The sequence below is a fragment of the Vulpes vulpes genome, chromosome X (genome assembly GCF_048418805.1).
Source record: "Vulpes vulpes isolate BD-2025 chromosome X, VulVul3, whole genome shotgun sequence".
Taxonomy (NCBI): Eukaryota; Metazoa; Chordata; class Mammalia; order Carnivora; family Canidae; genus Vulpes; species Vulpes vulpes.
The window spans coordinates 55,603,919-55,676,007 of NC_132796.1; the positions used below are offsets into that span (position 1 = coordinate 55,603,919).

General features: G+C 39.4%; 1 protein-coding gene and 1 pseudogene across 2 annotated transcripts; one reads left to right on the forward strand and one right to left on the reverse strand.

Annotated features, from left to right (window-relative positions):
• The first annotated feature begins 15,412 nt into the window (after nucleotides 1–15,412).
• PBDC1 (polysaccharide biosynthesis domain containing 1) lies at nucleotides 15,413–23,177 on the forward strand. Of its 2 annotated transcripts, XM_025985010.2 has the most exons (6): nucleotides 15,413–15,705; nucleotides 15,797–15,862; nucleotides 17,086–17,145; nucleotides 17,632–17,772; nucleotides 18,751–18,862; nucleotides 19,178–23,177. In XM_025985010.2, the coding sequence occupies exons 1-6, from the start codon at nucleotides 15,676–15,678 to the stop codon at nucleotides 19,429–19,431; spliced, it is 663 nt and encodes a 220-aa protein (XP_025840795.1). In that variant the 5' UTR covers nucleotides 15,413–15,675; the 3' UTR covers nucleotides 19,432–23,177. The 2 variants fall into 2 exon arrangements, with proteins under 2 accessions (XP_025840795.1, XP_025840794.1); XM_025985009.2 differs by lacking the exon at nucleotides 15,797–15,862 and having other exon boundaries at nucleotides 15,608–15,728.
• Nucleotides 23,178–32,548: 9,371 nt separating this feature from the next.
• LOC112909180 (uncharacterized) lies at nucleotides 32,549–33,654 on the reverse strand (annotated as a pseudogene).
• Nucleotides 33,655–72,089: the final 38,435 nt, after the last annotated feature.

Sequence of the window (72,089 nt, forward strand, 5' to 3'; positions counted from 1 at the left end):
GCTCAGGCCTATCCATACCACCCTCTCCAGCAAGAGCCAATCTTGCCTTTCACAGCCTGGAAGGCCAGCAAAAGCTACAGTTTTCTGACTGGATCATAAAGAATGAACATTGTCTGATCTTGAACATGCAGTGTCACTATTTACACTAAAACACCTTTCCACAAGATATTTAGTTCAAATCCTCAAACTGCTCATTTTTCTCATGCTCCCATCCCAATCCACCCTTGTTTTTCACTTCAACTTATTTTCTCTTCAAACCTCCAACACTGCCTCTCCCATCCTCACTCTTAGCTGATGACCTCCCTTTCTAATTCATTCGTAAGAGTCAACTCGAATTAACAAGTCCAAAATTGAACTCCCCCATCTTTCCACATGAACCTTCTTCAGCTGCAGTACTTTCCATCGCAGGGTAATGGCAAGTCTATTCATTCAGTTGTTGTGCCAAAGACTTGAGAGTGATTCTTCACTATGCTGCTGTACTCACCCCTCATTTTCTTTTTTCTTTTTAAGATATTTATTTATTTATTTATTTATTTATTTATTTATTTATGAGAGAGAGAGAGAGAGAGAGAGAGAGAGAGGCAGAGACACAGGCAGAGGGACAAGCAGGCTCCATGCAGGAAGCCCGATGCGGGATTGGATCCCGGAATAATTCCGGGATCAAGCCCTGAGGCAAAGGCTCAACCGCAGAGCCACCCAGGCATCCCTCACCCCTTATTTTCAACCTGTCAGGAAATCCTGTGAGCTCTTTTTACAAAATATGTCCAGAAACTGACCACTTCTCCCCACCTCCACTGCTGGCATCCTGTTACAAGCCACCATCAGTTTTCTTCCCCTAGCTTGTTGAAATCGTTTCCTGACTTCTTTCTCTGCTTCACCCTCCCGCCCGCCACTCCTCTCCAAACTGGCCCACTGATAATCAATCCAGCAGCCAAAATACTGCTATTAAAACATATAATCAGATCGTATAATGCCTCTGCTTAAATCCAGCAGCTTTCGTATCATCCAGGATAAATTAAGAGTCCTTATAATTGCCTACAAGGCCATATGTGATTGGTCCACTAGTTACCTCTCTTATCTCGTAGTACTCTCCTCCTTTCTCATTCCCCTTTGGCCACAGTGACCACAAAGAAAGGGCTTTGGCACCATCTGTTCTTTCAGCCTGGAACATTCTTTCCCCCAAATGTCTGCATGATTACCTCCCTCATCTCTTTTATGTCTTTGATTAAATGTCTGTCCCCTTTCAACGTGACTTGTCCCTAAACATCTAATTTCAAATGCCCCTCCCCACCACACATACAATTCCCATTTACCTTGTCTTATTTTGTTCTTTTCTTGAATGCATTTTGTTCTTTCAACACATTATGTAATTTACTTCCTTATTATGATTGTTTGCTTGTCTCTGCACACTAGAAGACAAGCTCTTCAAAGCCAGGCTGGTGGTGGTGGTTGTTTAGTATGTATGTCTGATTGTTCACTCATTTGTCACAGTAGTGACTGGCATGTAGGAGGTGCTCAATAAATGTTCGTTGAATGAATAAATATGTATTACCAACATCCTCCATGTTCGTTCAACTTTTTTTAATCCAGTGAAGAATGAGAGGGAGATGTTAATGTCCCCCACAAAATTGTTTCCCTCAATTTCCCCTTATGGTTGCACCATGATCGACAAATTCCCAAAGACAAAGAAAAATGTTTCTAACACGTATAATAGGCAGAGGGTAAATAACCCTGAGGAACAAAAACAGACGATAAATAGCACACCAAACAGTGAAACAGACAAGCAAAGAAAACACATCAGGGCACCCACGAATCAATGAACACTGTTCACAAACAATTTGGTAGTGGTGGTGAGGGTAAGGAAACAGACTACTTTGTTCAACTGTGCTCACACAGGAGTGTTGTAAAAAAAAAAAAAGTGCATGAATGTTACTGTTGTATCTGAGAGGTGTTGGGACAGTGTTGGAGAGGAAGTTCACTCATTATACAGTAACCTCCCTTGGATGACTCCTGGGAGAAACCTACCTCAGGGAACAGCATAGTTATTCCTTCTGTGCAGTCATTCAGGTTTGACCTCAGGGATACTGTGACTCCTGTTGGTAATCACCTTTCCCTCTTTTTTTTAATTTTAAGATGTCATTTATTTATTCATGAGAGACAGAGAGGCAGAGACACAGGCAGAGGGAGAAGCAGGCTCCCTGCAGGGAGCCCTATGCAGGACTCAACCCAGGACCCCGGGATCACTGACCTGAGCAAAAGGCAGACGGTCAACCACTGAGCCACCCAGGTGCCCCACCTTTCTCTCTTTCTATTTAGGCAGCTTGAAACCGTAGATCCACATCTCTGGCCAACTGGCAGTAAATGCATAGAACCTTATGACATGTGCTTTGTGTTCATCTGATTAGACTTCCACATTGTAATTTGGCCTTGATTTCCTCACCCAATATATTTATTGAAATTTTGATTTTCTTTTGCATTGATGTATTTTGTAAACTGTGTGATTCCTCAGCTCAAAGCCTGCCGATGGCTTCTGATCACACCCAGAGTAAAAAAAAAAAAAAAAAAAAAAAAAAAAAAAAAAAAAAAGACTCAAATTAATAAAATCATGAATGAGAAAGGAGAGATCACTACCAACACCAAGGAAATACAAACGATTTTAAAACCATATTATGAACAGCTATACGCCAATAAATTAGGCAATCTAGAAGAAATGGACGCATTCCTGGAAAGCCACAAACTACCAAAACTGGAGCAGGAAGAAATAGAAAACCTGAACAGGCCAATAACCAGGGAGGAAATTGAAGCAGTCATCAAAAACCTCCCAAGACACAAGAGTCCAGGGGAGATGGCTTCCCAGGGGAATTCTATCAAACGTTTCAAGAAGAAATCATACCTATTCTACTAAAGCTGTTTGGAAAGATAGAAAGAGATGGAGTACTTCCAAATTCGTTCTATGAGGCCAGCATCACCTTAATTCCAAAACCAGACAAAGACCCCACCAAAAAGGAGAATTACAGACCAATATCCCTGATGAACATGGATGCAAAAATTCTCAACAAGATACTAGCCAATAGGATCCAACAACACATTAAGAAAATTATTCACCATGACCAAGTAGGATTTATCCCCGGGACACAAGGCTGGTTCAACACTCGTTGAATCAGTGTGATTCATCATATCAGCAAGAGAAAAACCAAGAACCATATGATCCTCTCATTAGATGCAGAGAAAGCATTTGACAAAAGACAGCATCCATTCCTGATCAAAACTCTTCAGAGTGTAGGGATAGAGGGAACATCCTTCAACATCTTAAAAGCCATCTACGAAAAGCCCACAGCAAATATCATTCTCAATGGGGAAGCACTGGGAGCCTTTCCCCTAAGATCAGGAACAAGACAGGGATGTCCACTCTCACCACTGCTGTTCAACATAGTACTGGAAGCCCTAGCCTCAGCAATCAGACAACAAAAAGACATTAAAGGCATTCAAATTGGCAAAGAAGAAGTCAAACTCTCCCTCTTCACCGATGACATGATACTCTACGTAGAAAACCCAAAAGCCTCCACCCCAAGATTACTAGAACTCATACAGCAATTTGGTAGCGTGGCAGGATACAAAGTCAATGCCCAGAAATCAGTGGCATTTCTATACAATAACAATGAGACTGAAGAAAGAGAAATTAAGGAGTCAATCCCATTTACAATTGCACCCAAAAGCATAAGATACCTAGGAATAAACCTAACCAAAGAGGTAAAGGATCTATACCCTAAAAACTACAGAAGACTTCTGAAAGAAATTGAGGAAGACACAAAGAGATGGAAAAATATTCCATGCTCATGGAGTGGAAGAATTAATATTGTGAAAATGTCAATGTTACCCAGGGCAATTTACACATTTAATGCAATCCCTATCAAAATACCATGGACTTTCTCCAGAGAGTTAGAACACATTATTTTAAGATTTGTGTAGAATCAGAAAATACCCCGAATAGCCAGGGGAATATTAAAAAAGAAAACCATAGCTGGGGGCATCACAATGCCAGATTTCAGCTTGTACTACAAAGCTGTGGTCATCAAGTCAGTGTGGTACTGGCACAAAAACAGACACATACATCAATGGAACAGAATAGAGAATCCAGAAGTGGACCCCGAACTTTATGGTCAACTGATGTTCGACAAAGGAGGAAAGACTATCCATTGGAAGAAAGACAGTCTCTTCAATAAATAGTGCTGGGCAAATTGGACCTCCACATGCAGAAGAATGAAACTAGACCACTCTCTTTCATGATACACAAAGATAAACTCAAAATGGATGAAAGATCTAAATGTGAGACAAGATTCCATCAAAATCCTAGAGGAGAACGCAGGCAACACCCGTTTTGAACTCGGCCACAGTAACTTCTTGCAAGATACATCCACGAAGGCAAAGGAAACAAAAGCAAAAATGAACTATTGGGACTTCATCAAGATAAGAAGCTTTTGCACAGCAAAGGATACCGTCCACAAAACTCAAAGACAACCTACAGAATGGGAGAAGATATTTGCAAATGACCTATCAGATAAAGGGCTAGTTTCCAAGATGTATAAAGAACTTATTAAACTCAACAGCAAAGAAACAAACAATCCAATCATGAAATGGGCAAAAGACATGAACAGAAATCTCACAGAGGAAGACATAGACATGGCCAACATGCACATGAGAAAATGCTCCGCATCACTTGCCATCAGGGAAATACAAATCCAAACCACAATGAGATACCACCTCACACCAGTGAGAATGGGGAAAATTAACCAGGCAGGAAACCACAAATGTTGGAGAGGATGCGGAGAAAAGGGAACCCTCCTGCACTGTTGGTGGGAATGTGAACTGGTGCAGCCACTCTGGAAAACTGTGTGGAGGCTCCTCAAAGAGTTAAAAATAGATCTGCCCTGCGACCCAGCAATTGCACTGCTGGGGATTTACCCCAAAGATACAGATGCAATGAAACGCCGGGACACCTGCACCGCGATGTTTCTAGCAGTAGCCAAACTGTGGAAGGAACCTCTGTGTCCATCGAAAGATGAATGGATAAAGAAGATGTGGTATATGTATACAATGGAATGTTACTCAGCCATTAGAAACGACAAATACCCACCATTTGCTTCAACGTGGATGGAACTGGAGGGTATTATGCTGAGTGAAGTAAGTCAATCGGAGAAGGACAAACATTATATGTTCTCATTCATTTGAAGAATATAAATAATAGTGAAAGGGAATATAAGGGAAGGGAGAAGAAATGTGTGGGAAGTATCAGAAAGGGAGACAGAACATAAAGACTCCTAACTCTGGGAAACGAACTAGGGGTGGTGGAAGGGGAGGAGTGTGGGGGGTGGGAGTGAATGGGTGACGGGCACTGACGGGGGCACTTGACGGGATGAGCACTGGTGTTATTCTGTATGTTGGTAAATTGAGCACCTATAAAAAATAAATTTATTATTAAAAAAAAAAGGAAGCCCAGTTCTTGGCCTGTAAAGACTACCAGATTTAATTTCTGGCTAACTCTCCAGAGCTTCCTCTTCCCTTCACTCACTCTGCCCTACTCAAACTGGAATCAGCTTATACTTTTAATAAAATCTTCTGTTTCTGGGATGATTGAGCCACATGATACATGCTGCAGCCACAGACTTTTTTTTTAAACCCTGCTTTTGATGGCAAGTCCCCATGCAAGTCTGCTTGCCCCTTGTGCATGCCAACATTTGAATAAAGCACATCTGTTGATCATATCCCCAAATGCTATGTATTTTGCTACTCTTTCCACCAATAGCATTGCTGGTGTACCTGTCTGGTCAGTACTAAATTCTTGCCCTACAGCTCACCCTCTGAGAAGAAATAGAGTCACCAGCCACCACTGAGACCATTAGATCCGTGATGACAGCTACCTTCTATCTTAGTGTATACATATTGCCTGCCAGAAAAAGAAGATCTGAGTCCATTTACTGGGGCCTTTCTAGAAAACAACACTCATCACCCTTGTGGTCATTTATCTCTGGCTTTCTCCATCCATGTGAATCCACCAAACTTCCAAGGCTCCCTCCTCCAGCTTATCCAGTACGACCGTCCCCTCCCTACTTGGATAATTTCCCACAGCCTGCACTGCTAGCCCAAGATGGGGAAATGGAATACGCAATAGAAGAGAGGCTAGACTTTCAGTGGCAATGTGGTATCGCCAAAGCCTTCTTTACCTAGAAGGATCCTGCCTAGACGACTGATCCCCAGAGCCACGTGGGAAGTGCCCTGGTTAGGTCTAAACATTCTAACGACTGAATCCTTGGAAATCCAGGCCTCTGGAAATCTGTGGTATGGGATTTCATCAATTTGGAGGTGCACAGGAAAGCCAATGGGGCACAAATAGTTTGAGGGTCATGAGTTATTTATTACCCGAAGGTTCAGGGTCAAGGCCCAGGAGGTTTCTCTCTTTTGCTTCCTTCCACCTCAGGGAATGGCCTTAGGCAATGCCTCTGGAGCCAGTTCACTCAGTCTTCTCTGACCGGCACTGCCAGCCCTTCCTTCCAGATCTTGTTCTTGTGTTTAACCCACCATATGGACTTGATATCCTCACCAGGGAAAACTTGGAAATTGGGGAAAGTTACCAGGATGAATTAAAAAAAAAAAAAACCATAATTCCACAACCAATGTATAGTCACTCTTAGTTCTTAATTTACTCCCCATGGGTCTCTTTCCTATGGGAGTAAGATAATATAGCACATAACCACTACCATGAGATCCAGTGGTGTCCCTTGCTGCATCCCAGACATTGCTGTGTCTGGGAGCATGTGTGATGATCTGCAAAAATGATCTTCCTTCCCCCTACCCACTTACCCCCATCCTTCATGGAAAAAGATGCTTAGCCCCAACATTAGTCAGGCAATAAAAAAAAAAATTATCTATTTTTTTAAGTTTTTATTTAAATTCCGGTTAGTGAACATGCAGTGTAATATTAGTTTCGGGTGTCCAGTATTGTGGTTCAACACTTCCATACATCAACACCCAGTGCTCATCACAACAAGTGCGCTCCTTAATCCCCATCGCCTATTTAACCCATACCCCTACCTCACCCCCCACCTTCCTTCTGGTAACCATCAGTTTGTTCTCTAGAGTTAAGAGTCTGTTTCTTGGTTAGGCAATTAAAAAAAAATTAGTCACAGTGAAATACCATTTCTTTTCTATCAGAGGACTATTTGATTTAGGGATGGAAAAGGACTAGGAAATGAAATCCTAAGGAAGAAAGAACCAGGAAGCCCAGCATGGCCCACTAACAGCACTGTGGCTGTATGAGGGAAGTGGTGATATCCCTTACCCAGGTTGGTCCCCTGGCCCAGTTCCTATGGGACTGGATATGAATCCAATGAGGGGCTGAGAGTAAAAACCAGAAGAGCTGTTTCCATAATAAGAGTGATGAAGCAGTGCAAATCACTCAGCACAAGCCAAATGGCTTCCTTTCATGGTGGGTGACCACCATGTGCAACTGGTGGGCCTGTGGTCAGACCAAAGGATGCCCCTGTGCCACCAAGCACCACAGGAGCCACTCTCAGAGAGATCTGATACCTGGGTCCAGAGCCCTGGATTCTTTTGTAGATGCGGCTGAATAAAAACAGGGTTAACACCAGGTCAGCAGAACAGGCTCATCGCCAATCTCATCCCTGCCTTTTTCTCTGGATGCTCCAGAACTCCTAGTGAGCTCTGATGGCCACCAAGGTTATCACCAGGCTTGGGCCTGGATGGACAGGCTCGATGGCATATCCGGACATATGATTCCGTATCTTCACCCGAGAATAGAATACAATGGAATGGAATGGAATGACAGAGGAGATCGGAAATATGGACGTGGGGGAGGCTTCAGAGTGCTGTGAGTAAAGAATTGATCCAAGTCCTAAATGACCAAATTGTTCTGACCATTTAGGAAAACACACACACACACACAACCGAAAGAAAAACTTCCACATTTCTAGCTGAGAAACTTTGGAGATGGGGCTTGGATTATCAAGTGTTAATAACATTAAAAACTGTTTTATGTTTCTATTAAAAATGTTCTGTGATTATGAGAAAGCAGAAAAGGAAAAAAGGAGCAGAGGAGGGACTCCTGGGTGGCTCAGTGGTTGAGTGTCTGCCTTTGGCTCAGGGCGTGATCCCAGAGTCCTGGGATCCGAGTCCTGCATCACGCTCCCCAGAGGGAGCCTGCTTCTCCTTCTGCCTATGTCTCTATCTCTCTCTGCATGTCTCTCATGAATAATTAAATAAAATCTTAAAAAAAAGAGAAGGAGCAGAGGAAGAGGAGTAGAGAGAGGGAGGGAGAGAGAGAAACAGAGACACACACACAGAATAAAGACAAAGTAAGGAAAGAAGGGAAAGACAAATAAGTGACTATGTATAGAGACCGGCCACGGGCTTAGTTCATTTCTCTTCTTGAAACCCAGGGCTGCTGCCACTAAAGCCCAAAGTCCTGATGATAAGTTTCTGGTATTGCGCTTGCTTAGTGAAGCTCTCAGAGCTTCTGCTGAGGAAAATTTATGACCCACTGCAGCAAGACAGAAAACTTGCTGTTTTTTGGGGTCTATGCCCAACCAGTGTGACAGCCCTAGTTCACCCTAGCACCTGGAAGTTGCAGCCGGACCCCCAAGTACCATGGCTAACTTATGCCTATTTCTCCCCTTCATTGCCCCAAGCCTCCCTCTTCCGTAGCAGATGCGGAGCAAAGGAACGTTTGCAGAAAAAAAAAAAAAATTTTCAGAGCCTTGGTCTGAGCTATGTCTGGAAAGTCCATGGCATCCTGAATGATATAGAATATACTGAGCATTTATTAGGCTCCAGGCCTTGTTCTAAGAGCTCATATGTTCACTCATTATATAACTCCATCATTAAAACAACCAAGTGAGGCAAGCGCGACTATAACCTTCACTTTCGAAGTGAGGAAACCAAGGCTCCATGAGCCTTAGAAACCTACCTAAGGTCACACAGATCATAAAATTCAGGTGCCTCTGAATTAAAAGATGACATACTTTACTTTATCCATAAAGGATCATGGCCCTGAGGCTGAAGAGGAGAATAAGGTTGGTAATTTCCAAGGAGGAGGTGATTTTAAATCTGGCCTGATTTCAAATCACTTTGAACTACCCCTGCTGTACCTAGGGAGGCACCTTCTCTCTTAAACATCTACTCACAGACAGACAGACAGACACACACACACACACACACACACACACACACGCCACACAGACACGCCACACTGACTGGCATGGAGCAGTCGGAGGCCCATGTGATCCAGACTCAGCAGTTCACAGAATGATTATTTCCTTACCCTTACTCATGAACAATATTAAATCAATACTCCCAGAATTTTCTTGGAAACTTAAGGCATCAGAAGCTTCCAACTTTAGCCCAGAATGTGTTCACTTCAGTTGTACAGATTCCACCATCCCCCAAGGATAGCTTAGAGCCCCTCTCCATCTTCCCATAACGCCCTGGGTGTATTTTTATCAATCCATTCATGCAACAAATAATCGTGGAACTTCTCTAATATATGTCAGCCACTGTATTTATTCCTTGTAATCTCTGTCATTCAATTACTACTATCTTATTTTTAATGATCAGTCTTAAGGTAACAATACCTCTCCCTAGGATGAGTGCCTTGTCACTATTATATACCTAGGGCTTAGCCACATATGGGCACACCTCTGAGTAGGCTATCAACCAATACTGGAGATCGAATGGAAAATTTCATGAGGTATATACTTACTGCATGTAAAAAATTAGGAACACAAGGAGGAGATAAAATATCAACTAAATGGAATGAAAACCTCACTGTGGGTAAAGAGATAATGCCACATTGAAGGTGGAGTACTAAAAAGGGAGGCTCTTATAATACCTGCAAAGACACATGGGGATCCCTGGGTGGCTCAGTGGTTTAGTGCCTGCCTTCAGCCCAGAGCGTGATGCTGGAGTCCGGGGATCCAGTCCCGCATCAGGCTCCCTGCGTGGAGTTTGCTTCTCCCTCTGCCTGTGTCTCTGCCTCTCTCTCTCTCTCTCTCTCTCTCTCTCTCTCTCTCTCTGTGTGTGTGTCTCATGAATAAATAAATAAAATCTTTAAAAAAAATCTGCAAACACACTTTGCAATATAAACCAGGGTCTGTGCACTCAGATAAGAATATATCTTAGGCAGGATGGCAAAATAACATCCAGCCCTATAATGGGAGCCCCCTCTTTTTAGTCTCAGGTTTGCTTTATGGGTGGGGTGGGGGTGGGGGCCTGCCTATCATACTGTATGTAACACAATCCCCAGGCACACCAGGGACATTAGACATGAGGAGTGAAAGAGCATGAACATGAAAGTCCTTCCTTTTAGGAATGGACACCTTCTACTATGACTCGCTGGACTCTCCTATCTGTCTCTCAAGGTATTAGAAGTTCTGAATTCCCAAAACCTACCCAGGAGAAGTGTTGCTACTCCAGACCTACATACTTCCTAACTATGCATAGGTTTTAAGGGCCAACTTTGCCCACCAGTTGCCCTAGAGATAGCAGATTTTATTGGTGAATTCTGTTGACAGGACCCATCCCATATTCTGCAGGTCCCATTCATTTACAAGACATTGCCACTTTTGTTTTCAGACAAGGGCCATTTCAAGCAAGGAGACAAGAGAACATTTCTCAAATCCACCTCCCCGAAGGGTTGGCGTTGGGTGTATTTAAGGATAATGGGTCAGGATGTCAAGGGGTATGTAGGGTTGAATGGAATATGCTGATTGCACATAGGGACAAAGGGGGGGGGTGTCCTCCTTTCTGAGCATGTGCATTTGGGAATCACGCCCCTTCATGGGACACATGTTGAGAAAATGGTGACATAAACATGATGAATGGGAAAAATCTCGGGTTTGTCGTCACAGAGGTTACTTTCGGTCACTTTGGGCCTCTTCCACACGGCTTCAAGAATTCTTCCCGATTTAGTTCCAGTCTTAGTTAGTCTCATAGGTGGTTGGTCAACCACTGCGAAACAGACTCATAACTCAATCAAGTTAACCAGAGTTTCTTTAGGGTAGAACGATTAAACATTTGTTGATGTGTCGGTTTCACTTTCAATTTGTCAGGGGTTTGTTTTTGTTTTTGTTTTTGTTTCTGGACAAGGGCCCTGAATTGTCTCATGGTCCCTGGTATAGTATTCAGGAATGATGCAGGCCTTCTGACTTTAAGTTGTGCTGCAGGTGGCAGCAGGGAGCAGCATCTCCTTTCTTTCTACAGCTATTGTTGAATCACAAATAAAAGCAAAGTTTTCATACACTGAGCCGCTTTTCTAAATTAGGTTTCACACTACATCAATCTCAGAATAACTCTTCAAGTTGAGTATTTTTCTTTCCATTTAATATTTGAAGAAGAGAACGAGGGAGGGAAGGATACAGGCAGGGGGTGAAGAGGGAGACAGACCCTGTACAAAAACAATAGATGGAAGAATTAAGACTCGATTCAAGGTCTAAGTTTGTCACTAGTTGGCATTATGGATATTAAGTGGTGTTTCTTGAGTTTTCCTTCCTGAGAAGCAAATCTGTGACAAAAGAGCAGTAGCTGGAGTCCATGGCCAGCCTGGCAGCGCTATCTTATCATAGCACCCCTGGGAGCACTAGAGCTACTTTTGATGGTAAGGGGGTGGGATGGAGGTGAGACTGTGGACATGACACAAAGCTGAGAGGGACTTATGGAGACTAGTGAATGGCTATACCTTTCCTTCAGTGAGGGTGATGTCAATGTCATGATGTCAACTCTTCCTGGCCACTGTATCCCAAGACAGAGCAAGATTTTCAGGGACTTGTGAGTCTCTATGTCAAAAGGAATGCAGTGCATTGTGTTACCTCCTGTAACAACTGTGTCAGATGGCCAGGATGGCATCTTAATGTCCTCCTGACCACAAAACAGTCCTGGAATATGATCACCACATTCACACGCAACAGCTTCAGCAAGATGGCACCAACCATCTCTTCTACCTGGCCCCTGTTACATTTTGTAAATCAGGTTTTCAGTTTTCACAGAACACTCTCTCAGATGGTTTCTGACCACAACCCCAGCTTTTTATTTCCCTCTCAACTTTTAGTCACAAGTTTCAAGGCCAATTGAATTTGCTTTCCTGTCCTATAGTCCAATAGCCAAACAGTCCATGAGAACTACACCCCACAATACTATCTGCCTATATAGCTGCTGGATTCATGTTTCATATCTCACTGACCTCATTGCCCCAGGACACTCTACCTCATACCATTTATGGCTTCCAGCCTGTGTGGATGAATTGGACTCTTTCTTACTTCTTTTTTTCTTGAAAAGCACTTTTTATTTATTTATTTATTTATTTATTTATTTATTTATTTATGATTTTATTTATTTGAGAGAGAGAAAGAGAATGCACCTGAGCAGGGGGAGGGGCAGAGGGAGAGAGAGAGAGAAGCAGGCTCCCCGCTGAGGGCAGAGCCTGATGTAGGGCTCAACCCTAGGAACCTGAGATCATGACCTGAGCCAAAGTCAGATGCTTAACAGACTGAGCCACCCAGGTGCCACCAATAATACATTTATTATGCATGTTGCATAGATGCTTGCCAGTGACAGGTACTATGTAATTGTTGGGTTTAGGGTTCGGGATTTATCCACTAAGTCAAGTTTGTTCACATGTTCAAAACTTCTAAATTCTTATTAGGTTGTAGGCTGTTTGAGCAGTCAATTGCTGAGAGACGTGTTAAAATATCCCACCATTTTACTGGATTTGTCCGTTTATGCTTGTAATTCTTTCAATTTTCGGTTTATGTATTTTGAGGCCGTCTTACAGCAAGGTTTCTGGGACAAGTTCCAATCTGGAATAGCATCCTGGGGTCATGGTTGCACTCCCTCCTGACCATAGAACACACCCATAGAACACATCTTGAGTGATTGTGTGGACACAATCACTCAAGATGCCATCTCTAACATCCTATCTTGGCATGAAGCACACTTACTATAAGATGACGCAAGTCAGCTCCGGTAGGTTTTATGAACCACATAATTTACAGGAATATTACAGGAAACACTTTTATTATCCAGATTTTATATTTTCATAGTAGACTAACTTAAATGGTTTCTGACCATAGTCCTATTTTTCCTCTCAACTTTTAATGACCAGTTTCAAGGTCCTTCAAGTTTGTCTCCCCATGTAGTCTGACAGCCACCATGACCATGTGATCCATATTTTTTTAATAAATTAATTTTTATTGGTGTTCAATTTACCAACATACAGAAAAACACCCAGTGCTCATCCCGTCAAGTGCCCCCCTCAGTGCCCGTCACACATTCACCCCCACCCCCAGCCCTCCTCCCCTTCCACCACCCCTAGTTCGTTTCCCAGAGTTAGGAGTCTTTATGTTCTGTCTCCCTTTCTGATATTTCCCACACATTTCTTCTCCCTTCCCTTATATTCCCTTTCACTATTATTTATATTCCCCAAATGAGTGAGAACATACACTGTTTGTCCTTCTCCAATTGACTTATTTCACTCAGCATAATACCCTCCAGTTCCATCCATGGCTTTACCAACTGCAACTAGCGGCACTCACCCAACTGCCTTGCCAATGACAAACATATTTGATAATGGAAGTTGCTTCCCTTACACGTCAGATGCCTTCTTCTACCCCATGGTACCCTAGCTCCAGCAATTACAGCTTTCATTTTCTCCACACCCCTGTTATCCCTGGCCCTACACATACCTCAGCACCTTATTCAGGACGGTGACACCTTTGGATCCATCCATGGCATGTCCATATTACCTGTCTTCGAAGGAAGCTGAAGGTCAACTCAGTGGTGCCCTTCCAGAAAAGAGAAAGAATCATCCCAGGTGAACTTCCATCTCCATGTTTCTTACCCCATACCCAAAGGTCTTTCTTCAATATAGTTCTTAAAGTCCACCAACTCTCCCCTTTTATGTTCCTGGCCCATCCTTCTTTCCCTTATTTTAGTAGCCAGCTACCTTGAGTCCATCTGAAACAATGGGTGTGAGTGCAAAGGCCAATGCTTATTTTGATAGCTCTGCCTGGCCTGGCAATGGGAAAGGCCCTGGATCACAGTTTGATCTGCTGCTGTTTGCGGGTACAGAGCAATTGGCTTTTCCAATGTTGTGAGAACCTCAATTCCTGGTCCGGATGAACCTTGAAGACATTCTACTAAGTGGAATTAGCCAGTCACAAAAAGACAAATACTATATGACTGCCCTTGTATGAGGTATCTAAAGTAGTCAAATTCATAGAAACAGAAAGTAGTATGGTGGTTGCCAGGGGCTGGGGGGAGGGAAAAATGGAAGTTGTTGTTTAATGGGTGCAGCCTTTCAGTTTTGCAAGAAGAACTAGCTCTGTTGCACGGCAGCGTGGATGCACTTAACACTCTTGAACTGTATACTTAGAAATGGTTAAGGGGGTCAACTTTTCTGTTATGTGTATTTCACCACAATTTTAAAAAGTCCCTGGACCTCCTGTCTCTTTCTAGCTTCAACTCTTTAGAAGAACTTCCTATGGTCATTGCCATCTCTTCTTTAACCCCCACTCCCTTCTCAACCTACTGCCATCTGACTTCTGCCCTCACCATTCCACTAAGCCTGCTCTTGCTATGGTTGTCAGTGACCTCTCGATATTTGTGAGCTTAATGTACTCAGCCCAGGGGATTGGACACTATTCACCTTTCTGTCTCTCTCTCTCTTCTGTTTTCATCACTTAGCGTCTTCAGTTTGGTGTATGTGCTTCCAAAATTGCCTTCTTCAAAATTATCTGGCACGGTGTGTTTTAGTGATCTTTGATCTTATTGAAATTTCAGCTTAATCTCGACTTCTCTACTTCAAGATGTTTTTTAGCTTACCATTGCTTTTAGGTTAAAGTTTCAACTTCCTTATATTCAGGATAGTAATCCTAACTTTTCCCTCAAAATCATAAATGACTACACCCCTATTGCAGGTTTTTTTTTTTTTAATTTGCTTCAAGGTCCCATGGTGTTTTGTTCTCCAGGTGCCTTTCCACATGCACTCCCCACTCTCTGGAGTGTCCTTCCCTGCCTGCTTTGCCTGCTTTGTTGGTTACCCTTCATGTTTCAGTTTATGTAACCTCTATTTCTGCTCCTATAGTACATTACGGTATTTAGTGATGAACACTTTATGTGCTATCTCACTGTATGTATTTCTTTCAAAACAGGGACTAAATTCTTCATCCCTCCACTCCACTGCCTTACACCATGCTTGTTTGTGATGGACTCCCTACTTGGGAGTATTGGGGGAGGGGGAGTGCCCGCTTGCACAGATGGAGGGTGTGAATCCGAATCTCTGCTGGTTACTCAGCGCAGTGGGCACGCGAAAGCTTTAACTCAGGTTTTGCGCATGATCACCACCGATATTAATGAGCATTCAACCACCTGTGAAGCCCGGAGTATCCCAATCTATGCCGCCAGTCTGCGCAGCAAGGAATTCCTCTGCGTGCGTGCAAGGCGGATGAGGAGGGGCCAAGGACAAGTGCCCCCAGGCGATGGAGGCTGCGCGCAAGCGCAGCCGGAAAGAGAGCCACTCTTGCCGGCCCTCCTTCCTTTTCCAACAGGCTGCATACACTGCGCGCAAATAGTCATTTCCGGGAAACTGGTGCTGGCTTTGTGGGGCTCAACATGGATACGACTAGGGGAACTGCTGAGCCGGTGAGACGCTGCTTTGGGGTCGGGTGAGTGGGGAAGTCAAGTCGGGTCGAGCTTTGAACTCCCTCTCTCCCCTTTCTTTCCCCCTTCGCAGGTTCCCGGGGAACTGGTGTCTGTGGCACATGCTCTTTCTCTCCCAGCCGAGTCTTATGGCAATGATGTGAGTATGACTCACCCCCAGCTCCCGCACACCCAGCTAGCCTGGCGTGTCTGCAGGGTCTGCCACGAAATCGTAACCCGCTGATAGCTGTGAACCCTCATCATGCCCTCCAGAAACCGTGCTTTTTCATGCATTCTAACCTTTTTGGTCCACAAACCCAGAAAAAATGCAGGTGGAAGTAGTTCCCCTACTTTTCTCGCTAGAACCACCTGAAGCTTTTTTTATCTTCCAATGTCCAGGTCCCAAAATATACCAATGAAATAAAAATATCTGGGGGGGGGGGCAGTGAATGTCAGAAATTAGTATTTTTTAAAGATTCCCGAGTAATTGCATTATGCAGTAAAGTGACACTGAATTATGGTATGTCTTGCTTAGATCCTTAAGAAGAAAGCATATAATATTTTTGAGACAAGACACAGGGACATGAGAATAGTAACACTCAAATAAAAATGTGATTGATGTATGTTACATTAGGGTATAAGATCTAAAGTTTAGCCAAAAAAGAAACCTCTAAGAGCTGAGAAAGTAGAGGAAGATTTCACTGAGAAAGTGAATCTCTAACTGGATCCTCAATCCAGTCTCTAATTGGACAAATGACATGGTATAAGGGACGGAGATAAAAATGCAAATGGCTTTGCTGAGGTCAATGAAAATACATCATCTAGCTGGAGTGGGAGATTGAAGTGGAACAGGTGGTGGGTACTTGATAAGGCTTACTTATAACCTATCCTGCTTCACAATACTGATTTAATTTTAAGTGTAATGGATTGGGAATTGGCTATTTGATAAACACAAATGATGATTATATTACAGTATTGAAAGTGACGGGTGTTTCACTTCCATTATCTTACTTTGTTCTTCAAACAACTCAGTGATAATATGTGAATATACTGTATCAGTTTTACAATGGTTTAATTCATTCCTCAGAAGGCAGTCTATCTACTGCTTTATATAGTCTCCCACACTTTCACTAGCTGCTGGAAAAAGAGCCAGTGGCTTACGCCATTGATTAGACTGTGCAGGCAGCTTCTTTTGGTAGGCAGTTTCCTTCATAAGGACAAAAGTTTTATATTTTCCAAATCCATTAGAGCAGTTTTTATCCATTGACAGTAACACCAAGTTTGGCAGTGTTGACATTAACTAGACATCCACAGACATCCTTAATTTGTTCTCTAGTAGCAGAATTGGGAGATTCTAACCTGGTATTCCTTACTCTTTTGCAGCCTGATATCGAGATGGCTTGGGCCATGAAAGCAATGCAGCATGCTGAAGTCTACTACAAGGTGAGTTGTCTGTCTTCCTTATTAAGGAGAATGAAACATGTAATTGTAGCGTGTGGTTCTTCACCAATCACTATTCTCAGCAAGTTAAACATATACATTTTGGAGATTTTACCCAAAGAGAATAAGGGGGAGGTGGAAGTGAATTTTGTTTTGACAATGGGGAGTTGTACTTCTTTGCCTGGTGTTCTGATGCTAACCAGTAAAATGATTCGTAGCCCATAGTGGGCAACTAGTAAATGTTTGACAACTGAATGAACAATTCACAGAGGGCAATAACCAGCCAGTACTTGGACTACAAGGGTGTGAATTGGTAGCAAGGACTGTAGTATATTATGGCCCTTGAAAACTATGTCATAATTTCACTTGGAACCCTAATCTGTCTGTACTTCCTAATAATTCTTCTGCCCTTAGAACCATAAAGATTATCTGGGGAAGGGGGGATAGAAGTGTGGTAAATTAGAGACTATGTTATCTTATGTCTGGCAGCTGATTTCATCAGTTGACCCACAGTTCCTGAAACTCACCAAAGTGGATGACCAAATCTATTCTGAGTTTCGGAAAAATTTCGAGAAACTCAGGATAGATGTGTTGGATACAGAAGAGCTCAAATCAGAGTCCGCTAAAGAGGTAAGAATTTTCTCAAATATTGCCTAACATCTGACCAACAGTTATTTATTGTAAATATATTTTTATACATTTAAAATTTTTTCAGTACTAATTTTTAATGAAATATGTAAAGAACCAGCCTTTTATGTAATTATAAGCAACTAATAAGTACATTATGAAATGAAATAAATGTTTTTCTGATTTATAAGTTTTTTATGTTCATTGGATCTATTTTTTCTTCTTTTTTTTTGACTTGGACATTGCATCCTTTCCTATCCAGCCCTTTCAGGGGAAGAGGAACAAATTTACTTCTGTCAGTAGTTTAGCCAGAAAACTTGGAAGGATAATTAGTAAATAGGGTACGGAGAGGTGATTAAATTCTCTGGATTTAAGTTCACATTATCATGGGCCTTGGATAATTGGAAATCTTATGTTTCCCATTGCTGACCTGATTATCATACTTTTACAGTGTGCTACAATTCTTACAGTGGAGAAAGTATTTCCCTGAGAGTAGGTCCTTGGTTTATGAAAAATGTAAACTTTTAACACTGTTACTGTTAACCGTTAACTCTGTTACTGATCTTTGGAAAATTATCTCTAGTGAATGGATTTCTTTCTTAAATTTTAACTTTGTATCTTTGTGCCAGATTCCTGCTGCCTTTGTCTCCTTTGTGCTTCAGTGGAGATGAATAACTATTTTTGACTGAGTTAACCAATAACTTAAAAACAAAACAGAATATATTTAAGAAATCATATTTTAATTCTGTAGTCAAGGATTTAAATATTTTGTCAAGTTAAAATATTGTTCATGTTGGGAAGTATAAAGACAATAAATAACATAGACACTCAATGCTAGTGAAAGTAGAAATCAACTCAGTCCTAGTCTCTTTCACCATACTCTTTCACTTCCTCCTTACTGAGGAAGTGGAGTTCCTTCTCCTGGCATGACTTTACCAGCCTCCTGCATTTATCAGCTAAGGCATCTTTTTGCCTTTATAGAAGTGGAGACCATTCTGCCTGAAGTTTGACGGGATTGTAGAAGACTTCAACTATGGTACTTTGCTGCGACTGGATTGTTCTCAGGGCTACACTGAGGAAAACACCATCTTTGGTGAGATTCTTGCCTCTGGAATTGTTTCTGTATAAGGAGAGTGAGGGATCTGGTTTTACTGATGAATTAGTGACGTGAATAATTTGGGAATCATTTGTTATATATTTAAAGGTCATGTTACTGTTTGTTGAATAACTGTGAGATAAGATGGTTAAGTATTTTCAGCCTCATTTAACAAGATTAGAATTCCATATCTCTGAAGTTTATGACTGTACTGGAATGCTTTGATGTTAGTTCAGCTTTGTCAATAGATTTCCAGTGGGTTTAGAGAAGTAACTGTGACTAAGACAATAATCAATTCTATTCACCTTTCAGCCCCCAGGATACAATTTCTTGCTATTGAAATTGCTCGGAACCGGGAAGGCTATAACAAAGCAGTTTACACCAGTGTTCATGACAAAGAAGAAGAGAAAGAAGGCAACCATGGAAGAGGGAAGGGAGCTGACAGTGCACAGGCAGAAGAGAAAGGAGCCAACAGAGAAAGAGAAAAAGCAAAAACCAACAAAGGAGAAGAAAAAGAGAAAGAAGCCAACAAAGAAATCCGCAAGAGTAGTGAAATAGCTATATAAAGTAGACAGGGAATAGCCCTCTGGAAACTATGACTCAGCTAAGTCTACAGATACCATGATGCCACTTGCACAGACCCCTGTGGTTACATGTATGTCCAGGGCACCTGGGTGGCTCAGTGGTTGAGTGTCTGCCTTTGGCTCAGGGCGTGATCCCAAGGTTCTAGGATCGAGTCCCGCATTGGGCTCCCTGCAGGGAGCCTGCTTCTCCCTCAGTCTATGTCTCTGTCTCTGTCTCTGTCTCTGTCTCTCTCTCTCTCTCTCTCTCTGTGTGTCTCTCATGAATAAATAAATAGAATATTTAAAAAAATAAATGTATGTCCTTGTGCAATTGAAAGACCTATAGCCTAATAATCGAGAGCTACTCTGCTTGTTCTCTTGTATGAATAAGCTTAAAGACTATTAGTAGGGTTTTAGTTGAGTGTTTTTTTGTTCTCACCACTGGTCAAGTAAGAAAATTTTATAAATAAATTTCTTTGGGTTCTTATGACTATATAACTGACTTTTTTTAAAAGATTTATTTATTCATTCAGAGAGAGCGAGAGAGAGGCAGAGACACAGGCAGAGGAAGGAGCAGGCTCCATGCAGGAAGCCCGATGTGGGACTCGATCCCAGGTCTCCAGGATCACACCCCGGGCTGCAGGCGGCGCTAAACCGCTGCACCACCAGGGCTACCCATCTATAATTGACTTTTAAAAGACATTTCAAAGTATGTGACACTTCAGATTTTTTTCAGGCATATGATCTCTTTGTCATGTCTTATATAAAATGATTTATATCTCTTTTTAAATGCTTATGATTGTTTCCTATAGTGAATTTTCCTCAAACCTGTTGTAAGTTGTATATGGTTTTGGGATTAGAAGTTCCTATGTAAGAATTGACTCCTGCTATTTGAGTAAGTATAGTTTTCTGATTTTCTTTGATATATCTGGCAAAATATTTGATGAATACTCTATGGAGATAAAGCTGGGGTCTGAACCTGTCAGAGTAGTGAATGTAGCCCAATTCACATTAGAAGAGCAGGAAATGACCTCCTTAGTACCTGCTTCTCTTCTGGTATACAAATTGTTAACCTGAAAGCTAGCAGAAATTAATAATTAAATATAAAGCCTGGTAGAGTGACATTCCTTTCATAAAACTATGGAAAATAGGATACATTCACATAGTAACATAAAATGAACATTTTTAAATGATATTTTGTCAGACTCCCAACAATAGACTAGTTGGTTTTCTATAGATGGAGGGGTTTCTTTTCATCTCATGACTTTTAGGAGTGCATGTTTCAGTTATCTTTACATATGTATAAAGGTTTGTGCATGGCCCTGTAGATGTGCTGACCTTGATTGCTAAAACTATTTAGAAGAAGCCACAGTGTGCATACATTAAATACAGTCTTAAAACATTAAATAGTCTTAATGCATACATTATAGTGCATACATTAAATAGTGCATACATTAAATAGTCTTAAAACTCTAATCACATCACGATCATTCAAGAAAGGATCTTTCAGAGCACAGAAGGGGGAGAAGTGAGGCTTTTTTCCCCAGGGGACATAGAAGAAAAATAAAAGTTAAACTTAATTAATGAATTATTTTCTAGGCAAGAGCTGAACTAGACATACAGCTAGCAGCAACAATTGTGCAGAAAGCAAATAGGTTTCTCTATGGATTCTTTTCAGCCAATTCTTAAAAGTATTTAAAACATTTGTTAGACTTTTCATCTTATAAAAAAATGCTTTTAAATGGGTAGCAGAGTGTTACTTTATACTAGACAGACTTTAAAGTCAAGAACTACTTTGCTTTATTGACTTTCTCCAGCTTTTACATTCTTAAATATCCATGAACATGTGTCCATACATGTTGCCTGAGGACCTGGGGAAGAATAAAGATTATATATACAGTTCTGCCTATGGTGGCCTTTTCCAGGTTATTAACCAGCAAGAAAACTGTCTTAATTACTTCCTTCTGATTTTATGGAGAAAAGAAATAAATCATTGAAAAGCCTACTTTAAAGCAAGAAGCATCTCTGTCCAAGAACAAGGAAATACAAACTGGGAAAAGGGAGGGAAATAAGAACATGGAACACTTCAGCAGCACTGTAAGGACAGGAATCCAATACAGCATCCAAGGTCAAAGGGGAGAATGGGCAGAATTCTTAAGATGGCCTCAAGATTTTCACCCCTTGCATACATGCTCTGTATAATTCCCTCCTGTTGGTGTGAGCAAGCCTTGTGAATACGAGGGGATTTCACTCCTGCATTTATGTTACTAACCATTTAATTTTGAATTAATCAAAAGGGAGATTATCCTAGGTGTGTCTGGCCTAATCACATGAGTCCTTAATTGAGACAAGCAGCGGAAGATACTCACCTATTGGTCTTAAGCAAAAAGCTGTGTTGTGAGACAAGGGGGCCATGTGGCAAGGACCTGAAGGTAGCCTCAGGGAGCTGAGAAGGCTCCTGGATTGACAGCCAGCAAGAAAATGAGAATTTCACTCCACAGTTGGAAGGAACTAAATTATACCAACAACCAGCGAACTTGGAAGAGGACCTCAGTTCTCAGATAAGCTTGCAGTACTGGCTGATACCATGATTTTGGTCCTGTGAGACCCTGAGCAGAGGACGCAGTTAAGCTGTATCTGGATTCCTGACCCACAGGATTGTGAGATAGTAATTGTGTTAAGCTACTAATTGTATGGTAATTTGTTATGGAGCGGTAGAATACTGCTGCAGACGTTGGTACTGGAAGTGGAGTGCTGCTGTATCAAGTGCTTAAAATGTGGGGGTGTTTTTGGAATTAGGCAGTGGGTGAAGATTGGAAGAATTTTGAGGAGTATGGTAGGGAAAGCCTAAATTTTGCTTTAAACAGTCTGTCAGTAGTAATATGGACTTTAAAGATGCTGTAGGCAAAGGCTCTGAAAGAGGTAAGGAACATGTTGGAAACTAGAAGAAAGGGAATCCTTTTAGTAGGTGATAGCATTGTGGCTAGAGTCCTGGAAGTTTGGGCTTTGAAACTTGCTTTGAATTATTTGGGAGATGTTATCAAGCCAGGCTTGATATGGTATGTAAACATCTATGATTTATTCAGAATGTGATACCATTCCAGTTATTTATCTCCATGACATCTTTTGGAGTCAGGGAAAGGGCAGAGACTAATTTTGACATTTACACAAGGGAAAATTACAATCATTTAAAAAATTTAGACCACTAAATTTCTGGTAATTTGTTGCAGCAGCAATAGGAGACTAATAAAGAAGCCCTGCTTCAAAAATAGAGACATTCACTGCACTGTCATTTATTTTGAAACTATAGTTTATTTTTAAAATTATTTTATTTATTCATGAGAGAAACAGAGACAGGCAGAGACATAGGCAGAGGGAGAAGCAGGCTCCCTGTGGGGAACCTGATGCAGGACTCAATCCCAGGACTCTGGGATCATACCCTGAGCTGAAAGCAGACGCTCAACCACCGAGCCACCCAGGTGTCCCTGAAACTATAGTTTTAAACAAAAATGTTGTTCCAGATGATTGGAGACATGAACTGCACCCAAAGCAAGTTTCAATGATTCTAAACCATTTTGAACATACTCTTCAAAGGAATTCCTGTAGCTGAGTCTGTGTGCATTAGTTGCCATTAATATAATTGGGAGTTATCTGAATTTACTTATAAGTAACAATACAATGCTTAGTAGTAATGAGTATGTGCTAATTGAAGCTTACATATATATTAATAAAACTCAACAGTAACTTCATCATGTGTTTAGACCTTAGACAAAATATTTTTCTGGAGAGCTGTATTTTATCACTAACATTTTTTAAAATCGCCAGATCATGGTGATAATTCAAACAGACCAGTATTTTGTTGGTTTTATTGATGTTTTTAAATTTTCTACAGATAATACAACTTCTTTTGCTTGCACACAATGCGGATGATTCTCACTATCTCACATTGGTACACCACAATTATACATATTCTTATTCAGATAAATAATCAATATCTTAAGAATTCAAAATTAAGGAATGTATGTATGTTATGTGAACAGCCATTTTCCCATGCCTACATATTTCTATCTCCAGAATTTTAGATGCTTTACAGATGTCAACATGATGTTGGTCTCCTGAAGTGTACTGCTTTCACATGATGACCATTTATAGGCCTGGCTAGCTTTAAATTTTTCCTACTCAGGCTTTCTCTGATTTCCTCAATATAAACTGCATTTTCGGGGCACCTGGGTGGCTCAGTTAAGCAAGCAACTTGATTTTGGTCAGGTCATGATCTCTATGTCCTGAGATTGAGCTGCAAGTCAGGATCAGCACTCAGCAGGGAGTCTGAAGATTCTCTTTCCCTCTACCCCTGTCCCCACTCACACACACTCTCTCTAAAATAAATAAATAAATCTCTAAAATAAATAAATAAATAAATAAAATATATATGTATATAAGTTGTATTTTCTTTAAGTATGTTTTCATTTTATAAAAATTAAGATTGAATTGTGTCACCTAGTTGGCTCAGTCAGTGGAGCATGCAGCTCTTGATCTCATGGTTGTAAGTTCAATCCCCACATTGGGCATAAAGCTTACTTAAAAAAATTAAGTTTGAATCATAAAGTAATTGGCCCTCCATCACATAATGGTAGTGTTGGGATTCAGATTCATATATTTTGGTTATGAATCTCATTGTTTTTCCAAATCCCACTCTAGATTCAGCTCCTTGCTAGAATAGAGACAAATAGTTTGAGTAAGGAATCAATGTATTTAGTAATCATAGGTAAGAGCATACTAGTGTGGATTGTTCTACTGAGCTAATTTAAGCTCCTCAAAATTTTTGTAATTTCTCTTTGTCTTTTTCCTTCTTATCTCTGCAAGAGACTCCTTGTTGCATATGCAACTCAGACTTGTTTAAAAAAGATTATAGTATAATCATTTTAGTATATCTGTATGTTGGCAAATTGAATACCAATAAAAAATAAATTTATTATTTAAAAAAATACATGTCAGGTGGGCAGTAGAAAAAAAGTATATCACTGTAATGTTCAGTTTCATAATTATGCTTTAATTTCTTAACCTTCCTATGAACTGAGATTTGGCTGGTACATTTCCCTCAAGTGTTTTGTAGGGTTTTTTTTAAGGCTTTACTCTGTCTTTCTGAAACTCATATAAGTTTTTCAGGATAAATCACTGGAAGCTCCTCTAATAGATTATTACTGGTTGGTCTTTACATTGAAAAGAGCATAAAGGAAACAAAAATGCCTTAACTTAAAGAAGAATAAGCTTTTGCAACTGGAAGGTATCTCAGAAGTCTAATACAAAAATTGTGTTTATGTGGTGAAAAAACAAGGCACTAAATAATGTGCTTTACCCGATTGAAAAATCCTCTATGTATGTAAAGATTATTTAATAATTTACTTACTATACTTCCTTTTACACTAAGAACACCCACCAAGACATCATTCTGTAAGGTTTCCTTTGTCCTAGATATACCCTGCACAGGATGCTTTCTTCTAGAAAACAGTTTTAAAATACTCACCATGCTTCTCCTTGATTTAGGATTCTTCTGATGTCCTTTCTGTTTACACAAAAATCTGGCCAAACTTATACAATTCTGAGAATTTGGATAATGTTTAAAATAAAAATCAAATTATTGAAAATTCCCATGTTTTTGGCTATTTTTTAATTAAATATTTATTAAGGGAAACAAGGCTTCTATAAAGTTTGTCAATCTTAAGGTCATTTTTCTTCCACAAAGTCACTAAAGGCCTATATGTTGTCATTTGGTGTAGGGAAGATAAACAAGGGAATTCTTTCTGCCTCCAGCCCCTGGCATCCATTGAAATAAGTTGATTGCCTCTTCATCCTGGATGAGATCATGAACTTAAGGACACTTGCTTACCTGCCCATCTCACATCAATGGTGCATTTATTTTAAATTATCTTTTTTGGGATGTCTGGGTGGCTCAGCAGTTGAATGTCTGCCTTTGGCTCAGGTTGTGATCCTGACTCTGGGATTGAGTCCTGCATCGGGCTCCTTGTGAGGAGCCTGCTTCTCCCTCTGCCTATGTCTCTGCCTATCTGTGTGTGTCTCGTGAATATATAAATAAAATCTTTAAAAAATACATATCTTTTTTATTATGGATATTTTAAACATACACAAAAGTAGAAATAATAGTATAAGGAACCCATAAATACCTGTTACTCAGATTAGTTATTAACATTTTGCCACATTTGCTTTATTTAACCTTTTTTTATTGAAGTGTTTTAAAACAAATCTCAGACATCATATTATTATTTTTTTAAATAATAAATTTATTTTTTATTGATGTTCAATTTGCCAACATACAGAATAACACTCAGTGCTCATCCCGTCTTATTTAACCACTATATATTTCATTGTGCATCTCTAAGACATGGATATTTTCTTATATAATTGTAATAATAAATAATATTTTTAACTGATATTCAATGATAGCAAAACTTAAAAGTGCATATTACAAATGATACTCAGGAAATAGTCCTTTAGAGTATATTTAAGGAATAGGTTGACGTATGAGTAAGAGGATATATTTATGTGTACAAGAGAATTGGTAGATGAGATTAAAATATGTATTTGATTCACTGTGGGCACTAATAATGAGCCATAGATACTGAGCTAGATGTCTTACATACATTTTATCCCTAACATATAGGCCTTATTAACCACATTTTACACATTAGGAAATTTAGACTTGAAGAGATTTTAAGTCCTGGGTTAAGGATTTTAGATTTAATTTAGGTCGTAGTGGCTAGATATTGGAAGTTAATTTTAATTTCTGGGTAGTTATATGATGAAATCTGCTCAAGGAAGGTCAAACAATGTGCTATATTGAGTAACTACTAAGTACTTATTCTGGATTGATTGTTTAAACCTAAACCTTATATTTTGTGATTCAAAAACAAATCTTTTTATTATTTTTTTAAGATTTTATTTATTTATTCATGAGAGAGAGAGAGAGAGAGAGAAGCGGAGAAACAGGCAGAGGGAGAAGCAGGCTCCATGCTGGGAGCGGGACGTGGGACTCGATCCCAGGACTCCAGGATCACGCCATGGGCCAAAGGCAGGCACTAAACTGCTGAGCCACCCAGGGATCCCCTCAAAAACAAATCTATGCTGATTTAAATATATATATTTAAATCAGCATAGATTTGTTTATATATATATTTGTTTATATATATACATATATATATATTTATAAATCAGAACCCACAAGGAAAAATGTTTAGTTACTCATTACTTATTGCCAACATTGCCAAGGAAGGGGGAAACCCATAAAGGATTGTTTATTGATTTTCACTGGACTATTCTAGAAATGATACATACCTTTTACTCATATCTTGTCAAATGGAGTTTAGTCCCTGCCACTGAATTGCAAAACAGGGTGGGAAATTTATTCCATTTGTGTGTCCAGGTAGATAAGGAAGAAAGAAAAAGTTTTTACTGACCATCTAGCCAGTCTCTGTTGCAGGTAGTTATTGTTGTCTTCCACATGTATTCATTAATTTCAGCTTATTCATTTCTCAAGTTATAGAAAGTGATTTCCAATCTGTGACTCTGGTGCTCAGTGAATTCCTAATTGTACAGTTGACTTCTTGAATCCATGTTTTTGGATATTGTACCAATATGGTCTGAAATAACAAGCCTCTTTTTGGACTCTAAATTAGTTCTTTTAAGTGATTAAAATGGATTGTTTTGGAATAAAAATGGCACTATCGTGTTTTAAATTTAGAAATATAATCTGCTTATTTTATTTATTTCTTTTCAAGTAGGCTCCATGCTGGGTGTGGAGCTCAACATGGGACTTGAACTCACGATCCTGATATCAAAACCTGAGATGATATCAAGAGTCGGATGCTGGGGATCCCTGGGTGGCTCAGTGGTTTAGCACCTGCCTTTGGCCCAGAGCGCAATCCTGGAGTCTCGGGATCGAGTCCCACATCAGGCTTCCTGCATGGGGCCTGCTTCTCCCTCTGCCTGGGTCTCTTCCTCTCTCTCTCTCTCTCTCTCTCTCTCTGTGCATCTGTCATGAATAAATAAATAAAAATCTTAAAAAAAAAGAGTCGGATACTTAATAGACTGAGCCACACAGGAACCCCTACATTATTTCTTTTGAGTTAAAAAGAAATCCATCAGGAGGTGGGGCAAGATGTCGGAGGAGTAGGGGTCTTTAACTCACCTGGCCCCAGCAACTTACCTAGATAACTTTCAACTCATCCTGAACACCTATGAATTTGACCTGATATTTAAAGAGAGAATAGCTGGAGTGCTACAGAGAGAAGGGTTTTCGCTTCTAGCAAGTTTCTTCCTTTTTGACTTTCATATTTCTTTTTTAAAAGATTTTATTTATTTATCACACACACACACACACACAGAGAGAGAGAGAGAGAGAGAGAGAGAGAGAGAGAGGCAGAGACAGGCGCAGAGGGAGAAGCAGACTCCATGCAGGGAGCTCAACATGGGACTCGATCCCAGGTCTCCAGGATCACGCCCTGGGCTGAAGGTGGCGTTAAACCCCTGAGCCATCCGGGCTCCCCTGACTTTATATTTCTAAAATTACAAGTCTTAGATATATTTTCCACTCTAGATTACCTTCAACATACTCAAATTAATTTTGGGAGATATACGAGATATGTATTTGTGTGTGTGTTTTGTTTTCCTGCCTCATATTGTTCTACCATGGCGGAAGTTAATACCTTCTAAAACATTAACAGCATGCACACAGAACCAAGTGGTATACCGTACTGGCTCATTGTGTGATATTATATTCTCTCTGCATTCCCATTCTGTCCCACTATTTTATCTCATTTATGTTTTGGTGGTCAAAGTTGAGGCTCTCTACAAGTATTTCTGGTTTACATAAATTTGGGGGCAGCCCGGGTGGCCCAGCTGTTTAGCACCGCCCTCAGTCCAGGTCGTGATCCCAGAGACCCGGGATCGAGTCCCATGTCGGGCTCCCTGCGTGGAGCCTGCTTCTCCCTCTGCCTCTGTCTCTGCCTCTCTCTGTGTGTGTCTATATGAATAAATAAATAAAATATTAGAAAAAAATTGGGACTGGGCATCTTCTAACATACAGAACTTAATATACTCAGAACCAAGAGGATCACCCTCTAGGAGCTCTCAGGTAGACTTTCTCCCTCCACTACAACTTTGTCACCACCACCATCTCCCAGTCCACCCTTTTTCCTCCTTTTTTCTTCTTTTTACTTTTTTCCCCTCTCTACTTTTGCTTTTCACTCTTCTTTTTTTCTCTTTTGTTTTTTTTCTTCTTCTTTGGGATTCTTGCCCTTCATTTTTCACTACATTGTTTTAAAATTTGTTTTTTACTTTAGTGGTCCTTTTGTTTTATTTCCTTCTGATCTTTGTATTTCATTTCTGGTCTCTGACCTCCTCAGAAAAATCTAAGGTGAAATTTACTTAGATCATGGTTGATATTCTGGACTCAGCCTGCACTTACAGCCAACTCTGCACTAGGCAAAATTACTAGAAAGAAAAACCCACCACAAAAGAAGAATCAGAAATAGTACTCTGTGCCACCGAGTTACAGATTTGGATTATAATTCAAAGTAAGAAAGCCAATTCAGAAGCACAAACATAAAGTTACTGGTGGCTCTGGAAAAAAGCATAAAGGACTGTAGACACTTCATGACAGCAGAACATAGGTCTAATCAGGCCAAAATAAAAATCAATTAAATAATATACAATTCAAACTGGAGGTCCTAATGATGAGGGGTTGATGAGGTGGAAGAAAGAGTGAGTGACATAGAAGACAAGTTGATAACAAGAAAGGAAGCAGAGGAAAAAAGAGAAAAACAATTAAAAGATCATGAGGAAAGGTTAAGGGAAATAAATGACAGCCTCAGAAGGAAAAATCTACATGTAATTGAGATTCCAGAGGACACTGAAACAAACAGAGAACCAGAAAGTGTATTTGAACAAATCATAGCTGAGAACTTCCTAACTTGGGGAGGGAAACAGGCATTCAGATCCGAGAGGTAGAGAGATCCCCCCTAACATCAATAAAATTCATCCAAAAACTCAACATTTAATAGTGAAACTTGGAAATTCCAAAGATAAAATCCATAAAGCAGTGAGAGACAAGAGATTCCTAACTTATATGGAGAGAAATATTAGATTATCAGCAGACCTCTCCACAGAGACCTGGCAGGCCAGAAAGGGCTGGCAGGATATATTCAGGGTCCTAAATGACAAGAACCTGCAGCCAAGAATACTCTATCCTGCAAGGCTCTCATTGAGAATAGAAGGAGATATAAAGAGCTTCCAAGATAGGCAGGAATTGAAAGAATATGTGACCACCAAAACCAGCTCTGCAAGAAATATTAAGGGGGACTCTGTAAAAGAAAGAGGATGTCCAAGGAAATAATCCACAAAAACACGGACTGACTAGATATCATGATGACACTAAATTCATATCTTTCAGTAGTAACTCTGAACGTGAATGGGCTTAATGACCCCATGAAAAGGCGCAAGGTTTCAGACTGGATAAAAAAGCAAGACCCATCTAATTGCTGTCTACAAGAGACTCATTTTATATGTAAGGACACCTAGCCTGAAAATAAAAGGTTGGAGAACCATTTTCCATTCAAATGGTCCTCAAAAGAAAGCAGGGATAGCTATCCTCATATGAGATAAGTAAAAGTTTATCCCAAAGACAGTAGTAAGAGATGAAAAGGGACACTATATCATACTTAAAGGATCTATCCAACCAGAGGACCTAAAAATCATGAATATTTATGCTCCGCATGCAGAAGCTGCCAAGTATATAAATCAATTAATAACCAAAGTTAAGACATACTTAGATAATAATACACTTATACTTGGAGACTTGAACACGGCACTTTCTACAATTGGTAGATATTCTAAGCACAATATCTCCGAAGAAACAAGAGCATTAAATGATACACTGGACCAGATGGATTTCACAGACATTTACAGAACTTTATATCCAAAAACAACTGAATGCACATTCTTCTCAAGTACACATGGAACTTTCTCCAAAATAGACCACATACTGGGCCACAAATCAGGTCTTAACTGGTACCAAATGATTGGGATTGTACCCTGCATATCTTCAGACCATAATGCTTTGAAACTAGAACTAAACCACAAGAAGAAGTATGGAAGGATTTCAAATACGTGGAGGTTAAAGACCATCCTGCTAAAAGATAAAAGGGTCAACCAAGAAATTAGGGAAGAATTAAAAAGATTCATGAAAACTAATGAGAATGAATATACAACCGTTCAAAATCTTTGGGATACAGCAAAAGCAGTCCTGAGGGGGAAATACATCAAAATACAAGCATCCATCCAAAAACTGGAGAGAACTCAAATACAAAAGCTCACCTTGCACCTAAAGGAGCTGGAGAAGGAATAGCAAATAAAATCTTCACCCAGCGGAAGAAGAGAGTTAATAAAGATTCAAGCAGAACTCAATGAAATAGAGACCAGAAGAACTGTGGAACAGATCAACAAAACCAGGAGTTGGTTTGTTGAAAGAATTCATAGGATAGATAAACCATTAGCCAGCCTTATTAAAAAGAAGAGAGAAAACTCTTAAGTTAATAAAATCATGAAAAGGAGAAATAACCACCAATACCGAGGAAATACAAACGATTTAAAAAACTTAATATGAGCAGCTATATGCCAATAAATTAGGCAATCTAGAAGAAATGGACACATTTCTGGAAAACCACAAATTACCAAAACTGGAGCAGGAAGAAATAGAAAACCTGAACAGGCCAATAACCAGGGAGGAAATTGAAGCAGTCATCAAAAACCTCCCAAGACACAAAAGTTCAGGGCCAGATGCCTTCCCAGGGGAATTCTATCAAACATTTAAAGAAGAAACCATACCTATTCTACTAAAGGTGTTCGGAAAGATAGAAAGAGATGGAGTACTTCCAAATTCGTTCTATGAGGCCAGCATGACCTTAATTCCAAAACCAGACAAAGACCCCACCAAAAAGGAGAATTATAGACCAATATCCCTGACGAACAGAGATGCAAAAATTCTCAACAAGATACTAGCCAATAGGATCAAACAGTACATTAAGAAGATTATTCACCATGACCAAGTGGGATTTATCCCTGGGATGCAAGGCTGGTTCAACACTCATAAAGCAATCAATAGGATTGATCATATCAGCAAGAGAAAAAACAAGAACCCTATGATCCTGTTAATAGATACAGAGAAAGCATTTGACAAAATACAGCATCCATTCCTGATCAAAACTCTTGAGAATGTAGGGAAAGAGGGAGCATTCCTTTTTTTTTTTTTTTAAATGTCCTACAATGTGCATTTTATTCCATACCATTATACAATGTTTACATGTAGTTATAACTCTTATGAAAATGTTTCTTCTTTACCAATTGTACATAGTGCCTAAATCTTTCACTTTAACATAGAGAAATGGAGAGTGGAAATCCACATAGAATGCTATCCTATAAGTTGTAATGAGCTGCAAATGTGCCAATGAGGAGGCTAGAAGTCTTACAGGAGCAGCGTGCTTTACAAACCCTTGGCTTTAGTGAATTTGGGCATACAGAACCCACAGTCTCATCTTGTAGTAAAACTCAAGACAAAATAAATTAGTGTTGGACAGAATTCTAAATTGAACAATATTGAACGAAAGACCACAGTGGATCTTTTTGTTTAAAGTAGCACCTAACCACATCTGATTGCATTTTCAACATTAATCTGCCTGTTGAATACATCGTTGGCACTTTGAGTGGAAATCTTTCTGCTTTAGTGAGGATTGCTAGACTGGTGGAGTACGCAGTGTTGCAAAACTCTCTATGAAGTGTGGCAACGTGAACCTGGGAAATGGCACATTTAAGTCATTCCGGCCCTGCCACGGGCTTGCCTTTGTGTGTGTGTGTGTGTGTGTGTGTGTGTGTGTGTGTTTTCCCCATCCCCTGATCTAGCTGGTATCCCGTGGATGTTTTCTGTGACAGTGTAAAAGTAAATAAAAATGCGTTTAAGGGGGGTTCATGGTAAGCATGGTGTTACAAAAACAAAACAAAACAAAACAAAAAACCAACAAAACAACATGAAAGAATGTGGTCGCAGTAAGGAGGTTTTCACATGTTGTTTAACTCCAGTAAAGTCTGATCCAGCATCTGATGCATACTAAGGTTTTCTTCTTTGGCATGAGCCACTTTCTTTTCTAAGTCATCAATGCTTTTCTCCAATTTAGTTACTGACCTCTCCGCAAACTCAGCCCGAATCTCGGCCTCCTTCAGCTTGTCAGAAAGAACCTTGATCTCTTCCTCATATTTGTCTTCCTTCTGCAAGTACTTATCCTCTGCAGCCATTAATGCGTTCAAGGTGTGATCCATTATTCTTTTTTTTTTCAATTTTACTTGTTTTTTTTTTAATTTTTATTTATTTATGATAGTCACACACACAGAGAGAGAGAGGCAGAGACATAGGCAGAGGGAGAAGCAGGCTCCATGCACCGGGAGCCCGACGTGGGATTCGATCCCTGGTCTCCAGGATCGCACCCTGAGCCAAAGGCAGGCACTAAACCGCTGCGCCACCCAGGGATCCCTGATCCATTATTCTTAATTGTTCTTCCAGCTGTCGAACTTGGCTTTCTGAGAGCTCAGCCCGTTCTTCCATGCGTTCCAGGTCGCTCTCAATGATGACCAGCTTATGGGCCACCTCTTCATACTTGCGGTCGGCATCTTCAGCAATGTGCTTGGCCTCTTTCAGTTGGATCTCCTGAATTTCCATTTTCTCCTCATCCTTTTGGGCACGGCTTTCAATGACTTTCATGCCTCTCTTGCTCTCGTCCGCTGCCTTCTCAGCCTCCTCCAGCTTCTGCAAAGCTGTTGCCAGCAGCTCCTGGGCAAGATCCAACTCTTCCTCAACCAGCTGGATGCGTCTGTTCAGAGAAGCTACATCGGCTTCAGCGTCAGTGGCCTTTTTCTCCGCCACCTCCAATTTCTCCCGGGCATCTTTAGAGCATCGGAGTATTTGTCCAGTTCATCTTCGGTGCCCTTGAGTTTCTTTTGCAGCGATACCAGCTCATCTTCCAGCTCTTGCTCCTGTCCTCCGCCGCCTTCTTATCGGCCTCCACCTGCTTGGCTCGATCCAAGGCATTCTTCTTGACTAGCTTGAGCATCTGCATCTTCTTCTTGATGGCGTCCATGGTGGTGGCGGCTGGGGGCCCTGCGGCTGCGGCGAGAGCCGCGAGGGGAGTGCGCGGCGGGGCGGCCGAAGCGGAGTGCGGGCCAGAGGGAACATTCCTAAGCATCTTAAAAGTCATCTACGAAAAGCCCACAGTAAATATCATTCTCAATGGGGAAACACTGGGAGCCTTTCCCCTAAGATCAGGAACAAGACAGGGATGTCCACTCTCACCACTGCTATTCAACATAGTACTGGAAGTCTTCACCTCAGCAATCAGACAACAAAAAGACATTAAAGGCATTCAAATTGGCAAAGAAGAAGTCAAACTCTCCCTCTTCGCAGATGGCATGATACTGTACATAGAAAACCCAAAAGACTACACCTCAAGATTGCTGGAACTCATACAGGAATTGGCAGTGAGGCAGGATACAAAATCAATGCCCAGAGAGCAGTGGCATTTCTATACACTAACAATGAGACCCAAGAAAGAAATGAAGGAGTCAATCCCATTGACAATTGCACCCAAAAGCATAAGATACCTAGGAATAAACCTAACCAAACCTAAAAACTACAGAACACTTCTGAAAGAAATTGAGGAAGACACAAAGAGATGGAAAATATTCCATGCTCATGGATTGGAAGAATTAATATTGTGAAAATGTCAATATTAACCAAGGCAATTTACACATTTACTGCAATCCCTATATAAATACCATGGACTTTCTTCAGAGAGTTGGAACAAATAATCTTAAGATTTGTGTGGAATCAGAAAAGACCCTGAATAGCCAGGGGAATATTAAAAAAGAAAACCACAATAGCCAAACTGTGGAAGGAGCCTCGGTGTCCATCGAAAGATGAATGGATAAAGAAGATGTGGTTTACGTACACAATGGAATATTACTCAGCCATTAGAAATGACAAATAGGGGGATCCCTGGGTGGCACAGCGGTTTGGCGCCTGCCTTTGGCCCAAGGCGCGATCCTGGAACTCAGGATCAAATCCCACGTCGGGCTCCCAGTGCATGGAGCCTGCTTCTCCCTCTGCCTATGTCTCTGCCTCTCTCTCTCTGTCTGTGTGACTATCATAAATAAATAAAAATAATAAAAAAAGAAATGACAAATACCCACCATTTGCTTCGACGTGGATGGAACTGGAGGGTATTATGCTGAGTGAAGTAAGTCAATCAGAGAAGGACAAACATTATATGGTCTCATTCATTTGGGGAATATAAATAATAGTGAAAGGGAATATAAGGGAAGGGAGAACAAATGTGTGGGAAATATCAGAAAGGGAGACAGAACATGGAAGACTCCTAACTCTGGGAAACGAACTAGGGGTGGTGGAAGGGGAGGAGGGTAGGGGGTGGGGGTGAATGGGTGATGGGCACTGAGGGGGGCACTTGACGGGATGAGCACTGGGTGTTATTCCGTAAGTTGGTAAATTGAACACCAATAAAAAATAAATGTATAAAACAAAAGAAAACAAAAAGAAAACCATAACTGGGGGCATCACAATGCCAGATTTCAGGTTGTACTACAAACCTGTGGTCATCAAGACAGTGTGGTACTGGCACAAAAACAGATACATAGATCAATGGAACAGAATAGAGAATCCAGAAATGGACCTTCAACTTTAGGGTCAACTAATATTTGACAAAGCAGGAAAGACTATACACTGGAAAAAAGACAATGTCTTCAATCAATGGTGCTGGGAAAATTGGACAACCTCGTGCAGAAGAATGAAACTAGACCATTCTCTTACACCGTACACAAAGATAAACTCAAAATGGATGAAAGATCTCAATGTGAGACAAGAATCCATCAAAATCCTACAGAGAACACAGGCAACACCCTTTTTGAACTTGGCCACAGCAGCTTCTTGCAATATACATCCATGAAGGCAAAAGAAACAAAAGCAAAAATGAACTATTGGGACTTCATCAAGATAAGAAGCTTTTGCACAGCAAAAGAAACAGTCAACAAAAGTAAAAGACAACCTACAGAATGGGAGAAGATATTTGCAAATGACCTATCAGATAAAGGGCTAGTATCCAAGATTTATAAAGAACTTATTAAACTCAACAGCAAAGAAACAAACAATCCAATCATGAAATGGGCAAAAGACATGAACAGAAATCTCACAGAGGAAGACATAGACATGGCCAACAAGCACATGAGAAATTGCTTAGAATAATACTCTAGCTACATTCATGGCAAGATTAGTCATTTTTATGGCTGAGTAATATTCCATTATATATGTATATATATGTGTGTGTGTGTATTCATTTGTAAATGGACACTTGGTTTGCTTCTATGTCTTCACTATTGCAAATAATGGTGGAATAACAGAGTATTTGATATATCTTTTCAAATTAATATTTTCTTTTTTTTTGGAGTAAATACCCAGTAGTAGAATTACTGGACCAGATGGTAATTCTCTTTTTAATTTTTTGAGGAAAATTCATACTCTTTTCCACAATGGTTACCTAACACCAGGGTACAAGGCCTCCATTTTCTCCACATCCTTACCAACACATTGTTATTCCTTTTTAAAAATTTTTATTTATTCTAACAAGTATAAAGACTTTGTATTTTTTCCTCACTCTATCTTGGTAGCTTGTGTATTTTGAGTAACTTAACCACTTCTTCTGAGTTATTCAATCTGTTGGCATATAGTTATTCATAGCAGTGTTTTTATAATGCTATGTATTTCTGTTGGATCAGAAATATATCAGTTGTAATGTTTCCTCCTTTGTTTATTTTGTCTTCTTTTTTAAAGCTTGTTTAGATAAAGGTTTATCAGTTTTCTTTATCCTTTAAAAAAACCAGCTTTTTTTCTCATTGATGTTTTCCGTTATTTTTCTAGTCTCTATTTCATTTATTTCTGCCCAGATCTTTGTCAATTCCTTCATTCTGCTAACTGTGGCCTTAGTACGTTCTGTTTTTAGTTTTTTGAGGGGTCAGCTTTGGTTGCTTATTAAAGATCTTTCTATTTTCTTGGTATATGTATTTATTGCTCTAAATTTCCCTTTCAAAACTGCTTTTACAGCATCTTATAAATTTTCTGATGTGTTAGCATTTTCATTTGTTTTGATATATTTTGTTGTTGTTGTTTTATATTTTATTTTTTTATTGGAGTTTGATTTGCCAACATATAGTATGACACCCCGTGCTCATCCCGTTAAGTGCCCTCCTCAGTGCTCATCACCCAGTCACTCCATCTCCCCGCCCACCTCCCCTTCCACTACCCCTTGTTCATATATATTTTTATTTTTCCTTTTGATTTATTCTTTTGCCCATTAGTTCTTCAATGGTGTGTTAATTTCCTCCTATTTGTAGATTTTCCACTTTGTTTTTGTTCTTGATACCCAGTTGTATACCATTGTGGCTGGAAAAGATAGCTGTTATTATTTCAATCTTCTTGAATTTGCTAAAACTTGTTTTGTGTCCTATCATATGTTCTAACTTGGTGAATGTTTCATGTAAACTGGAAAAGAATGTGTATTCTACTGTTATCAGTTGTTGTGTTGTATATCTTTTAGTTACATTTTGGTTTAATGTATGGTTCAAATACAAATTTACCATGTTAATTGTCTGTTTGGAAGATCTATCCATTGCTGAAATTGGGGTATTGACATCTGTTATTATTATATTATTGTCTGTTTTGTCTTTCACATTTGCTTATATTTGCTTAATTAGTTTAAACACTTCAATGTTGTGTGTGTATATATTTATGATAATTATATCTTTTTTAAAAAATAATTTGACCTCTTCATTATTATGTAATGACTTCATTTATATTTTCCTACCATTTCTGGCTTAAAGTCTATTTTGTCTATTATAAATATAGGTACCCTGCTTTCTTTTCATTTTCAGTTGTATGAAATATATTTTTCTAACCCTTTATTTTGAACCTATACATGTCCTTATTGCTGAAATGTGTTTCTGGTAGGAAGCATCGACTTGGGTCTTGTTTTCTTTTTTATATATCCAGCCATTTGATGCCTTTTCTTTAGTGTGTTAGATCTGTTTACATTTAGAGTAATTATTGGTAGATAAAGGCTTAATGATCTCATTGTATTAACTGTTTTCTGTACTTTTTGTAGTTTTCTTATTTTGTTGCCTTTGTGTGTGTGTTTGTGTGTGTGTGTGTGCCTGTGTGTGAACTGATAGTTTTCTCCAGTGGTGTTCTTGGATGTCTTTCTCTTCATCATTTGTCAATGTTATTCCACAAGTTCCATACACTTTCCCCATTCCTCTGTTTCTTATCATTTACTTTTTAAGACAATTCTAGTATAATTAACATACAATGTTTCAGTTGCATAATACAGTGATTCAATGATTCTATACAGTACTTAGTGCTCATCATGATAAGGTACTCTTAATACCTTTCATTTATTTTACCCATCCCACTAACCAGCTCCCTCAGGCAACCACGAATTTGTTGTCTGTATTTTTTGCTTGTGTCTTTTTTCATCATTTATTTTGCTTTTTAAAAATTCCACATACAAATGAATTCATTTGGGATTTGTTTTTCTCTGATTGACTTGTTTCAATTAACATTATACCCTCTAAATACATCCATTCTTATTTCATTCTTTTTATGACTGAGTAATATATATGTATATGTATATGCATGTAATATATATATAATAGTCAAGTGATATATATATATATATACACACACACACATATATATATCACTTCTACTTTATGCATTTATCGATTATCTATCAACAAACACTTGGGTGCCTCCATAATTTGGCTACTGTAAGTAAAGCTGAAATAAATAGGCTTTAGAGTTTTCATATTTTTGTGTAAGTACCCATTAGTGGAATTACTGGATCATATGGTAATTCTATTTTTTACTTTTTGAGGAACCTCCATACAATTTTCCAAGCTGGCTGTACATTCCCAACAATAGTGCATGAGGAGGGTTCCTTTTTCTCAGCATCCTTGCCAGCATTTATTTCTTGTGTGCTTCATTTTAACCATTCTGACAGGTGTGAGATGATATCTCATTGTGGTTTTAATTTCCATTTCCCTGATGGTTGGTGATCTTGAGCATTTTTTCATATATCAGATGGTCACCTGTATGTGTTCTTTCGATTAATGTCTGTTCATGTCTTCTGCCCATTTTTAAATTGGATTATTTCTTTTCTTGGGTGTTCACTTGTATAAGCTTTTCATATATTTTGGGTACTAAACTTTTTTCAGTTTTTTTTCTTTTTATTAAATTTTATTTATTTATTTTTTAGAATTCCCTCTTCTGTGATCTTTCTTTTTTTTTCTTTTTTTAAATTGGAGTTCAATTTGCCAACATATAGCATAACACCCAGTGATCATCCCACCAAGTGCGCCCCCCCAGTTCCCATCACCCAGTCACCCCAACCCCCACCCACCTCCCTTCCACCACCCCTTATTATTTTCCCAGAGTTAGGTGTCTCTCATGTTTTGTCACCCTCACTGATATTTTCACTCATTTTCTCTCCTTTCCCCTTTATTCCCTTTCACTATTTTTTATATTCCCCAAATGAATGAGACCATATAATGTTTGTGGATACTAACCTCTTAAAGGTTATGTCATTAGCAAGTATCTTCTCCCTTTCAGCAGGTAGTCCTTTAGTTTTGTTGTTTGACTCCTTTGTTATGCAGAGCTTTTTATTTTGATGTAGTGCCAATACTTTAATTTCATTGTTTCCCTTGCCTTAGGAGATATAGCTAGAAATATGTTGGTACAGCCAACATCAGAGAAATTACTGCCTATGCTCTTTTTATGGTTTTAGGTCTCATATTTAGGTCTTTAATCTGTTTTCAATTTATTTATTTATTTTTGTGTGGTGAATGAAAGTGGTCTAGTTTTATTTTTTTCTGTGTAGCTGTCCAGTTTTCCCAAAACCATTTGTTAAAGAGACTGTCCTTCTAATTGTATATTTTTGCATCTTCTGTCAAAGTTTGACACCATAATCATATATTTATTTCTGGAGTCTCTATTCTGTTTCATATATCTATATGTCTATTTTTGTTTTAGCGCAATACTGTCTTAATGACTACAGCTTTGTGCTGTATCTTGAAATCTGGGTTTCTGATTCCTTCAGTTTTCTTCTTTTTCAATATTGCTTTGACTATTTGGGGTCTCTTGAGATTCCATACAAATTTTATGATGGTAACTTCTATTTCTGTGAAAAAAATGTTGTTGGTATTTTTCTAGGAATTGCATTAAATCTGTAGGTAGTGTGGGCATTTTAACAATAATTGTTCTCTCAGATGTGATACACACACACACACACACACACACACACAATGGAATTTTATTAAGCCATTAGAAAAGATGAATACCTACCATTTACATCAATGTGGATGGAACTGGAGGGTATTATGCTGAGTGAAATAAGTCAATCAGAGAAAGACAGTTATCATATGATACCACTAATATGTGAAATATAAGAAATAGTGAAAGGAATATAGGGAAGAAGGAGAAATTGGCGAAAAATTAGGAAAACAAAGCATGAGAGACTCTTAACTCTGGGAAACAAACTGAGGGTTGCTGAAGGGGAAGTGGGTGGGGGATGGGTTATCCGGGTTATGGGAATTAGGGAGGGCATGTGATGTGATGAGCTCTGGGTGTTATATTATATGTATATATTGCCAAATTGAATTTAAATAAAAACAAATAACAAAAAAATAAAGTGCATGGGTGTTTGAATGGAAAAAAATAAACAATACTTGTTCTCTCAATCCATAAGCATGAAGTATCTTTCCATTTGTTTGTTTCATCTCCAATTCTTTTCATCAATGTTTTATAGTTTTCAGCATACAGGTTTTTCAACCATTTGACTAAGTTTATTTCTAGTATATATTTATTTGTGGTGCAATTGTTAATAAGATCATATTCTTAATTTCTTTTCTGTTACTTCATTATTAGTGTATAGAAATGCAATGGATTTCTGTATATTGGTTTTGTATCCTGCAGACTTGCCGAATTCATTAAGTTCTAGTAGTTTCTTAATCAAGTCTTCAGAGTTTTTTTATATATAGTGTCATGTCATCTGCAAATAGTGAACATTTTATTTCTTCCATACCTATTTGGATGCCTTTACTTATTTTTCTTATGTGATTGCTGAGGGTAGGACTTTAAGTACTATGTTGAATAAAAGTTGTGAGAGGGGATATTCTTGTCTTGTTCCTAATGTTAGAAAGCTCAGTTTTTCACCATTGAGTATGATGTTTGCTGTGGGTTTTTATATAAGGGCTTTATTATGTTTCATCTAAACACATTTTATTGAGGGTTTTTATCATGAATGGATGTTGTACTTTGTCAAATACTTTTTTGGCATTTATTGAAATGATCACATGATTTTTATCCTTCTCCTGATGTAATATATCACATTGATTTCTAAATAATGATCCACTCTTACAACTTAGGAATAAATCTCAATTAATCATAGTGAATGATTTTTTAAATGTGTTATTAGATTTGACTTGCTGATATCTTGTTCAGTATTTTTGTATCTATGTTCACCAGAGATATGGGCCTCTCTCTCTCTCTCTTTCTCTCTTTCTCTCTCGTAGTGTCTTTATCTGGTTTAGATATCAGGGTAATCCTGCCCTCATACAATGGATTTGTCGGCATTTTTTTTTGGAAGAATAGATATTAGCTCTTCTTTAAATATTTGGTGGAATTTACCTGTAATTTATCTGGTTCTGTGTTTTGATTTCTTGGGAGATTTTTGATTTCTGATTCAATTTCTTTGCTGGCAAATTGTTCAAATTTTCTGTTTCTTCCGAATTCACTTTTGAGAGGCTATATGTTTCTAGGAATTTGTCTATTTCTTTAAGATTGTTGAATTTGTTGGCATATAATTATCCTTAATATTCTCTTACAATCTTTTGTGGTGTTGTTTGTTATTTCTTCTCTTTCAGTTCAGAATTTGAGTTCTCTCTCTCTCTCTCTCTCTCTCTCTCTCTCTATGAGCCTGGGTAAAGGTTTATCAATTTTGTTAATCTTTTCAAAGAACCAGCTCAGTTTCATTGATCTATTCTATTGTTTTTTTAGTTCTTATTTCATTTATATCTTCCCTAATCTTTATTATTTCCTTCCTTCTACTGGTTTTGGGTTTTGTTTGTTCTTCTTTTTCAAGTTCCATTGCATGTAAGGTTAGGTTGTTTGAGATTTTTCTTACTTCTTGTGGTAGGCCTGTATTGCTATGAATTTCATTCTTAGAACTGTTTTTGCTGCACTCCAAAGGTTTTGGACTATTGTGTTTTCGTTTTCTTTTGTTTCCCTGTATTTTTTATTTCCGTTTATTTCATGGTTGATCCATTCATTCTTTACAGGCATGCTATTTAACCTCCATGTATTTGTGTTCTTCATGGATTTTTAAAAATTATGGATGATTTTTAGTTTCTTGACATTATGGTAACAAAGGATGCATGGTATGATTTCAGTCTCTTTGAATTTGTTGACACTTGTTTTGTGGCATGATATATGATCTATTCTGGAGAATGTTTCACGTGCACATGGAAAAAATTGCATTCTGGTGTTTTAGAGTGGAATGTTCTGAATATATGTTACATCCATCTGGTCCAATAAGTTATTCAAAGTCCCTGTTTCCTTGTTGATTTCCTCGTGGATTTCTATTCATTGACATAAATGTGGTATAAAAATCTTCCACTATTAATATATTACTCTTGATTATTTCCTTGTTGTGTGTTATTAACTGCTTTATGTACTGGGTGATCCCATGTTGGGTGCATAAGTATTCAAATTTTTTATAACCTCTTGTTGGATTGTTGCTTTTAAGATTTTAGAGTGTCCTTCATCTCTTCCTATAGTCTTTTTTTTTATTACTGGAGTTCAATTTGTCAACATTTAGAATAACACCCAGTGCTCATCCTGCCAAGTGCCCCCTAGAGCCCATCACCCAGTCACCGAAACCCCTGCTCACCTCTCTTTCCACTACCCATTGTTCACTTCCCAGAGTTAGGTGTCTCTCATGCTTTGTCACCCTCACTGATATTTTCACTCATTTTCTCTCCTTTCCCTTTTATTCCCTTTCACTAATTTTATATTCCCCAAATGAATGAAACCATATAATGTTTGTCCTTTCCTGATTGACTTATTTCACTCAGTATAATACCATCCAATTCCAACCACGTCAAAGCAAATGGTGGGTATTTGTGGTTTCTAATGGCTGAGTAATATTCCATCGTATACATAGACCACATCTTCTTTATCCATTCATCTTTTGATGGACACCGAGGCTCATTCCACAGTTTGGCTCCTATGGACGTTGCTGCTATAAACACCGGGGTGCAGGTGCCTCGGCTTTTCAAGGCATCTGTATCTTTAGGGTAAATCCCCAGCAGTACAATTGCTGGGTCGTAGGGCAGGTCTATTTTTAACTCTTTGAGGAACCTCCACACAGTTTTCCAGAGTGGCTGCACCAGTTCACATTCCCACCAACAGTGTAAGAGGGTTCACTTTTCTCCTTATCCTCTCCAACATTTGTTGTTTCCTGCCTTGTTAATTTCCCCCATTCTCACTGGTGTGAGATGGTATCTCATTGTGGTTTTGATTTGTATTTCCCTGATGGCAAGTGATGCAGAGCATTTTCTCATGTGCTTGTTGGCCATGTCTATGTCTTCTTTGGTGAAATTTCTGTTCATGTTTTTTGCCCATTTCATGATTGGATTGTTTGTTTCTTTGCTGTTGAATTTAATAAGTTCTTTATAGATCTTGGATACTAGCCCTTTATCTGATAGGTCATTTGCAAATATCTTCTCCCATTCTGTAGGTTGTCTTTTACTTTTGTTGACTGTTTCTTTGCTGTGCAGAGTATTTTCTCTTGATTAAATCCCAATAATTGATTTTTACTTTTGTTTCTCTTGCCTTCATGGATGTATCTTGCAAGAAATTACTGTGGCCATGTCCAAAAAGTGTGCCAGTGTTCTCCTCTAGGATTTTGATGGATTCTTGTCTCACATTAAGATCTTTCATCCATTTTGAGTTTATTTTTGTGTATGGTGTAAGAGAATGGTCTAATTTCATTCTTCTGAATGAGGTTCTCCAATTTTCCCAGCACCATTGATTGAAGAGATTGTCTTTCATAGATGGCTTTTAAGATGTTGAGGAATGTTCCCTCTATCCCTACACTCTGAAGAGTTTGATCAGGAATGGATGCTGTATTTTGTCAAATACTTTCTCTGCATCTATTGAGAGGATCATATAGTGCCTGTTTTGTTTCTAGTTGATATTATCTATCACTTTGATTGGATTTACGAGTATTGAACCAGCCTTGCATCCGAGGGATTGATCCTACTTAGTCATGGTGAATAATCTTCTTAATGTACTGTTGGATCCTATTGGCTAGTATCTTGTTGAGAATTTTTGCATCCATATTCATCAGGGATATTGGTCTATAATTCTCCTTTTTGGTGGGGTCTTTGTCTGGTTTTGGAATTAAGGTCATGCCGGCCTCATAGAATGAGTTTGGAAGTCCTCCATCTCTTTCTATGTTTCTGAACAGCTTTAGTAGAATAGGTATGGTTTCTTTCAATGATTGATAGAATTCCCCTGGGAAGCCATCTGGCCCTGGACTTTGGTGTTTTGGGAGGTTTTTCATGACTGCTTCAATTTTCTCCCAGGTTACTAGCCTGTCCAGGTTTTCTATTTCTTCCTGTTTCAATTTTGGTAGTTTGTGGTTTTCCAGAAATGCATCCATGTCTTCTAGATTGCCTAATTTATATAGCTGCTCATAATAAGTCTTTAAAATCGTTTGTTTTTCCTTGGTATTTGTGGTGATATCTCCTTTCTAATTCATGATTTTGTTAATTTGAGTCTTTTCTCTTTTCTTTTTAATAAGTCTGGCTAATGGTTTATCTATCTTATTAATTCTTTCAAACAACCAACTCCTGGTTTTGTTGATCTGTTCCACAGTTTTCTGGTGTCTATTTCATTGAGTTCTGCTCGAATCTTTATTAACTCTCTTCTTCTGCAGGGTGTAGGATCTATTTGCTGTTTTTGTTCTCCAGCTCCTTTAAGTGCAAGATTAGATGTTGTATTTGAGTTCTTTCCAGTTTTTGGATGGATGCTTGTATTGCGATGTTTTTCCCCCCCTCAGGACTGCTTTTGCTGTATCCCAAAGATTTGAAGGGTTGTATCTTCACTCTCCTTAGTTTCCATGAATCTTTTAATTCTTCCCTAATTTCCTTGTTGACTCTTTCATCTTTTAGCAGGATGGTCTTTAACCTCCATGTGTTTGAAATCCTTCCAAATTCTTCTTGTGGTTTAGTTCTAGTTTCAAAGCATTATGCTGAAAATATGCAGGGTACTACCCCAATCTTTTGGTATCGGTTAAGACCTGATTTGTGACCCAGTACGTGGTGTATTCTGGGGAAAGTTCCATGTGTACTTGATAAGAATGTGTATTCATTTGTGTCTGGATGTAAAGTTCTGTAAATATCTGTGAAATTCATCTGGTCCAGTGTATCATTTAATGCTCTTGTTTCTTTGGAGATGTTGTGTTTAGAAGATCTATGTATTTTAGAAAGTGCCGTATTCAAGTCTTCAAGTGTAAATATATTATTATCTAAGTATGTCTTAACTTTGGTTATTAATTGATTGATATCCTTGGCAGGTCCCACATTCGGGGCATAAATATTCATGATTGTTAGGTCCTCTTGTTGGATAGATCCTTTAAGTACGATAGAGTGTCCCTCTTCATCTCTTACTACAGTCTTGGGATAAACTTTAATTTATCTAATATAAGGATGGCTACCCCTACTTTCTTTTGAGGACCCTTTGAATGGTAAATGGTTCTCCAACCCTTTTTTTTCAAGCTGGAGGTTTCCTTACGTCTCAAATGAGTCTCTTGTAGACAGCAATTAGATGGGTCTTGCTTTTTTATCCAGTCTGAAACCCTGTGCCGTTTCATGTGGTCATTAAGCTCATTCACGTTAAGAGTTTCTATTGAAAGATAGGAATTTAGTGTCATCATGATACCTATTCAGTCCCTGTTTTTGTGAATTGTTTCCTTGGACTTCCTCTTTCTTCTACAGAGTCCCCCTTCATATTTCTTGCAGAATTGGTTTGGTGGTCACATATTCTTTTAGTTTCTGCCTGTCTTGGAAGCTCTTTATCTCTCCTGTTCTGAATGAGAACCTTGCTGAATTGAATATTCCTGTCTGCATGTTCTTCTCATTTAGCACCATTAATATATCCTGCCAGCCCTTTCTGGCCTGCCAGGTCCCTGTGGAGAAGTCTGCTGTTAACCTAGTACTTCTCCCCATAAAGGTTAGGGATCTCTTGTCTCTTGCTACTTTAAGTATCTAGTCTTTATCTTTGGAATTTGCAAGTTTCACTATTAAATGTCAGGGTGTTGAATGGTTTTTATTGATTTTAGGGGGGGATCTCTCTGTCTCCTGGATCTGAATGCCTCTTTCCCTCCCCAACTTAGAGAAGGTCTCAGCTATGATTTGTTCAAATATGCTTTCTGGTCCTCTGTCCCCTTTGGCGCCTTCTGGAACCCCAATTAAATCTAGATTTTTCCTTCTGAGGCTGTCATATTTTTCCCTTAACCTATCCTCATGATCTTTTAATTGTTTTCTCTTTTATCCTCAGCTTCCTTCCTTGCCATCAACTTGTCTTCCATGTCACTCACTCGTTCTTCTACCTCATCAACCCTCATCGTTAGGACCTCCAGTTTGGATTGCATTTCATTAAATTGATTTTAATTTTGGCCTAATTAGATCTAAATTCTGCAATCATGAAGTCTCTTGAATCCTTTATGCTTTTTTCTAGTGCCACCAGTAGTTTTACAATTGTCCTTCTGAATTGTCTTTCTGACATTGAATTTCAATCCAAATTCTGTTATTCTGTGGGAGAGCATACTGTTTCTGATTCTTTCTTTTGTGGTGAGTTTTTCCTTGTAGTCATTTTGCTCAGTGCAAAGTGGCTAAAATCAAGTTGTACTTGATAGACGTAGGAACTCTTCTCACTGTAGCATTCCAGCTGTTCTCTCTTTAAATCTCAGGCTGAATTCGTAGGTTTTCAGGATGATTTGAAAGTTATCTAAGTAAGTTGGTGGGGATAGGTGACTTGGGGACCCTACTATTCTGCCATCTTGTTCTGCCTCCTTGTCTTTGTTTTAAAGTCTGTTTTGTCCAATGTAAGTATTGCTCCCTCAGCTTACTTTTCACTTGTATTTTTATGATTAACATTTTTCTATCTCTTCACTTTCATTCTACATGTGTCTTTAGGTATGAAATGAGTCTCCTGTAGGCAGCATATAGGTGGGTCTTTTTTTTTTTATCCATTCCTTCACCCTATATCTTTGGATTGGAGAATTTATTCTATGTGGGAGATCAAGACCTCAATGGGTAAAAGAAACAGAAGAACAGGGACACACATAAGTGGAAACAGTTTTATGCATGTGGCAAAAGCCAAGTATTCCTGAAAACAGTACATGCTGAAAATAGCAATGTTGGTGAATGAGATAGCTAGGCCTGCTGAGGTCAATTCTCCTATCCCCTGCAGTCCCTGAGTTAATGGTTCTCTGAGATGGTGCATATAGTTACGTAGGTAGTTCCCTGCTGCCCCTCATGTGTTTGGCTTCTTGAGTTGTTTTTCCTTCCTTGCTTCCACATACTTAACATTCTATGGTAATAAAACTGAGAGTCAACCTAGATTCACACTCGGGGCTTCACCTGGCTACTTACACTTGGTGGTGGTACCTGACATTGTAGCCCTTTTGGGCCTCTCATTGTTCCAAGATACTAGACTCTGAGTAATCATTTCTTCTCTCATTAGAACATGCCCCACCATCGGTCACCTGGGTGGGTCAGTGGTTGAGCATCTGCCTTTGGCTCAGGGTGTGATCCTGGGGTACTGGGATCAAGTCCCATATCAGGCTCCCTGCAGGGAGCCTGCTTCTCCCTTTGCCTATGTCTCTGCCTATCTCTGTGTCTCTCATTAATAAATAAATTTAAAAAAAAGAACATGACCCTTTGCAAGTGGTGACCCTGGTGTGATCTGTGTAAGAAGACTGACCTTCCTAGCTTGGTAAAGCAAAAGGGTATCCAAATTTTATTTCAGTAATAAAAATAGGCAGCTTTGGAACATCCTGGCATGCCTACAGCAAGGTCATTTTAGGCTGTCCACCAAAAGGCTTTTTTTTTTTTTTTTTACTTTCTTCTTGGCTTACTTTTCTCTCTTTCCTTTTCTTTGTAGCTATCTCTCTTTCCTTCCCCAGCATAGGTGGCTTTCTTTGTCATGAAGAAAAACAATACAAATTGCAATGGCTTAGTCTCCTAAAGGCATCAAGATATAAATATCATATCAACAAGTAACTAAATTACTGGTAGTTATTAGACAACAATGCACCTGGTACCCTAGAGAGGGAAGCTTAAATTTGGACACCTGGGAGAGAATCTGCCATTTGCAAAGCCAAGCTACAGGGTCCATGAAGGTTTCAGGTCTCATGGTTTGGAATCTATGTAGAACAGTCTTGAGGCCCATCCAAGAACATGATAAGATTTTTTCTGCCGAGTCTGAGACACCAGCTTTGTTCCTACCTCAGCCTCCTCCTTTCCCTCCAGTGATACAACCTCTTTCCACCACCTCCGTCTCTCACTCTTGAGTCATCACCTTCCAACCATAATGCCTGTGCTTAAACAAAGACTCTGAGATCTCACCCCCTCTTCCAACTCCTTCCCTCCTTCACCCTGCTGGAGCCATCAGTTTACGAACCTATCATGGAAAGATGCTTTCTGGAGATGGTAAACTGAAGGTGAAATATTACAAGCCTTCCCATTATGAGGGAAGGAAATCAAGGCCTTACACATGAAAATCTACCTTTTGCTATTTTTACAGAATTTAGGAAGAACATAGCTGATAATGAGATTCAGAGCTCATTTACTAAAGGGTTGATAGAAGCCGTCGGGTTCTGAAATGTTTATGAATTGACTGCCTGGGATTAGAAGACTGTAGTTAAGACAGTTTTCTCCATAGTCCAATATAGTTTTTGGTTACAAGTATTTAATGATGCAGCTACCACTATTTCTTTGAAAAATCTGGAGAATACAATTCCTATGGGGTTTGATATGATCACTAGGTCCAGCCCTTATGCTGACCCTTATGCCCAGGCCCAATTACAGAGACAAGATTTTAGTCAGACATCTCAGGCAGCCATGAGAGCATGGGATAAGATCCCTGAAGTTAATGTACCCCACCAAGTCCTTTGCCACGACCAGGCAAAACCCCACAGAACCTTTAATTGTTTTTATTAATAGGCTGCAAAACACTGTTGTAAAGCAAGTTGATAACTACCAAGCAGCTATGGTTCTGGTGCTGCAATTGGCTTATGAGAATGCCAATAATCATTGTCAAAAAGTCCTTGCCCTGCTTTGAGGTAATAATTGTAACATTGCAGAAATGAGAAAGGCCTGCCAAAATGTTGGTACAGAGACTTTTAAAGCATGATTCCTGGCTGCAGCTCTCCAGCCTCGAAGATGCTACAATTGTGGCCAGGACAGACATTTGCAAAAGGAATGTAAAAAGAAAATAGAAAGTGCCTTAAACCCAAGCAAAAATATCCTAAATGCAAAAATGGTTTTCATTGGGCCAATCACGTTGTTCAAAGCTTAATTCTGAGGGCAAAAATGGTGGGGTTTTTTGTATGACTTCTTTACTTTTATTTATTTTTATTTAAAATCAACTAGCCAACATATAGAACACCATTAGTTTCAGATGTAGTTTCCAATAAACCATCAGTTGCATATAATACCCAGTGATCATCATATCATGTGCCCTCCTTAATGCCTATTACCCAGTTGCCCCATGGCATGAACTATATATATTCCTTTAAATTTTTTTATTGATGTATCATTTACACAATATATTACTTTAGGTTGGGTGTACAACATAGTGATTCAACTGACAACTCTCTATGTTATGCTATGCTCACCACAAGTGTCATATAGTTAAAAGGAAAAAGTCTAGTAGAGCATGATTGTGGGTAGGATCTAGAGCAATGGGATTGCTGATTCACATTGAACAGGGATGAAAGATACCACTTTTTACTAGAAAGAAAGCAAAATCTCTATGTGAGTATAGGACAAATTAAATTAAGGTAATTCATATTTGGTATGCTTGCTCTAAATCAGTAATAGGTACTGATTTTTATATTCTTTTTTAATATATTTTTATTGGAATTTGATTTGCCAACATATAGCATAACACCCAGTGCTCATCCTATCAAGTGCCCCCCCAGTGCCTGTCACTCAGTCATCCGGTCCCCCTGCCCACCCCCCCTTCCACTACCCCTTGTTCATTTCCCAGAGTTAGGAGTCTCTCATGTTCTGTCACCTTCTTTGATATTTCCCACTCATTTTCTCTCCTTTCCCCTATAATCCCTTTCACTAATTTTTATATTCCCCTTATGAGCGAAACCATATGATGATGTCCTTCTCTGCTGGACTTACTTCACTCAGCATAATACCCTCCAGTTCTATCCACATTGAAGCAAATGGAGGACAAAAGCGATTTTTATTGGGCCAATCAGTGTTGTTCAAAGCTTAATTCTGAGGGCAAAAACGTTTTAGGAAACGTGGCACCACTTTCCATGAGAAAATCCTGGAGCCAAGCCTGGAACGTGTATGCCCCCTGGTGGGAGCTGGAGTCTCTTCAAAGGGGGTCTGAATAATCAAACTACAAACAGAAACCTCAGGCAGTGCTGGTTTAGACTTGTCTCTTGCGAAGGACTTTTCTTTTGGATGAGGCTAATGGAGTATAAGTAGTTCCAGCACATTGTGTTCTAGCACAGTGTAGGGACCTCTCCCTCAAGGGACTGCTGCCCTCATATTGGGAAGATCAAATGTCACCCACCAGGACATTCAGGTCCTTCTGAGGCTAATAGACTCCGATTATACTGGTCAAATCTAAATCATGGTCACCAGCGCTATCATTTATTCACCATTAGGACACGATTGGCATAGCTATTGTTGCTTCCTTTTGTAATGCCTGACCATAAAGAAAAAACAGGAGTGCCCAAAGACTTGGGAGCTGACATGAAGATCGTTGCTTCCAAAGGCTGATTATCTTCATGGAAGACTTGTTACTCTTTTGTGACTCTTACAGGGTTAGATGGAGCCCATATCCTCCCCAAAAAAGTAAAACAAACAAACAAACAAACAAACAAAAAAACACTCAAATATACTGGTCAGATTACTATAATTGTGCCTTATGTCTTAGACCTTCCAATAGTCCTATGGACATGGGACTATCTCAGTGGAATGTTGATATTAACACCTCTTCTTCAAATTTATCTTAAGGGCTACTGTCATTCTCCTGCCACTCTGACTACAATGGGTTCTTGGCCCACCAATTTGAGCAGAACAGTGGCCTTTAAAGGGGGGAGAAATTGCAACAAGCAACACTCTTAGTTTAAGAGCAAGTAGAGGAAGGCCACATAGAGCCCTCACATATTCCCTGGAACATGCCCATTTTCAGTATCCCTAAAAAACTCAGGAGAATGGAGTCTTCTCCATGATCTCCATCAAGTAAATCCACATATAGTTCCTATAGGAGAATTACACTCAGGTCTTCCAAATCCAACACTAATTCCCAGAGGTCATCACCTCTTCATAATTGATTTAAAGGACTGCTTCTTCGCTATTCCTTTACACCAGGATGATAGGGAAAAATCTGCTTTCTCTTTGTCCTGTGTTAATTCAAGATCCCCACTAAAAAGATACCAATGGATGGGGATCCCTGGGTGGCTCAGCAGTTTAGCACCTGCCTTCAGCCCAGGGCATGATCCTGGAGTCCTGGGATCGAGTCCCACATCGGGCTCCCTGCATGGAGCCTGCTTCTCCCTCTGCCTGTGTCTCTGCTTCTCTCTGTGTGTCTCTCATGAATAAATAAATAAAATTTTTTAAAAAAAGATACCAATGGAAAGTCCTTCCCCAAGAAATGGTCAATAGCTTCAGTATTTGTCAGGATTTTGTGGATCATGCTCTATGACCTACCTATACTACATTCCCTAAAGCTCTAATATATCACTATATGGATGCTATTCTCTTGGCACATCCAGACACCATCACCTTGGCTAAGATAATTTGGCAGATCATACCAACAGAATAGGCTTAAAAACTGTCACTGAAAAGGTACAAAAGTTGGAGCCATGGAAATATTTGAGCTATATTATTACTCAAAGACACATCTGACCACAGTGAGTCACTATTGCAATTAAGGAGACTATGATCCCTAATGACCTTCAAAAATTGCTAGGGAATATTAATTGGATTCATCCTCTATGAACATTCCCACTTATAGCCTGTAGCCTCTCTTCGACACCTTAGAGGGGGACCTCAACCTCCCTTCTCCTCTAATCCTCTCCCCACAAGCAAGGGAAGAATTAAAGCAAATAACTAAGTGGTTCAGTACTTGTCATTTAGAATGAGTCATCCTTGGTAGTCTGATACATTTAATAATCTTAAACATACCTCACAGTCCCACAGGCCTCCTCTGTCAATTTCTCCCACATGTTGAGGTCCTAGAATGGATATTTCAAGCCCATAACATCCCACTCCCCAAGTTATGTACTCAATTTGAACAATAGGTTTACTTAATTGAACACGGCCAGCACCAATGTCAAATATTTACTGGGCGAGATCAGATATAATTAATCCAGGACTCAATAACATGGATTTTTAGGCCAATTTGAAATCTTTTCAAATAGCATTAGCTGATTATCATGGAAACATTAATTTTTCTTTGCTATGTCAAAAATCTTACAAGGCTTTCAAATCTTTCCTCTTGCATACTTTATTGTCCTGTCTGCCACTCCTATTCCTGATGCCTTAATGGTCTTTGTCGACTGATCGGGGAAATGGGGTAAAGGCTCAGTTACATGGCTTGAACAAAGTACTTGGAGAAATTTGCTTACTGCACACCACAGCTCCACTCAGTGGACAGAACTTGGGGCTATCATTGCAGCTCTTCAACATTTTCATGATCACCCTTTAAATATTGTTGCTGACTCTGCTTATGTAGTTGGTATTGTTCAAGTCATTGAGATGGCCCTTATCCATGATGGTAATTATGAGATGCTTTTTAATATGTTTAAACACCTTCAGCATCTGATACATACTAGGACAGTGTTGGTCTATATCACCCATATTGAATCTCATTCTGGCCTGCCAGTTCCTTTGGTAGAGAGTAATAAAAGATTTGACAAATTAGTAATGTTTTTTATAAGCATAGTAGAAGCACTTGATTCTCATCAATTTTTTCACCAAGGGGCCAAAGCGTTGTCCTTAACCTATAAAATATCTTTACAGCAGGCTGAAGAAATCATTAAAACCTGTCCTGATTGTTAACAATACTACAAGATATCTCGCCAAGGAGGAGTTAATCCATGAGGATTAACAAAAAATGAGATCTGGCAGATGGATGTTACCTATTATGAGCTCTTTGGGGGCCTTAAATACCTCCATGTCACTAATGATACTTTCTCTGGCCTACTGCATGCCACAGACTAATCAGGAAAAGCTAAAAAGCATGTTAAGAAACACATCCTATCTGCAACTGCCACCATGGGCCTTCCTAAACAGGTTAAAATAGACAATGATCTTGCTTATACATAACTTTAAGGCCCTTGTGATCTTTTTCAAAACATGAAACATTAAAGATGTAACTGGCATCCCACATAACCCAACTGGACAAGCCATTGTGAAATGGGCCAACAGCCTTATAAAAGAACAGCTATGTAAACAAAAAAGGGGAAATATATAGAGATATACTTCCCTTCAGGAACAACTTCATAAAGCTCTATTTACTCTAAATTTTAAAAATTGTAATGCATCAGGTCTTACAGCTGTAGAATGACATTTTGTTTTAGCTCAGAAAAGACCAAAGACTCTAGTCCTTTATCCGCAGACCCTATAAGGACCCCAATGGTAAGAGCCAGTGGAATTGTTAACATGGGAAAGAAGGTATGCTTCTGTGTTGTCTCCTTCAGGACCCCTTTAGATTCTGGCCAAAGCTGTACAAACTTACCATAAGCTGGTAACTACAGGGATTGAACCCAGTTCCAGAATTTCAGCAGCTTCCCATTCAGCCACCCCAGGAGATGATGACAAAGAAAAGGAGGATGGGACCCCTAACCTCCATGATGTAGTCCTCTGGGCTAACCTGGAGTCACCTGAAAAAACTCATTATGTAAGCAGAAAAAAAATCTTAGAAATCACAGGAACACCTATGACCCCTGAAAATTTACTCCTTTCCATGTTTGCAACATAACCATTAACTCCAAAACTCCTAAGGTATCTGTGCTGTTCATATTATGGGGATTCCTTGGTTCCTCCCTATCTTTATGGGAAACTGCACCTATTGGACACATATCTTAAACCTCCTTCTTTGACCTACTTTTCTTGGGGGGCCCTGAGCCCCCAATTTCCACCAATGACACCATTTACACAGGGGGTAACTGGCTTTCCCCCTCCACTCCCTTCAGGACGGTGGAAAATTCAGAAGCAAATTTGGGTATCACAGTGGATGGCATAGACTCACTCATAATTGGTTCTTTCTTACTGAAGAGTTACCTTTCTGCACTGTAGCGCACACTACAGCTAGTAATTATTGTATTTCTTTTAACCACAATGGTATAGGAACCACAGCTTCACAGGGATGGATCATATAAGGACGGTAAAATATTGAATATTATCAGGATTGCTCGGGTAGGAAGTAAAATCAAATCAGGGAAAAATTATCCTAAATCTAACATTCCTGTATGTTCCCACCCTTGGGTACAAATTGGAGAAGGCTTATATTTGTTCTGGGGCACCTGTAGTTAGACAAACTTCACTAAAAATCCACTATTTGGGGGACAGGTGCTAGAAAATTGAGACCCAATAGTCTCCAGGTTCAAAATTCTAGCATCACATGCTGTTATAGCCTCCTTACAACTATCCTGGGCAATCTTTATCCTGGAACCTGGGGCTGGCAAGGCCCCTGTTATGTGTTTGCCAGTTCTTTCATTGGTCATGGTTGAAAAGATACATCTGGCACCTGGAAGTTGTCTTTTTTCCTCACACAGTGCATCAAGGAGAATATCTAAGACCTAGGGGTAGGAAAATAACTTGGGTTTCCAATGATACCTTTGAACAGATTGTTTTGCACCTCTCAACCCTGCATACTTGTTATGTCCTCCTGTGAGCCTTCTATCTCTCAGACAAATTCCTCATCTCATTATCCCTGGGTGAAAAACTTTAATGTAACACCAACTGTCAATTTCACATGGCTCACTCCTTGTATTACACATTTAAACATAACCCAACTAAACATCACCCATATTTTTGTGCTCAAACAAAGGGTTGATGCATGGGTCCTAATCAACCTAACTAGGGCTTGGGTTGCAGATTTTGCTTTAGAACAAGTTACTAATACTCTAGTCTATGTTAGGAGCAAAAGATTTCTCGGGATCTTCATAGCATCCATTATAGCTGTTACCACCATGGCCTCTGCAACAGCTACAGCTGTAGTTGCTCCTTCCCATTCTATCCAAACAGCCCATAGTATGAACTGTTATCTGCAAAATGTGACCTCTGACTTAATCACTCAAACCACAATTGGTCAGGAAATTCTCCAACACCTTGATGCCTTAGAAGTAGTGGTCTCTTGGATAGAGAAACATCAACAGGCCCTTTGGACTCACAGCCGCCTCAGCTGTGATGTGGGAGATCACTTGATGTGTATCATCCCTGACCCCTTTAATAGTTCTGCTTCTTGGGAGGATGTTTAACGGCATGGAGCATTTCACTTTCCTCTGAGTCAAGACATTTTCAACCTTCAAGCTGATTATATGAATAAATGACTCAATTATGTAAGGAGGCACAAAGTGCCACACTTGCCCACCTTAATGATTTAGCTCATTGGCTCAACCCTCAGAACTGGTTTGCAGGACTAAACCTCTGAATAAGGATTCTCAAAAGTTTTGGTATGCTATTTCTTTTGTATTTCTTACAGTGCTGAAGACCCAGAGCTACCTGTTTCATAAAACTCTTTGTGCTGAAGCCATAATGGCTCTCCTGCAATAGTCTCACTATCAGCCAATTCCCTAACCACCCCCCTGTACCCTTCCTTTTGAGTTCTAACTTATGTAAACAAAAAAGGAAGAGATGTGGGAAAGCAAGACCCCAGTGGGTAAAAGAAACAATAAGAACAGGGACACACAAAAATGGCAACAGTTTTATGCATGTGGCAAAAGCCAAGTATTCCTGCTATCAGTCTGTACTGAAACAGTACATGCTGAAAATAGCAATGTTGATGGATAAGATAGCCAGGTCTGCTGAGGTCAATTCTCCTATCACCTGCAGTCCCCAAGTTAATGCTTCTCTGAGATGGTGCAGATAGTCACATAGGCAGTTCCCTGCTGCCCCTCACGTGTTTGGTTTCTTGAGTTGTTTTTCCTTCCTTGCTTCCACATACTTAACATTCTATGGTAATAAAACAGAGCCAACCTGGACTCAGACTTGGTGCTTCACCTGGCCACCTATTCTTCTTGGTCGTGTCTGACAGTGTGGCCCTTTTGGGCCTCTCGCTATTCCAATATATTGGACTTTGAGTAATCATTTTGTTTCTCATTGGTACTTGCCACACAGCAAGTCTATTACAGTCAAAGTAATTATTGATAGGTATGAATTTATTGCTATTCTGTTCATTTTTTAAAAATTTTTTATTTATTTATGATAGTCACACAGAGAGAGAGAGAGAGAGAGAGAGAGGTAGAGACACAGGCAGAGGGAGAAGCAGGCTCCATGCACCGGGAGCCCGATGTGGGATTCGATCCCGGGTCTCCAGGATCGCGCCCTGGGCCAAAGGCAGGCGCCAAACCGCTGCGCCACCCAGGGATCCCTATTCTGTTCATTTTTTTAAAATAATAAATTTATTTTTTATTGGTGTTCAATTTGCCAACATACAGAATAACACCCAGTGCTCATCCCGTCAAGTGCCCACCTCAGTGCCCACCACCCAGTCACCCCCACCCCCCGCCCTCCTCCCCTTCCACCACCCCTAGTTAGTTTCCCAGAGTTAGGAGTCTTCCATGTTCTGTCTGCCTTTCTGATATTTACCACTCATTTTTCTCCTTTCCCCTTTATTCCCTTTCACTATTATTTATATTCCCCAAATGAGTGAGTCCATATAATGTTTGTCCTTCTCCGATTGACTTATTTCACTCAGCATAATACCCTCCAGTTCCATCCACGTCAAAGCAAATGGTGGGTATTTGTCGTTTCTAATGGCTGAGTAATATTCCATTGTATACATATACCACATCTTCTTTATCCATTCATCTTTCGATGGACACTGCATCATTTGCCATCAGGGAAATACAAATCAAAACCACAATAAGATACCACCTCACAAAAAAAAAAAAAAAAAAAAAAAGAGAGAGAGAGAGAGAGATACCACCTCACACCAGTGAGAATGGGGTAAATTAACAAGGCAGGAAACCACAAATGTTGGAGAGGATGTTCATTGTTTTATAATTGTTTTTGCAGTTCTTTTCTGTTCCTCTCTTCTCTCACAGTTTGCTGGCTTTCTTTAGTGATATACCTGGATTCCTTTGTCTTTACTTTCTGCATATCTATTACAGGGTTTTGACTTGTGTTTAACATGTCGTAAGTTGGTCATTGCTTTGGTTTAAACACATTTTAAAAGGACTGAATTGTTACTCCTCTCCCCTCCACATTTTAGGTATATGGTGTCCTACTTTAAATCCTGTTATTTTGTGAATCCCTTGACTGATTTTTATAGATATACTCCATTTTACTGCTTTTGTGCTTCCTACTTTTCTTTCTCCTGAATATGGTCTTTCCTTTCTACTCAAAGTGTCCCCTTAGCACTTGTAGGGTTTTTTTATTTACTATTGATGAATTTTTTTAACTTTTGGTTATTTGGGGAACTTTTATCTCTCCTATTCTGAATGATAGATAGCTCTGCTGGATAGAGTATTCTTGGTTGCCTTGTGTTGATTTTGTCAAGAGATCACTGTGCCTCCTGGACCTGCATTTCTGTTTTTTCTCCAGATTAGGGAACTTTGGGGTTATTATTTTGTCAAATAAATTTTCTGCCCCTTGTTCCCTGTCTTCTCCTTCTGGGATCCATATAAAGCAAATGTTATTATGCTTGATGGTTTCACTGAGTTGCCAGAGTATATTTTCATATATTTTTTCTCTTTCCTATTCAGCTAGACTGTTCTTCGTTACTCCATCCTCCAGGATGCTGATTCCTTTTCCTATTTCTTCTAGTCTATTTATTCCCTCTGGTGTATTTTTTTTTATGTATTTTAAATTTCCGTTGTTCAATTCTTCCTCTCTGAGCTTTTAAAATGTTTTCTATCTCTTAGTTGAGGTTCTCATTGAGGTCCTTCACTATTTTCTCAAGTCCAGTGAGTATCTTTATAACCATTACTTTAAATTCTCCGTCAGGTATACTATTTTTCTCGTTTTTTATTTAGCTGTCTTGCTGTGATTTTGTCCTGTCATTTTCATTTGGGGCATATTTCTTTGTCTCCTCATTTTGTCTAACTCAGGATCTGTTTCTATGTGTTAGGAATGTAAATTACATCTCCTGCTCTTTAAAGTAGTGGCCTTATGAAAAAGAGGTCTTTTAATGTCCTACAGTGCAACGTCCCCCATTTACTAGATCCTGGCACTTCAGGAGTGTCTCCTGTGTTGTTGTGTGCACCCTACTGTTGTGGCCGAGTCACATTTTCCTTCAGTCAGTCATTGTCAATGGCTCTCTTTGCCTGTTGTGGGCAGTGTTTGGTCCTGAAGTTTTAGTGGGGTAGTCTGGGGTCACCTGGAGCTTGAGTTGATTCAGACTAGGTGTTTGCCAGAGCTATGGTACCTCCAAACTGCAAGGCACTTTACCTATGTTGTGCCCTGAGAAGCTTTTGTTGGTGGGTAGGGTCTACAGGCAGACCAGATGGCTGCCTCCAACCCATTGCTGGGGTCAGTGTTCAACTGGTATGTGTGGTTATCTTCCCCTCGCTCCAGGGAAGGTGTCACTTTGGAGTGGTGCTGGCCCCTGTCAAGGCTACTTTCACACTGCCAGGTTCATGGCACTGCGTTGGCTGGACTCCAACCAAGCCCTGTTGCAAGGAGTATGTCCATGGGAGAATGCAATGGGAGGTTGTGCTATTAGTAAGCTAGGTGGAAACTGTTTTCACTGAGCTAATTCTCTCTCTCTTTCACCCTACAATTCTCTCATGTTTTTAGCCTGGAAAGTGTGGGAGGAGAATGATGTCTGCCAGCTCTCTTGTTCTTGGAGAAGTCTCCTAAAGATCCTACCCCTCCAGCACATGTTCTGAGATTAGTAAATAAATATCCTTTCTCTATACCTAGGCATTTTTTCAACTGCTACTTCCATTTTGTATCTCAGTGAGATTGTTTGTCTCTTGTCTCTTTACAGGCAGAAACTCAATTTCCTTTCAAGCACAGGTTCTCCCAGAGCAGAGCCTGCTAATTTTTAAATTTTCAGACGGTAAGCCCCACTGATATTAAGAACTCACAAGTTATGTTCCTTTGTTTTTCAAAGCCAAATGTTTTTGCATTTATCTTTCCAATGCAGATCCCCTGTGCCTCGGGTGTCTTAATGTGGGGTCTGCTCCTCTCCCCTCTCTGTGCCCATGGCATCCTTCCATACCATGGATAGTCCCACAAAGCTATTTGGCTCCTGGCCATGTCTCTGCCCTTCCTACACTCTCCAATCTGGCCTCTTCTCTACATGTAGCTGTTAAGATTCTGTTCTGCTGGTAGTTGAGTCATTTTCTGGGTTGTTTGCACTGATGTGGGTGTTTTATATAGCTTTATCTGTGGTACAAAGTTGAGACTAGGATCCTCCTACTCTGCTCTCTTCTCTGGAAGTCCTGTCTTTTTTTTTTCCTTATTGCTTTTCTGATTGGATCATTTCACTTGCTCTTCTAGCTCAGATTCTTTCTTCTTGCTCAGTTATGCTCTTAAAATTCTCTATTGTATTCTTCAGTTCAGTCATTGTATCCATGATTTCCAGACTTGTTTCTCTTTAGTGCTTTATCTTTGTTCATCTTATTTTGTACCTTTATTGTTTTATTGACATCAGTAAAGTATTTTCTGTGTTTTCTTATAGTTCTTTGACAATCTTTAGAAAAACTAGGTTGCGTTATTTGTTGGGAAATTCCTGAATGCCCATTTCTTTAGGGATAGTTATAGCAAAACTCTTGGGGAATTTTACTGTATTCCTTTGGTAGAGTCATGTTTCACTGATTCTTCATGATCTCTGTTAAACTGCCTGAGTATCTGTATATTTGAGGAAGCCATAACCTCTTCCAGACTTTATCAATTGACTTTAGTAAGGGAAAACATTTACCTGCAAGTAGCAGCATGCTTTAGCATACTGTTAGCCTGGGTCAAGTGGTGGACAGCACTGAGTGCACAGGTGTGTGGTGTTACCTGGTCTGGCAGGTTGCGATGCCTTCTTCGATCAGTCCTCTATGGTCCATAGTATCAATAAGTGTGTGGTCTTTGGTGAATGTTTCAGGAGATCTGCAATGGATGGAGTGGTGTTGAAGTCTTCAGCAGCACCTCCAGGTCTTGTAGTTAGAGACCAAAGTAGGTAGTGATAATGCTGAAGCCAGTGTGTGCACATAGTTGTAGAGTCCAGCTGCAGGTGCTTGTGTAGTGGCAAGGACCAGCTGAAGCCACACATGATGTGATGAGGGCTAGGGCAGGCAGTAAAGGCTACAACAAACTGCAGGTACACTGGCAGTTGCAGGGGCTGTGGCTGTCCATGTACTCTACTGTGGTTGTTGGTTCTTGCCACAGACATGTAGCTGTAGAGGCCAGTGATGACGGTCAGGCTGGATGCATGCAGATATACAGCTGAAGTCTAGTCACATGTAGGGTCAGTTGTAGACCAGTGAGGAAGTCAGGTTCTGATCCAGGCTTATAGGTAGCTGCAGCAGCCCTTGCTTTCAGCATGCTCCCCTGGGGCTGCAGTCTCTCCCCAACTGTTTACATGGTAGTGGAATCTGGTGATGCATGTCAGGCCGGTGACATGGAAGTGCACCACTGAAGGGGCTAGCCCTGAGTACACACACAGTCAATCATAGAGGTCTAGGTTGTCATCTTACTTCTATGTAGCTACTGAGGCCTTGGCTGGCTGCTTGTGTAAATCCCAAATTCCACTGGGGATGTTGGATAGGAGAGTGTAGAAACGGACTCAGGCATCTGGCTTCAGTGAATGTGAATACCTTTTGGGCCAGTGAAATTTGCAGGAGGTCCACAGCATTTTTCCTGGCAATGGGCTCTTCAGAGGTGAAAGCCTCTCTGTATGCAGATGTCACTGTGAGCTGTAATTGGTCCCACTGTGTGGCTGCTACTGGTAGCAGCTTTCCTTCCTTGTTTCTAACCTATATGTCTCAGTGGTCCATAAGGTTGGAGAAGCTGGTCACTCACCCTGCTCTTCATTTCCTAGTGAGTGTAATTCTTTCTAGATGAGGAGTTCCCTCTTATCAATGAGCAATGCCAGTTTTCCCCCCATCTATATATCTGTTCATTACTACCTTTCTTTTTTATTGAAATATAGTTGACATAGAGTCATTACATTGGTTTAGTTGAGCAGCAACTCAGCCAGTTCATATGTTATGCTATGTTCACAAGTACAGCCACTATCTGCCATCAACACAATGCCACCACATACATCATCATTGACTATGTTCCCTATGCTATATCTTTTATCCCCATACTTTTTCATTCCATACCTAGAAGCCTATATCTCCTACTTCTCTTCACTCACTTTGCCCATCCCTGATTGCTTTCCCTTCTGGTAATCATTACTTTGTTCTTTGTATTTATCGGTCCATTTTTGCTTTTTCTTTATTTATTCATATATAAGTGAAATCATATAGTATTTGTCTTTCTCTGTCTGAACTCTTTCACTTAGCATAATGCCCTCTAATGCCAGATTCATAGTTGAGATGATGCAGACAAAGTGAAGCTGTCTTCACCCACTTTTATGCAGTTATTCTGTTTTAGTTGTTTCACTGTGCTACTGAAGTTTCCTAAGTGGACTCCAGATATCTCCCAGGGGTGTTTTCCTGATGTGTAGCCAATTGTTGACCTTTGAGGTGGGATAGAAGTTGGGGTCTCCTACACTGTAATTTCAATTAATATTTCCTTGGGCACACTTAGGGTAATGCTGAATAAAAGTATTGAAATCCTACCAATTATTATAAAAGCAAAACTTCTATGTGTGTTCAATCTTCACACTAAAAAAGTAAGAATAATGAAAAAAAGTTTTAAAATTTGTGATATTTCACCCAGCTTTCAAGTAGTAGTAACACCAATAAAAAACATCAAGAATCCAATTTTAAGTACATATTATCAAATAAACAATGTTAAAGGATTCCTGGGTGGCTCAGTTGTTGAGTGTCTGTCTTTGGCTCAGGTCATGATTCTGGGGTCCTGGGATCAAGTCCCTGCAGGGAGTCTGCTTTTCCCTCTGCCTATGTCTCTGCCTCTCTCTGTGGGTCTCTCATGAATAAATAAATAAAATATTAAAAAACAGTATTAAATAATAGGGATCCCTCCGTGGCGCAGCGGTTTGGCGCCTGCCTTTGGCCAAGGGCGCGATCCTGGAGACCCGGGATCGAGTCCCACGTCGGGCTCCCGGTGCATGGAGCCTGCTTCTCCCTCTGCCTGTGTCTCTGCCTCTCTCTCTCTCTCTCTATGTGACTATCATAAACAAATAAAAAAAATTAAAAAAAACAGTATTAAATAATAAACATAATAAAAATCTATGTCTCTAATTCTATAGCATCTTTCCAGGCAGAGATATAATAAAATAATCTTTATCTCTCAAATGTGAGTGAAGAATATGGGAAATTTCATTAATTATAATGTTAATATTGTCCATTCTGCAAAATTAGCATGTGTTTTATCCCCAGGTGAAACATATATTTTTTTGAATTCTCTGTGAGCCACTCGAATGAAAGCAGAATCATTATAATTAAGTAAATGAGGGAAAAATGCAGTTAGTTGAAGTAGGTATAGTAGTAATAGCTTCTATAGTCACAAATAAAGACACTAAGATAATATAGGATATTCACAGACTTTGAATAATAAATAGGAAGTTTAAGAAAGCACACTAAGCATTATCCATTACAGAATAACATTGATACATTTAACTACATTAGCTTTAAAAATGTTGCTAATCAAAAACTCTTCCTGATTGCAAAAACTTTAAAATTAGTGAAAAAGAATGTAAAGAAAACCTTCAAGTGTCTGGATCATGAAAAGTTTTGGTAAGAAGAAACAAATAGTGAAAACACACAAGATTGACAAAATAATTGCACCAAAACTTTTATACACCGAATAAGTGACAAGAGTTTTGTTTCTAGTAATGTCAGAGTAGCTTTTATAGCTTGTAGCTTGTATACCCACCTACAAAGAAAAATTATAAAGTTTGGACAAAATATATATTAAAAACAGTGACAATTTTTAAAGAAACTAGTGATCTACCAAAGCAAACAGAATTTGGGATGGAGTTATTAAGACAGAACAGAACAGTGTAAAACTCATATTTAGAGAGTTTTCATTTTTGCTTGAGAGCATTCCCCAGTCTTTGTAGCCCAGAGCAGACAGAAATCAAATAGCAGAACACATCATATATGGAATTTAAGAAACAAAACAGATGAACATATGAGGAAGAAAGAGAGGCAAGCCATAAAACAGACTCCTTTTTTATTTTTTAAATTCAATTTGCCAACATATAGTATAACACCCAGTGCTCATCCCATTAAGTCCCCTCTTCATTGCCTGTCACCTCATCCCCCCACCCACCTCCCCTTATGCAGCCCTTTGTTTGTTTCCCAGAGTCAGGAGTCTCTGGTGGTTTGTCTCCCTCTCTAATTTTTCCACTCAGTTCCCCTCCTTTCCCTTATCATCCTTATCACTAGTTCTTATATTCCTTTTTTTTCCCGCACCATCTGTTTCCCTTTTATTTTTTTATTATTTTTTATAAATTTATTTTTTATTGGTGTTCAATTTGCCAACATATAGAATAACAACACCCAGTGCTCATCCCATCAAGTGCCCACCTCAGTGCCCGTCATCCAGTCACCCCCGCCCCCCGCCCTCCTCCCCTTCCACAAACCCTAGTTGGTTTCCCAGAGTTAGGAGTCTTTCATGTTCTGTCTCCCTTTCTGATATTTCCCATTCATTTTTCTCCTTTCCCCTTTATTCCCTTTCACTATTTTTTATACTCATCAGAAGAATGAGACCATATAATGTTTGTCCTTCTCCGATTGACTTATTTCACTCAGCATAATACCCTCCAGTTCCATCCACGTCGAAGCAAACGGTGGGTATTTGTCATTTCTAATGGCTGAGTAATATTCCATTGTATACATAGACCACATCTTCTTCTTTTTTTTTAAAATAAATTAATTTTTATTGGTGTTCAATTTACCAACATACAGAATAACACCCAGTGCTCATCCCGTCAAGTGTCCCCCTAGCGCCCGTCACCCATTCCCCCCCACCCCCCTCCCACCTCCCCTTCCACCACCCCTAGTTCGTTTCCCAGAGTTAGGAGTCTTTATGTTCTGTCTCCCTTCCTGATATTTCCCACACATTTCTTCTCCCTTTCCCTATATTCCCTTTCACTATTATTTATATTCCCCAAATGAATGAGAACATACACTGTTTGTCCTTCTCCGATTGACTTACTTCACTCAGCATAATACCCTCCAGTTCCATCCACGTTGAAGCAAATGGTGGGTATTTGTCGTTTCCAATGGCTGAGTAATATTCCATTGTATACATAAACCACATCTTCTTTATCCATTCATCTTTCAATGGGCACCGAGGCTCCTTCCACAGGTTGGCTATTGTGGACATTGCTGATAGAAACATCGGGGTGCAGGTGTCCCAGCGTTTCATTGCATCTGTATCTCTGGGGTAAATCCCCAGCAGTGCAATTGCTGGATCGTAGGGCAGGTCTATTTTTAACAATTTGAGGAACCTCCACACAGTTTTCCAGAGTGGCTGCACCAGTTCACATTCCCACCAACAGTGCAGGAGGGTTCCCCTTTCTCCACATCCTCTCCAACATTTATGGTTTCCTGCTTTGTTAATTTTCCCCATTCTCACTGGTGTATTGATTTGTATTTCCCTGGTAGCAAGTGATGTGGAGCATTTCCTCATGTGCTTGTTGGCCATGTCTATGTCTTCCTCTGTGAGATTTCTGTTCATGTCTTTTGCCCATTTCATGATTGGATTGTTTGTTTCTTTGCTGTTGAGTTTAATAAGATCTTTATAGATCTTGGAAACTAGCCCTTTATCTGATGCGTCATTTGCAAATATCTTCTCCCATTCTGTAGGTTGTCTTTGAGTTTTGTGGACGGTATCTTTTGCTTTGCAAAAGCTTCTTATCTTGATGAAGTCCCAATAGTTCATTTTTGCTTTTGTTTCTCTTGCCTTCATGGATGAATCTTGCAAGAAGTTGCTGTGGCCAAGTTCAAAAAGGGTGTTGCCTGTGTTCTCCTCTAGGATTTTGATGGATTCTTGTCTCAGAAGATCTAAATGTGAGACAAGATTTCATCAAAATTTAAAGTTTCAGTTGAGTCAAGTTAACTATCAAAACAACCTTCAAAAAGAATCTAGTTGGGCAGCCCGGGTGGCTCAGCGGTTTAGCGCAGCCTTCAGCCCACAGCCTAATCCTGGAGGCCCGGGATCAAGTGCCAGGTCGGGCTTCCTGTGTGGAGCCTGCTTCTCCCTCTGCCTGTGTTTCTGCCTCTCTCTCTCTCTGTCTCTCTTTCATAAATAAACAAACAAACAAACAAACAAATAAATAAATAAATTCCTTAAAAAAAAAGAATCTAGTTGAAGGGCTTCCATTACCTGATTTCAAGACTTGTTATAGAGGCAAAATACTTAAACTAGCGTGGTTATTGGCATTAAAGATGAATGTACAGATAAATGCATCAAAGCACACAGCCTAGTAGTGTAACTGCATTTAATATGTCAATTGATTTGTGACAAAAATACAAATATAGTCAATGGGGAAAAAGAATGTTGTCAATAAATGCCCAAGAGCAATGAGATATATTTATGTTAAAAAAAAGAACTTTGATACTCATTGACACTTTCCTTGAGTACACCATATACAAAAAGTAACTTAACTTGAAACATACAACTAAATTTAAAAGCTAAAATTATTAAACTTCTAGAAGAAAGAATATAAGAATATCTTAATAAATCTGGGTTAGGCAAAAATATTTTAAACAAAATCTAGGAAGCATTAATTATAAAAGAAAACTTGATAAATTGGACTTCACCAAAATTAAAAGCTTTTATTCTTTCAAAAAAATGGTCACAAAAATTTACATGCAAAATATAGATGGAGAAAAAATATTTACAAAGCTTATATCTGATAAAAGCCTTGTTTCTACAAAGAACTATTTTTTAAGGTTATATTTAAATTCCAGTTTGTTAACATATATTGTAATATTAGTTTTAAGAGTACAATTTAATGATTCAGCACTTACATACAACATGTAGTGCTTGTCTCAACAAGTGTACTCCTTAAGCCACATCAGCTATTAAACCCAGCCCCCATCCACCTTCCCTCTGGTAACCAGGTTTATTCTCTATAGTTAAGAGACTGTTTCCTGGTTTGCCTCTCTGTGTCATTTTTTTCGCCTTTGGACCTTTGCTTTGTTTTTTAAATTCCACATATAAGTGAAATCATATGGTATTTCTCTTTCTTGGATTAACTTATTTCACTTAGCAAATTACACTCTAGATTCCTACACATCATTGCAAGTGGAAAAACTTCATTCTTTTGATGGCTGAGTAATATTCCATTGTATATGTATACACCATATCTTCTTTATCCATCTATTGATGACACTTGTGCTCTTTACACAATTTGGCTATTGTTAATAATGCTACTATAAACATCAGGGTGCATGTATCACTTTGAATCAGTATTTTTTGTCTCCTTTGGGTAAATATCTTGTAGTGCCATTGCTGGATTGAGGGGTAGTTCTATTGTTAACTTTTTGAGGAACCTCCATACTGCTCTCCAGAGTGGCTACACCAGTTTGCATTACCACTAACAGTATAAAAGGGTTCCTTTTATTCTCATCCTCACCAACACCTGTTGTTCCTTGTGTTGTTAATTTAGCCATTCTGAGTGGTGTGAGGTGATACCTCATTGTAGTTTACTTTTCCTTTGTAGTTTTGATTTGTATTTCCCTGATGTTCAGTGATATTCAGTATCTTTTCATGTGTCTGTTAGCCATCTGTACATCTTTTTTTGAAAAATATCTATTTATGTCTTCTGCTCATTTCTTAACTGAATTATTTGTTTTTTGGGTGTTCATATTTATAAGTTCTTTAGATAATTTGGATACTAATCCTTTATTAATATGTCATTTGAAAATATTTTCTCCCATTCTATAGTTTACCTTTTAGTTTTGTTGATTGTTTTCTTTGCTGTGAAAAGCTTTTTGTTTTTATGAAGTTCCAATAGTTTATTTTTGCCTTTGTTTCCCTTGCCACAGGAGACGTTATCTAGTAAGAAGTTGCTATGATCTATGTCAAAGGGTTGCTGTCCGTGTTCTCTAGGATTTTGATGATTTTTTTGTCTCACAATTAGGTCTTTCATCCATTTTGAATTTAGTTTTGTGTGTGGTGTCAGGAAGTGGTTCAGTTTCACCCTTTAGCATGTTACGCTCCAGTTTTCCCAATACCATTTGTTGAAAAGATTGCCTTTTTTTCTGTTGGATTTTATTTGCTCCTTTGCCAAAGATTAGTTGACCATATAATTGTGGGTTCATTTCTGGGTTTTCTATTATGGTTCAATTGGTCTATGTGTCTGTTTTCTATGCAGCTACCATACTTTCTTGACCACTACAGCCATAGCTTGAAGTCTGCAATTATGATGCCTCCAGCTTTGTTTTACTTTCAGGTTGCTTTGGCTATTCAGGGTCCTTTGTGGATCTATACACATTTTAGGATTGTTCTAGCTCTGTGAAAAATTCTGGTGGTATTCTGATAGGGATTGCATTAAGTGTGTAGATTGCTTTAGATAGTATAGATATTTTAACAATATTTGTTCTTCTAAGCCATAAGCATGGAATATTTTTCCATTTCTTTGTGTCCTCTTCAATTTCTTTCATCAGTGTTTTATGGTTTTTAGAGTACAGATATTTTTCCTCTCTGATTAGGTTTATTCCTAGGTATTTTACATTTACTTGGTGCAATTGAAAATGGGATCAATTCCTTAATATCATTTTCTGCTGCTGTTATTGATGTATAGAAATGCAACAGATTTCTCTATATTGATTTTGTATCCTGAGACTTCTGAATTTGGTTATCAGTTCTATCAATATTTTGTTGGAGTTTTCCAGGTTTTCTACATAGAATATCATGCCATCTGAAAGTAGTAAATGTATGATTTCTTCCTTGCCAATTTGGAAGCCTTTTGTTTCTTTTTATTGTTTGATTGCTGTGGCTATGATTTCTAGTACTATGTTAAGTAACAATGGTGAGAGTGAACATCTTCATACTGTTCCTGACCACAGAGGAAAAGCTCTGTTTTTACCATTGAGGATAATATTAGATGTGAGTTTTTAGTATATGGTATTTATTATGTTAAAGTATATTCCCTCTAACCCTACTTTGTTGAGGGTTTTTATAATGAATGGATGTTATACTTTGTCAATGTTTTTTCTGCATCTTTTGAGAGGATCATATGATTCTTATCCATTTTATTAATGTGATGTATCATACTAATAGATTTGTGAATATTGAACCATTCTTACAGCCCAAGAATAAATCACACTTGAATGTGATGTATAATTCTTTCATTGTATTGTTGTTGGGTTCAGTTTGTTAGTATTTTACTGAGAATTTTTGCATCCATATTCTTCAGGGATATATACTGGCCTGTACTACTTCTTCTTCTTCTTTTTTTTTTTTTAGTAGGGGCTTTATCTAGTTTTGGTATCAGGATGATGCTGGCTTCAAAGAATGGATTTGTAAGTTTCCTTTCCCTTCCCTTCCCTTCCCTTCCCTTCCCTTCCCTTCCCTTCCCTTCCCTTGCCTTCTTTCCTTCCTTCCTTCCTTCCTTCCTTCTTTCTTTCTTTCTTTCTTTCTTTCTTTCTTTCTTTCTTTCTTTCTTTTGAATAGTTTGAGAAGAATAGATATTAACATTCCTTTAAATGTTTTGTAGAATTCACTTGTGAAGCCATCTGGACCTGGACTTCTGTTTGTTGGGAGACTTTTAATTACTGATTTAATTTATTTGGTTGGTTATTGGTCTGTTCAAGTTTTCTATTTCTTCCTGTTTCAGTTTTGGTAGTTTATGTGTTTCCAGAAATGTATCCATTTCTTCCAGATTTTCTAGTTTGTTGGCATATAGTTTTCCATGAAATTCTCTTATAATTGTTTGTATTTTGGGGCACCTGAGTGACTCAGTTAATTAAGCATCTGCCTTCTGCTTATGTCATGATCTCGGGGTCCTGGAGAGAGCCCTGTATCAGGCTCCTTGCTCAGTGGGATGTCTGCTTCTCCCCCTACCCCTCTCCCTACTCATGCTCTCTGTCTCTCAAATAAATAACATCTTTAAAAAATTGTTTGCATTTCTGTGCTGTTGGCTGTTATTTCTCCTCTCTCTTGTTATTTTACTTGTTTGGGCCCTTTTTCTTTTCTTTTTGAGAAGTCCGTGTTTATTAATTTTATTGCTATATACTTTCCTCTTATGACTGCTTTTGCTGCCTCCTAAAGATTTTGGACTGTCATGTTTTTTTCATTATAATTTACTTCCATGAACTTGTACATTTCTTCTTTGATTTCCTCATTGACTCATTCATTGTTTAGTAGCATGATGTTTTGCCCTCACATATTTCTGGTCTTTCCCCATTTCTTCCTGTGGTTGACTTCTAGTTTCATAGTGTTAGGGAAATTTTCAGATATTATTTCCTCAAATAAACCTCTGCCCCCTTTTCTCTCTCTTCTTCTGGGACTCCTAAAATATTAATTTTATTATGTTTGATGGGCTCATTGGGTTCCCTAAGTCTATTCTTGTGTTCCATGATTCTTCGTTCTTTATTGTCTTCAGATTTCTTATTTTTTATTTTTTTATCTTCTATACCATTTATTCATTCCTCTGCTTCTATTCTTGTGGTGATTACATCCAGTCTGTTTCAAATCTCAGTTATTCCATTTTTTATTTTTGACTGATTGGTTTTTAACTCTTTTATCTCTTTAATGAGAGCCTCCCTGAAGTCTCCTTTTCTTTTTCAACCTCAGCAAGTGTCCTTATGATTGTTGCTTTAAATTCTCTATCAGAAAAATTAAAAAAAAAATCTACATTAGGCATATTACTTATATCTGTTTTGATTAGGTCTCTGGCCATGACCTTATCTGGTTTCATTTGGGATGAATTCCTTCATCTTGGCTTTTTTTTCTAAGTCTCTGTCTTCTTCTCTGTGTTAGAAAACCCTGCTATGTTTCCTGTTCCTGAGAGTAATGGCTTTATGAAGAAGAGGTCATATAGTGTCCAGGGCCTGACTCGTCAGTGAGTGTCTCTGGTTTGTGTTGTGTGCTCTCTGCTGCTGTGTTTTGGTTGTATCCCTCAGGCCAGTTATCTGCAGTGGCTCTTCTTGCCTGCAGTAGTCAGTGTTTAGACCTTGGTCAGAGTATGGAGAGTTTTGACTAGGTGTGCTCTGGTCTGCTAATTAAATGAGTCCTGATCCTACTTCCAGTAGAACTGAAACCTTGAAAAAGTCTCTGTTTGTAAGAGGTAGTGTGGAAATGAGTTTCTGCTTGTCTTTTGGGGATAGGGCCTGTTGTGCTGGACTGATGCACACTTGCCAGAGAAGGGCAGTACTGGCAGAGCCCAAGGAGGTGCGACTTGGTGTAAATAGGTTAAGTAGCCCGTGTGGGTGCTGTGCTCTTTACCACAGGTTGTTCTGTGTTTGTGCTGAGGTTGGGAGTGGGAAATGGCATGAGTTAGCTCCTTTGTCCCTGGAGAGGATTCTAGGTGCCTGCTACTGTCGGGGAAGCACTCCTAGAAGAGTGAATAATCTTCTCGCTGTGAGTTCTGGGCATTTTTCAGATAGCCATTTTCACATTTTGCCTCTGGGTTCTTTGCCTGCCTTCCCTCCAGGAGCCACGTGGTGCCCCTTAGGCTCTATCCTAGCCAATCCTTCTGACCTTTAAAACTCTAGACTTTAGAAACATCGTGCGGGCAGGGGCCTACATTGGTCTTCTTGGGATAGTGTCTCACCACACTGGGACTGATGTAGCTTTGACCAAGAAGGGCAGTTACAATAGAGTGCAAGGTTGTGGGACTTAGAGAGTAAGCAAGGTTAGGCGGCCAGTATCAGGACCACACTGCCCTTGGCAAGCATCTCTGCATATATGATGAGTGCTGGGTGAGTGAGATGGTGTCCAATGGCTCCTTTGTCCCCAGAAAGGTGTCTATGAATGTCACCTCTTAGAGTTGTGCTCCAAGGAGAGTGAGCACTCTCTTGCCTGTGTGCCTCACCCATTCCTTGAATCGTGCCATCTGCCCCTCAGGTTGTTTGCCTGCCTTCTCTCCAGGGGGAAGGTAGTGCCCTCAGACCTCTATTCCAGCCAAGTTTGCCACTCTGAAATTCCAGTCTTCAAGACCTATTGGTTGTAATAACTCACAAAAATCAACCCCTCTCTTTTCCCCAACCAATGGCTTTGTGGAAGTGTTCTCCGTATGCGTTCCCTTGTGTGCTCCTTTCTCTTGCCTTTCTTTGTAACCAGGGCTTCCTTTCCTCTGCAGCACATGAGATCCATTTCTCCCCCAAACCATGTCTCTGCAGTTCCTACCTTCCCTGATGTGGCCTCTTCTCTCCCTCTAGTTGTGCAGTTTGTTCTGTCAGTCTTCAGGTCAATTTCTTGGATATTCAGAATGATTTGATGGATATCTAGTTGTGCTCAAGGTACAACATGATTCTATAGTCTTCCTACTACCCTGCCATCTTCTAAATCTTTCTTCTTTTTTTTTATTTTTTTTAATAATTTTTTTAAAATTTTTATTTATTTATGATAGTCAAAGAGAGAGAGAGAGAGGCAGAGACACAGGCAGAGGGAGAAGCAGGCTCCATGCACCGGGAGCCCGATGTGGGATTCGATCCCGGGTCTCCAGGATCGCGCCCTGGGCCAAAGGCAGGCGCCAAACCGCTGCGCCACCCAGGGATCCCCTAAATCTTTCTTCTATGTGTTTATAAAGCCCATTATGTTTCCTGCTCCTTAGTGCAATGGCTCCATGAAGAAGAAATAATATACTTTCCATGGCCTGGTGCTTTTGGGAGTGTCTCTGGTGTGTGCTTCATGCACTCTGGTGTTGTGTTTTGGCTGCTCTATCTTTCAGGTCAGTCACCTGAAGAGGC

What these genes read in the sequence shown, in the direction of transcription:
- PBDC1 (XM_025985010.2), top strand. Translation starts at nt 15,676, where the DNA reads ATGGATACGACTAGGGGAACTGCTGAGCCG. An exon ending in ATGCTGAAGTCTACTACAAG is followed by an intron (nt 17,146 to 17,631) that starts GTGAGTTGTCTG and finishes TATGTCTGGCAG; the next exon opens with CTGATTTCATCAGTTGACCC. An exon ending in TGAGGAAAACACCATCTTTG is followed by an intron (nt 18,863 to 19,177) that starts GTGAGATTCTTG and finishes TTCACCTTTCAG; the next exon opens with CCCCCAGGATACAATTTCTT.